This window comes from Psittacula echo, assembly GCF_963264785.1.
Source record: "Psittacula echo genome assembly, chromosome: 3".
Classification (NCBI taxonomy): domain Eukaryota; kingdom Metazoa; phylum Chordata; class Aves; order Psittaciformes; family Psittacidae; genus Psittacula; species Psittacula echo.
In genome coordinates, this window is record NC_137736.1 from 62,239,193 (window position 1) to 62,300,140 (window position 60,948).

General features: G+C 38.6%; 1 protein-coding gene across 3 annotated transcripts; it reads left to right on the forward strand.

Moving 5' to 3' along the window:
* Window positions 1–25,532: 25,532 nt before the first annotated feature.
* MRPS9 (mitochondrial ribosomal protein S9) lies at window positions 25,533–60,090 on the forward strand. 3 transcript variants are annotated; one of them, XR_013956463.1, is made up of 11 exons: window positions 25,533–25,710; window positions 32,690–32,869; window positions 41,148–41,210; window positions 41,301–41,331; window positions 43,700–43,779; window positions 50,001–50,083; window positions 52,753–52,828; window positions 55,495–55,663; window positions 57,459–57,567; window positions 58,418–58,562; window positions 59,882–60,090. XR_013956463.1 is itself a non-coding variant. In XM_080613797.1 (11 exons), the coding sequence occupies exons 1-11, from the start codon at window positions 25,633–25,635 to the stop codon at window positions 59,971–59,973; spliced, it is 1,131 nt and encodes a 376-aa protein (XP_080469923.1). In that variant the 5' UTR covers window positions 25,533–25,632; the 3' UTR covers window positions 59,974–60,090. The 3 variants fall into 3 exon arrangements, 2 of the variants coding, with proteins under 2 accessions (XP_080469923.1, XP_080469924.1); XM_080613797.1 differs by having other exon boundaries at window positions 58,393–58,562; XM_080613798.1 differs by lacking the exons at window positions 41,301–41,331; window positions 43,700–43,779 and having other exon boundaries at window positions 58,393–58,562.
* The last annotated feature ends 858 nt before the right edge of the window (window positions 60,091–60,948 follow it).

Here is a 60,948-nt window from a genome sequence, read left to right on the forward strand (position 1 = left end):
TTTGGATCTGATTTCAGAGGCAGGGATACCTCTCTCTCCTCCTCACCACAACTTGAGTGCTGGCTGGCTGCCTCCTTTCCCTCTCCTGTGAAAACTAGATTTATCGCTCACCACCAAAGCACATCCCATCAGCATTAAGCTTATGACAAGGGCGATCAGCGGCAGCAGTGGATGCTCCTTCATCCCTGGATTCTGCTTTTGCACACAAAAGTGTTAATCGCATTAATCTGCTGAAGACAGTGGAGCTCCTCCAGTGTAAAACCAGGGTAAGTGATGGGCTCAGCAGGCCTAGAGTGGGCTCAGCAGGACTGAGATGAATATGGTATGAAACAATTAGCTGCAGATGGTATAGGAATCTCGTTTTCTGGAAATACAGATTTTGCCTGGAGATCTTTCTATATATATTGGATTTGTCAAACCGATAATGACTTGAACATTTGGAGAGAGAGGATAACCCACCGCAGGGCCAGATGCAGCTGTGATGGGGAGGATGGAGGATGTATATTAGCCCTGAAACGTGGCTGTCTCCCCATCACGTCACCATGGCGGTGGGAGGATGGACGAGGCCCTGAGCAGAGCAGAGCAACGGAGCTCACCTGCTGCCTACCCTTACACCATTACTTTTCTTATTTGCATTGGACATTGCTCATTTCATTTGCTCATTCTTTTCTTTCCCCATTTCTTCCTTTTTTAATTATCAGTGACATCGTTTCCAGAGCTAGCACAAGATTCAGCTGCTGCTTCACTTCAGTGCAAAACAGAGGCAGTTATGAGTGGAAGTTTTCAGCTCAGAGTCAGTCAGAGGACAGGCTGGGGACTCCTTTCAGTCCTGATACTGCTAGCAAGGGTTCTTCTTCAGGCATGAAGTGGATTCACACAACACAAATATAGACACAGACAGAAATATAACAAAGATCTGATGTTTTACAACTGCAGATACACCACAGGCAGGCAGCCTGACCCTCACTGCTCACAATCTGTAAATGGCAATAGCAGGACCGTGTAAAAGGCATGTTTGCCAGCTCCCTTCTCAATGAAACACATGGAGTTTCCCTCGAGGGGCTGTCTCTCCTGCCTGCCAAAGTCTGCCCTCAAGATCAGCCTTGCCCGCTGTGCCAACTGCAGGCTTGCAGGCACGGCTGCCGCGTGGTGCTTCAGATCATATGGAAAACCATATTCCCAGGGATGCCCTGGTGTGCTGGAGAGCCTGCCTGCACGGCAGTCAGCTGGACCGTGAGCGTGCAGCAGGCCAATGGCAAAAGCAGAGATATCCCTCCTCTGTGCTGCAGCTCGCCACCTCCGAGAAGCGCAGGCACAGCCCTGCATTTCAGCTGTAGCAGAGCTTATTTGTGCAGAACACTTCCCAAGACCATTCTGAAGATCAGAATTATCAAGTTTGACCTACTAAGAAACCGAATGTCCTGTTAGATCTTAATGGACAGGGTGAGGCCAGCTGCCCACTAGTCTACCTGCAATATGATGGACTTTTCTAATCCCAAGGGTAAATTCCCATTGTCATAATGTTAGCTCCTATCACTCAGAATATTTTTCCAGTGGGGTTTTTGGAATCTGTATTATTTGGCCTCTTGATCTGCTCATTCTTGTGGACATGTGAGCAGCTCTACTAGCTGGTATAACTTGCTCAGAGAAGCCCGTGCAGCTATACATGTATTTGCAGCATTTCTGAAGCTTGTCTGTATTTAACACTTAATTTTTTTCAATAAAGCATAAGTAAGTGACATAGGAGCCATTTTCAACAGTCGCATCAGCACTTAAGCCGAGATCCTTTAAGCTGTTCAGCTACTTAGATATATATACCTCAGTAGAAGTGTTTCAGACTCCTCGGTGAGTTAGATGAGTAGCTTCCACTGATATCTGCCCCAGTTCCAGCTTCCCCTCAGTTGCTTAAGTTGTTCCTTTGGGATTTAGATACTAAGGTGACAGGTATCTAAGATACGCAATTGCTGGATAACATGCATAAGGTAAGGATGGGTGTTTGAAGACCTTGGGATGCAGGATCATCCTTAGCTGAGTGAGACCTCAGAAAAAGGCTACGTGGCTCTCTTAGGCATCTCCTTGCCACAAGTAGCCCTGGAGTAAAATTGTCAGGTAGTAAGTGCTGACAGGGGTCCTTAAGTCAGGAGTGTGAAATTTCTGATGCTGATAAAGAAGTCACGGCACAGGGAAAATCTCCATGCTAGTCAGTTTTCTGGGAGCTGACCCGTAGCAGTGAGCCTCCCAACAGAGAGCACTGCATGTCAGCTCGGACATAACTTCACTGAGAGCAGAGAAGGGACCCACACACCAACTTGACAGAAATACAGGTTTGTTTCATTGAAACAGAGAGTGGGGGCATTTTTAACGGCAACCTGTGAGGGAGCAGTACTTTATCCTCCAAAAAAGCTGCTGCAGCCACTGCCAGGCAGGCAATAGCTGAGCATCCTTGTTGGGCTGTACCATTTCCTAACTCTGTGCATTGGTCAAAGTCACAAACTATGAACCCAGGATTTGTTATCTTCTGCCATTCTTTTAGGTGCTAGCTTTTTTCCATGAGACACAGAGAAACCTGAGGTTACTGTAGTCCTATCTCCAGGACACTGAGTACACAGGAGACCTTGGTGTCCCGCGCTGCACGGTGTGGCAGCAGCATTTCTTTTCTTCTGAAAAGACTTTGTGTCTCCCTGGAGGCAATTAACAGAATCACAGAACGGTTTGGGTTGGAAGGGACCTTTAAAGGTCATACAGTCCAGCCCCCTGCAATGGGAAGCCAGGAAGTTCCCTTGGTGATGTGCTTTGGTGATGCTGCGCACCACAAATATCATTTTAAAGCAGCCACCATGTTCTTTGCCTTCACAGTTTCCTTTCTGCTATCTAGTGCTGGTAATTTTTTTTGCACAAATCTGTAACTTGAACAAAATAAAATGTTGTTTTCAAGTCTGTAAATATATAAAAATAGTTGTAGTTCGCTGGGCAGGTTACTAAAAAGCAATTACAAATGTTTTTGTGCTTAGCAAAATATGGCTGAAGATGTTATCTGCTTTGAACTGCAAAACCAGAAAGTACTACAAACCCTTTTGTTATATGAGACAATGCATTACTAAATAAAGAATGTTTTTATGAAGAGAAAGCTAAAAAAACCCAATGATATTATATTCAGCTACATTGAAAATGCAACTTTCCCCTCTGCATCTCTGCTTCTACCATCAGCCATAGAAAACCCTTCTTCTTACCACAGAATATATCAACTGCAGGTCCCCAGTTAACTCATGTGTGAAATGTGCTTGATACCAAATGAATGGATGATCATAAAAACAACGTTCCTTTTTCCAGGAAACAAAAACCAGTGGTGATATGTACTGCTTCTGTTTTCAGCCAAAGACTATAGTACCAGATGGCTAACACAACGGTAACAGCTAGTTGCATCTGGGTTAAAAAGTTTGGATGGTGTGAGCTAATCTTTAAAAAATGCCAGCTAACTTTTATCTCTTTAGATCCTGTTACTGCTCAGTGAATTTCTTGCTCATGCCATTCTAGGATGGCTCAAACATGCCTTAGACATGTTCATTAAGCATCATTAAACTGAACGAAAGGCTAGTAACTATCTTTGTCATGTCAGAGGTCAGCTTTTGGGATGTGATCCAAGATACACTGAAGGCAAGGGAAGATGTTTCACTGATTTCTGTGGCCTTTGAACTAGGGGCCTAGTTGTTATTTCCTCTTATCTGCGCCTGTTACGGCCACAGACAAAAGTTACACTGGTTAAGAAAAAGAAGAGAGAAGACAACTTGTTTCTTTGGATAAAATGACTTGGCTTTTCATACTTAAATGCACTTTTTCCCATGAAAGCAAAGATGTTTGGGTAACAATATTTGGCTAGCTATGTAACCGGAACACTGAACAGATGGAGAAGAAATACATCTTTTTGTTCTATATGATTGAGGTAGCTGTAACAATAATTTGTATGGAAGCCCTGGGCTTAGCTACAGACACTTGCATTGCAACACTCAGATATTGTTTTAAACAATTTTTAATTCAGTATCTTTCAGAATCAGCTACAAATGAAATTCATACACTGTTGGATGTGAGAGTTTTTGGCAAGGGCTTTGAGGAAGAAAGCATTTTGATTTTGTGAACAGCAAGACCAAAATCTGTGCTGACGAACTAAGTACAGGGGACATTGTTATATCTCTCCAGAGACTGTGACAAGCTACCAAACAAGATTCTGAGTTCTAGCTCTTGGGTTGGCTTTGCTTTTCTTTCCCCTCCCGTTGTATTTTCTTTCCTGTAATGACAGCAGTGTCGCTTAAAACTTCCACAATTTCCTACTGTAATCTTTGCCACAGAATCTCAGACACTCAATGGCAAGAGAGAAACACATCAGTGTTTCACAGTGTTAAAATGTCACAAGCATTCAAGTATTTTTGGTGCAGGAACATCTTCAAAACTACACAATTCACTCAAGCAGGACAGAAAAGAGAGCAGCCTTGCAACGCCTGATGCTGTTTCTTGAACATTGGCTATCCTAATGGAGTCAGCAGTGACATTTGTCTTGAAAGCTATCCAGTGAGGAGGGATGTTCTCACAGTCTTCCTCACAGATGGTGAGACCTGCCAGCAGTTTTACGGCTCGGCAGTGAATAGCTCTGCAGCTGTAGGGGCATACCTGCTGGAAGGCTGCTCCACTGATACAGCCAACACGTGCGTCAGAAAACCCCGGCGCCACTGGTGGGTTCCTTTGTTTAATCTTCCTCCAGCAAACAAAAAGTGACTTGGCTTCAAAACAATGGGAGGGAGGGAGAAAAATAAGGGGAGAGGGTGCTACTGACAGATTTAGTCAAAGTCTATTCTTCTCTGGTATTTCTCAGAGTAGGGGTCAATGGTTTAAGTACAACAGGCTTGATTCACTGCCTGGATGAAGCAGATGGGGCAGATTGCCAGGCAGCGGCTTCCAAATAAAAGCAGCGGAGGGCAGCTTTAACTTTTCTCGCAAACCAAAGGGCCATTATAATAGAAAGTGAGACCTGACCCTGCTCAGCCTTCACTCCCATCTGCTCCGGAGAATTCTTCATGCAGCAGTTTGGGTCAGAAGGGCCACCTGAACCAGCCCTCTCCTCCTCTACCAGCGGCCTACTGCTATTCTCTACCAGGAATTGGCAAACAGTCTTCCCACAGAGAGGAGTACAGCGATTGCCTAAGACCATCCAGCCCTGGTGTGTTGTCTTATACTCTCACATGGAACCCACATTGTACTGCTAGATGAGGTGCTGCACCAACAAATAACAAAAGATGCTCTCGGCTAACAGAAACAGTCTAAGCATGAAACTAGAGACATCAGTAGGAACATAGACATAGATAGGGAAACACAAAGTAAGGGGGAGCTGATACTGTTCAGCATTGTGGTCAGGAGCCAGTTGCCTGATTGCTGCTATGTGTGTTGCAGGCATCATGATGCTTCCAAAGCAGTGAATGAGGTAACTTTACAGACCTCTGCTGTGAGTTTCTCCCAGGCTTGAGCAAAAGGGTGAAAGTGCATATCTGGAAGAGTCGTAAGTGGGCAGTAACTGTGGTTTCGTGACAATTAGATGCAAGACTCAAAATAATGGCAGTGCTGCTAGGTCAAGTAGGAAACAGACAGTGAAGATCCAGGAAAATGGAAATAAGCAGTTTACATCTGTTGCAATATAGGAACCAAGTTGAGAACCAGAAAAGAGAAGCAAAAGTATACAGTCAAGCTGCAGTTTAAAAGAATTTATTTTTATTTTTTTCAGTACAAGTCAGAATGTGTTTCAATGGCACTCAGATTTCCATGATTTGACTGTGATGTTTGCACAACTATTATCCAAAAACCCTTTCCCTTTTCAAACCTGGAATAGACCCTAAGAATTCCCCCAGTGATGATAGAGGAGTACCTGGAATTAACACACAAAGACAGCTACTTCTTATTGACGTTTTTTGCATTGGTGGTCTCTGAGCATCACCATTAACCTACAGAGGAGTCTATGTTATGTGCCTTTTCTAGATTTTGAGAGTCTCTGACTTTGAGCTACTAGCACCCACATTGTTTCCTAGGCTTTCCCAAAGCTTGAGTTATGATTACACATACCTATAACAACATGCAGATCTGATGAAAGAGTATTGTACAGATTTCTATCCTATGTATGGAAAAGTGAGAATACATTTTTCCATATCTCTCTGGGGACAAATATTATCAAACAGACAGACTGACAGACAAATAGAAAAAAATATTTAAAAATATTACATATATTTTATGTCCAGAATATTCCATGTTAGTAACTTGCCTTCCCATAATAACATTTTTTTCATTTGCTGATTCATAACTTTTCCAGTTCTTTCACACCAACATCTGCTTGTCTCTTGAGTCTCTGAACAAGCACAGCATAAATGCCTTTCGTAAGTCCAACATCTACCATCGCCTTTACTTTCAGCCATGAAGTTTCCTAGACACCAAAAGAAAGCATTCTTCTGCTCATGCTCAAGAGTTTTGCTTTGATACATCACAAGCTAGGCAGTCAGTTCCCACATAGTTCAGTGCTCTACTAATCCAAAAGAAAACTAACTTGCCCAAGTTCGAAGGGATTCTAATTTGGAACTCCTTTTTCCATGGAAGTCAAATATGGACCAGGCTATAAGTAAATATTCACCCACAATGTATAAAAAAGTGCAATCAACATATACAGGGCCGGGAAAAGAGAACAATGGTGAAGGAGTCTGATTCTGTGGTCCAGCGACACCAGGGATTCCCAAAATGGGGCAAAGTTGTTATTTCCATCTTCTGCCCTTTCCTTGCACCTTATCATCAGTGTGTAATTCTTCAGTTATCCCTGGACTGCTGTGATGAAACCTTGACTATTTTGACTTCAACTGACTTTGAAGAACTGGATCAGAATGCATGTGTGACAGATAATGAGCTGTAACTATAAAAGCAATAAAAAATACAGAAGGCGCCAGTTATGCAATACAGTCCCATTAACACATCACACTGGAAATCTTAATTTTGGAATTTCCGGAGGTAACTTTAACCATACAATCTTCACATTACATTAAATTCCTCTTTATATAGCACCCAGGGTGGGGTCAGCAAGTGTAGCAGGAGCTGACACATGGGCTTCTGGGCTTAGTGACTTTAACCTCTGCTGCTAAACCATAAAGATGGGAGCCAGGAGAGAGCTCCAGCATGGGTTAAGGTAGCATATTCTTTCTTTGTCTGCTACTCACACCCTTATTTTCACAGCAGAAAAGGAAGATCAACAGGCCTGAAGGAAATTGGATGTGTTCCTGGATTCAAAATAAAATACTGAGACTTATTTTGAGTATGAAGACACATATGCATACACGGGGGCTGGGAGTGAGGAAAAGAAAAATACTCAGCATGGGTGTTAAGGAGAGAAAAACAGTGTCTGCTTTGATGGTTAGTATCTGGTGCCCTCTTCTGCACCCATCCATATTTTAAAGGTTCTTTAGAATCAGGAGAAGAGCATCTGTCTGTTGTCCATTTCTACATAGCAGTGCTTTGCTGCTGGGGCAAGGGGTCATCCTAGCAGATGTCAGGCATCGTGGTGATGGGAAAAGTAGAATCTTTCTTTTAGGTGAGAGGAATGAGTTTGTTAATAGTGAATAAAAGGCTGTGAATAGAAATTAAAAAACGTTTAACTGAGATCTCATTTATGACATCTAAATTATTATATTAATAAAAGTAGGCTGTATTTTGATTATGACTGAATAAGAAACATACCATGTATATAAGGTATATAATCAGTTTAATCACATGCTGATCCCAGGACAATCTCATCCCAACATTTTATGAAATTACAAATAACATATAGTGCACACAATTCTTCATAGTAATTTAAATGTCACTTTGCTAAATGAACTTGAAGACAGATTTGCACTTCTTGAATGCAAAATCATTTCAATATTAATTTCTATTTTTTCCATTACTGAAAGATAATTTTATGCTAGAATTTCAAATACTTAAATCTAAAAGGTTCACTAATTCTGCTCTCAGCTTTTGAGTTTCAGCGGTACCAAATTCAACTGGAAAGCTTGCTAACTACTTCTATCTTTCTACCTTGAACTTCACTTTATGTGCAGATGCACAAAGCATTTCAGCCTTACAGCAGTTCTCTACCAGTCTGCCACAGTCTGGGCAGCTCTTGTTTCCTGCAGGATTATTCATTTATTTTGAAGACGGATGATATACAGGTTATCACTGTGCCAGCTCACAGCTCCTCCACTGAGAAATGAAGAGAGCAATATCTAAATCATAGCTGTTGTTATGAATGTGTGACAAGCCTCAGGTTCCCGTACAGCAGTCCACCTGAGCCCTTGGCCCAGGGCAAGGTTGCTCTGAAACATCGTCTGAGCAAGAAGCAGAAGACTGAGGTCTGGTTTTACCCTTCCAGGTATGTCTCTGTTCCTGTTTATTGCTGGTTGACTTCATGAGAAGAAATCCATTTGACATTTTAGATTTACTTTCTTGGATACATAGGTTTGAGCAGCTGCTGCTAACCTCCCCTACAGTTTTGAAGCCAGTTTGTTTTCAGTCAAGCCTTAAAGCCAAAAAAGCTCGGGTGACTATATTCCACACAGAGACATGAAAGGAACTGGCCACATTTTTGAGAATTAAAAACATTCAGAGTTTTCATCAACTCAGCACCTCCAAAACTCAGGTCATTCATTTAAGTGAGCAAATATGTATTCAGATTCTCAAATATAGATTCCTATTTTGAAAGGCTGGCTAGTATTTTCAATATCCTTCAACAGTGAACTGCCATGCTTACTAACCTGTCCTACAAACTGTTACCTTCTTTCCTTTTTTCTAATTCTGGGGCAGCGAAGAAACATCTTTAATGTAATTACTAAGTTTTATACCTATGTAGATGATAGGTAGAGCAGGGTATACCATAGAACAAATCTCAGACTGCCACTCTGAGCAGACACTCGACCTTAAAAGCACGTGTCGACACAGTGCACCCAGGCAAGCTCATCCCCAAATCTGACATATTATTGTCACTAAGCAGACCTGAGCAATACAAGGAGACTTGCTATACTAGATCTGCATCTTATTGTGCAGGAGTGCAAATCCCAAATGCAGAAGCATCTCTGCAAAGCTAACTTTAGCTTAAATGTTGCCCAAGTTTAACTTGTACACAGGATCCTAAGTTAGGCATGGTGAAGCCTAGAGTGCTAATTGGCTGGCCTACTAATGGATGCAGCCTAACGACTGATCTCCCTGTAACAGGGACATATGTTTGCTCCGTGGGAAAACTTTGAGGATATACAGTCCCTCAGTGCCTTCTGCTCATCTAAAGAGGTCAGCCTTTTCTTATAAGCAATTAACGGGGGTGTTTTGTTTGTTTTGTTTTGCATTGTTTCATTTTGTTTTGTTTTGCAGCTTGCTCCAGTAAAGAAATCCATAGGATGCCCATCCACAGCTCTTAGTATGACATACAAGCATAGCATGGACAAAACAAACTCAAGTGTTATTTCACAGTGTGGTTGCTTTCATGCAAACAGAGCTAATACAAACAGAGTAATTCAAGCAGGGATAATTCATGTTAACTCTTCACTGAAGACACATCCATCAGTGGTGCACAGGAAGTGATTTTACCCTTGCTTTGTTTTCACTTGGGTTGCTAATTAAGAGAAGTTAATCTAAACAAGTTTGAACTGGATTCAGTGTCAGCCTCAGGGATTTTCTTCTAGTTTACATAGATCAAATACAATTAATTGATGTAAACTTTCAGAACTTTTCTAGTGAGGACAAGATCAAGTGCAGTAGCAAATATGAGCACAAACTGCAAAACCAGATTCCAAAGCTCATAGCAACTCTTTTTGTGATGTCTTATACTTTCATATCTTATGACTGTCTGCAACTAAGTAGAGCTGGCCAACCAACAAAGGGACCAGTCAGGTCACTGAAGTATGGAGTTGCCCTTTGTTTGTATTTGGATAACTCTGATGGATAAAACATTGTTCAACATTATTCAGGAGTGACATCCAACATTTTTCCTCCATACACAAAAAATTGCAGTCTAGACTGAGAGGAGGCTTTCTCCATCCTTGTTTTCTTCTCAATTTTGAAAAAAAAAAAAACCCTCTTTGAATTTAATATTAAATGAAGGCATTTAAAATTACTAAACCAAAGCTGCATTTTAAACTCAAACAAGGATGAAGTAACAGTGGAAAGAGGAAGGACATTTTCTTCCTTTTACCGCCATACCTACAGTTTTTTAAGGTGATTAACTGTTGTATGCTCTAATATTAAAAGGATTTTTAAAAGGCAGTTTATTGGGAGGATTCCTGATTTAAAGAGGTGCTTCAGGAAGTAATCAGCTGTTTTACTAGCCTGTTGAGATAGCTATCTCTCTGTCACTGTAAGCTCAAGTCATATTCATATCTGTATAAGCAATGTTATGGCATACAATCTCAGAATAAACCGTGTGGAAAGTGGCTTCTAACATTGCATCATCTACATAGTAAAAATATATGCCATTAATGGAATGTACTTACAAGACAACAAGCAAGTATCACAGGTAGACTGCCTAGAAGAAACAGGCTTTATCACTGGCTTTATCACTATGCCATCATCATATTTCTCTAACCTAATATAATGAAAATAACTTTGATGAGTCTGTTAGGAACATGATTTCAGAATAAAAACACTTGGGTCTTATTTTTCAGTGTCAGTCTATGAACACTGGATGAACTGCCTCAGCCATACTGCATCAACTGAAATAAGCAGAGGGACTGGTGCTGGAAGTTTCAAAGACTTTTAAAAGGAGGAGTCTTGCCAGGAGTGAATTTCAGAGGAGTTTCACTGAGTCTGGAAAGTGTTCTCTGTACCAGTTAATTTCCCAGGCTGTTTTTGTTTTGAGTCTGTCCTCACAGATTTCAGAAGCTGGTTGTTCTGACAGGCCTGACAGGCTCTGAAAAGGTCCCTTTCTAAAAAACTCTAAAAAACACCTATTACATCCACAACCTAAAAACTCTAGCAATGTCCTCAGTCCAAAGGTCATGAAGAAGCCACTCTGACCTGCTACCAATGGTGGCTCAGCACTAGTCAAAACACCATCGGTACCTGAGTAGAAACAGCTTAATACGTCTAATTCTAAATCTATAGTATTCTACTTAAATACACTGATAAAAGTATTGACCCCAAAAGCCAAAGTGTCCAGCAGCTGTATCCTGAGAAAATACCTCAGATCTCATCTGAATAGGATGAGCTCTGTAAGCCTGTGCTGCAACCTGGCTCCCCACGGATAAGGGCAAATGTCACCTCATCTAGTGTTAAGCACCTCCACACCTCAAGGGAGACTGTCATCCACTTCTAAGCCCAGACTAGTATGGACAAAATTTTGGTGGCTACCAGAACATCTCCCAGCAGAAGCAATACCTGCCACAGGGACCTCAGTGTCATTATGAAAGGGAATTCTTAGAGCCAGTAGAGATTTTCTCCTAAATATGCCTGAAGCCAAGGCACAGAAAATTACACTCCTTGGCCTATGTCTACTTCATCAGAGGGCAGGAGAGAAGCAGATAGAAAGCAAGGAAGGCCTGGGCTAGGATAGAGAAGAGACGGCCTGAGAGAACTTGAGAAGGAAGCACAGCTCTTTGCCATGCAGAACACAGGACCAGAACTTGGTGGGTTTGGTTCTGCCAGTACTCATCCTCTAGCAGAGCAGGAGGTAACTTAAACCTCGGCTGCATCCTAGGGCTGAAGCAACGTCAGATTATGCCATGGTGCTTTGTTACACTGCATGCAGTTCTGACAGAAGGGTTCACCCCAAACCTGCTAAGCTGTTCTGAAAGCTGCTACTGGCTTCAGAGGTGCAAGTGATTCTTTGTACTCCGTTATTGAGCCAGTCTTTCAATTTATATACTAATAAATTAAATAGTGTCAGGGAAAGTTCCTGCGCAGAGGAAGTCCATCAGATATACTGTAAAATTACACTGTTAGAATAGTTCCAGGCACAGCTTTGGTCTGTGTCAAACACAACTTGGCCAAGCATAGTTCAAGAATTAGTACAGCCCTGGCACCACTTCCAGCAGGTGGTTTGGATGTGGCTGCTCTCTTCTGAAGGGTAAGAACTTTTATTACCATAGTTGCAAGCCTCAGTTGGCCTCAGTGCCAGAACAGGGCCCCAGGATGCTTTGCCTACCACCAAACATGGCCTAAGTGCCTGCCAACTGAAGACATACTCAGCCTCTGCAGAAATTTAGGACCAGATGTGATATATTGCTCCCCAAAGGTCTGGAGACACTGAGAGGGTGGAAGATGACACCCACTTCACTTGCTCTCAGAACTCCAGGGCACTCTCTGCCATGCCTCCGGAGAGCAGTACCTCCTCTGCATGTGCTGCTGTTGGCCTGAGTTACATTTGTTAACGAAAGTGAGGTAAGTATTGCTTTTGGTAGCTACCAGAAATGGAAATGGAAGTACCACAGAACATGGGACTGCTGCTGTATAGGCAATATGAAAATGAAAAGGATTATACGTATACCCACTCAGGTGTTCTTTGCCATAGTTGCTATATTCAGATGAGAGGATATGTCCTGCTGCAGTCTTAACTTCCAGTAAACACAGATACGGTTGTTAATAAATACACACTGTGGCCCATAGAAAGTACAAATCATGTGCCTGACTACTAGGCAATAGTAGAGTCCTATTATTTAATTAACCAATGCATAGGGAGATTTTTATTTTCACATTGAGTCACTCCTTAACTATTAGAGCTCACTTCCTGACTCCTTAACTATTAGAACCTTGCTCCCTGCAGAGAAATATCCCAAATTATCATAATTATCACATAGTTTAGCTTCTGCAAATTTTACACTATGCATTTAGCTTCTGGCATCACAAAATGTGAAGTTCAAAACACACATGATGTGCCTTCTAACACAACTTAACCTACTCCCTAGCTTTGCACACTTTCTGTACTTCTGACAGAGAATTACGCAAAACCTCATAAGAATAAGAGCTTTTATACTCAGTCTTGTTTATTTGGGTATTTTGGACATGCACTATAGCTCCCTTTCTGCCATAGGCTTCTGTCTCACCATCATCATCTGTTTAGTTTTACTCCTAAATGTGTAGTTGGAATTGTCACTTAAGAGAAAGCCTATTTTGTCAACATCCTTGGCTGTTTTACTTCACTCAGCTCTGCCTCTTTTATTTTCATATCTTCACCTTCATTTCTTTAAATATTGACTTAGAAATTCTTTAAGTCTTAACTAAGAAAAAAGGCAGGCATCTTTACTGGTTTGTGTTAGAATTACTCATAACGTACTATATATGCCATTGCAGTAAAATAAATTTAAAAAACAGATTTTGATCTAAATCAGGAAAATCTACCACAAATAGGTCCTAACAGCTTGTTACCAGAGAGTGAGAATATTGCTGTGGCACAAAGGTTTCTAGATTTTTCCAAAGACAAGTAAAATAATGAGACAGTGGTATTAAAAGGAAAAATCTTGAGACATGGTATATGAAGGGAGGTTCAAGAATATAGATTAATTTGGAACTACTCAAAATATTATCATATTCCAACAGTAATGTTTTTACAGATTAAAATCGTAAGTATAACTGGCAGTCTAAGGAGAAGTTATTTAGAGAAGATGAACCATCTTCTTATAAAATTGGTTTTGATTCTTTGAAAACATTTGGCTTCCATCTGCTACAAATTATAAAGCAAGCACAAAATAGGTACAAAAGAGAGAATATTAATTACTCATTTTATTCTTGTGTTTGATTTATGGATATAATCTTGTGTTAGCATAAACAAACACTATATATGTTAGTGTAATGAGCATATTTTTAAATAGAAAAAAGATACTTCCCTGCCCACTCCCTTTTACAGCTCCTCTTTTGGGTCAGCTTTTTCAGACATCTTTCATAGAATCATAGAATCATAGAATAGTTAGGGTTGGAATGGACCTTAAGATCCTCTAGTTCCAACCTCCCTGCCATGGGCAGGGACACCTCACACTAAACCATGTCACCAAAGGCTCTGCCCAAGCTGGCCTTGAACAGTGCCAGGGATGGAGCATTCACAACTTCCCTGGGCAACCCATTCCAGTGCCTCACCACCCTCACAGTAAAGAACTTCTTCCTTATATCCAATCTAAACTTCCCCTGTTTAAATTTTAACCCAGTACCCCTTGTCCTATCACTACAGTCCCTAATGAAGAGTTGCTCCTCAGCATCCTTATAGGCATCCTTACAGGCATCCTTACAGGCATCCTTATATCTTTAGTAGGGTTAAAGAGGCTGCAAGCTGTGTATGTGCAACTTCAAAGTATAAAACAGCTGTTTACTGGCCAGCACCCACAAAAGGTGGCTAGGACTTAATATTCAAGCATTAGTGTGCTCATCACCCTGACAAGGCACCTGATGACTCTCTGCTGGCCAGGAAGTCATCAGTTGTGGGGGGAAAGGCTGATCTCCAGGGCTTCTGAGGATAGTCCCTCAAATGTGGCACAGATGGCATCTTCTGCAAGCTGAAAGTCCCTGGCCTCAAAAAAAAATCCATTAATTGATCCTGAAAATACTTAGGACCTGGTTTTAAAATCCCTTCTTGGGGTGAATGGCATTGAATAGTATGCCATTAATGGTAACAGCTTTGTTCACCAGGTATGAAGCTCTTAAATGAAATACGGCAGCAGAATCCTGGCCTTGGCTGAGTTCTAAAGGGAATTTCAAGACGACAGAATCCCCCTAGTTTTGCAAATATGTTCACTCAATTATTCTCTGCCTTCATGGACAGCATCTGTTTTCCCAGAGGAGATAACTGTTCTTCAGTTTCTGTTCACAATTCAGGTGCTTCAGGTTCAAAAAGAGCAGGGCTATTTACGTTCAATTTTGTTATGATCTTCCACTCTACATTTCCATTAATTTGCTTCACTGACTTCAAACAAAACTTCTGAAGACTCCTACATTTTACATTTTTCTGAATACCATATTCACTACCAGTAAAAGCAGCGCCATTACTCAGTGATAGTGACAAGCTGTTCTATGTATTCTAACAGCTAAACCACACACATTACCATCACCTAGAACTAAGCCTTAACTGAGGCGCTTGCCAAATATTGTGAAGAAGGTTTGAAAACTTGTGATGGTCCTCTAATATTTGAAAACAGAAGCCTCACTCAGATATGTTGATTCATTTTGCTAGATTTGTTCTACTACTAGAATGAAGAAGCAAAATATTTATCACCTAATTTCCAACATGAATATGAGAAGATGAAAATTTGCTTTCTCTTCAGAATTCCCAACAAATACAAATTTTTACATCAAACATTTGCATTAATCTGAGAAAAAAACCTGAAGACCAATGTGTGTTTGTGAACATTGTCAAAATAATTAGAAGGTGCTTGACCATCATACGCTGGCAGGGTGTAAAAACCTCTTTCAATAAGCCTAAATAAACAATTCAAAGTATCAATTAAACTATGCATATTTGCAGAGAATTCAAAGCAGAAAAAGCACAACAAAATTTGCTTTCCCAAGTCTGGTCCATATTGTGAGGCCAGCTGTTTGCAGGCTCTAATACAGTGCTTAAATAGTGACCTGAGCACTGAGTGTACTTTACAAATCAATTTCTCATTTAATTTCATGTTCTTCAGTGTATTGGCCATTGGATGAAATGGCACAAAGACAAACCCCTCACCAGAAAGGTTTCTTTTTCATAAGAGAAGTCCCCATCTATATTTCTTAAAACACTCCATCAGCTTGAGTAAGAGATATCATTATCAGATCAGATGAAGGAATAGCCTTGACAAGACAGGAGGGAAAATACCCGTATCAAGACAAGAATAACAGCCCTATTGAGAAAAGTGGTGGCAAAAGGATAGATGCAGGCGTGTAACAAATATCTCTGCCAGCTGTATCTCTTAATCCTTTACTTACTCAGATGTCAAGAGAAAGTACTTCTAATATAGGAACAATAGCCAGATGTCTAACCATGAAAGAACTCTTTAAATATTCTTCACAGGAGTAAAGTTACTCATTTGTTTGAGTTTGTTCAGAATCAGAACTTTTATGACAAATTCATCTAGAAGCAACATTTTCCCCCTTGTCATGGTTTAACCCCAACTGGCAACTAAGCCCCATGCAACTGCTTGCTCACCTTCTCCCATGGGATGGAGGACAGATCCGAAAAGTGAAAGTGAGAAAACTCATGGGTTGGGATAAGATAGTGTAAGAGGTAAAGCAAAAGCTGTGCATGCAAAAAAAGGAAAACAAGGCATTCACTCACTGCTTCCCATCAGCAGGCAGGTGTGCAGCCATCTCCTGACAAAGCAGGGCTTCATCACACATCCTGGTTACTTGGGAAGACAAACATCATTCCCTGAACGTCTCTCATCTTTTTTCTTCTTCCCCCAGCTGTATATGCTGAGCATGACACCATATAGTACGGAATATCCCTCTGGTCAGTTGGGGTCAGCTGTCCTGGCTGTGTCCCCTCCCAACCTCTTGTGCACTTCCAGCCTGGGGTGAGAGACAGAAGAGGACTCGACTCCGTAAGCACTGCTCAGCAACAATTTGAACTTCCTTGTGTTATCAACACTGTCTCCAGCATAAATCTAAAACCTAGCTCCATAACAGCTACTATGAAGAAAATTGAATTTATTCCAGCCAAAACCAGCACATTCTTCAACCCTTATTCCATACCATTTACACGATGCCCAGGCTCCACACTATCCAATACAACGACACTAACCACCCCTCCCTGCCTTCCTAGCTTTTGATAAAATATGCAGATATCATTCCGTTAGTTATGGAAAACACCCACGAAGAGCAAGAATGCTGGCGGTTTCTCAGGAAAGCACTTTTAAAAAACAAAGTAACCTTAATCATTCTACTGTTTAGTCCACACACACAATGACATTTGCCTGTAGTGAGATTGAAGTCCTGCTCGTAACAGTTTCTAGTCCCAGAACCACTAAACACATGGTCATCTTTTGTTCTCCTATTTTAGCAGAATAAAAATCTGGGGAAAATGAGCACATATAAAAGCTATCTAGACAGGATCTGATCCAGCAGCTGCAAGATCAGTGTCATACCTTCCACAGACTCAGGAAAACCAGATCAGTAAAGCCAAGTCTAGATAGGTACGATCGGTAAGGTATGGAGCTGTCGCTGAAGTACATGAAAGAGCAAAATAGCAAATGATGTCATCTATTGTGGACAAGTAAGACTTGCCTTCAAGTTCTTGCCTTCTGTGTCAGTGGTAGATTTATTGGACTGCAGAGAAAAGAGTGCTGAGAGGAGGGTCACAATGAAACACAGGAGAGGCAAAGATCAAAAATACCTATCCTATTGATCCCACAGAAGAGTTACAGATAGTTGACTCCTCCCCCTTTAATTTTAAGTGTTTGAAACCGTAGCATTTTATTTTGAATAGTATCACATTTTCCCTGACAACTCCAGTCTGAAAGTTCCTTACAGAACAGAAATATTGTATTTCTTTCCATATTTGCTCAGAACCTCTAGATTCCAACAGAAACTCTTTAATGAAACTCTTGATTGATTGATTTTCTTTTTTTAATGTATCCAGAAGAGTGAAAAACTAGTTACTGCATCCCAAGGGACAGTGAAGTCCTCTCCCAAGAGATATTTAATAAGCTTTTTCATTTTGCTTTGCTTTTATATTTATATATATATATTTAGTAAAATGAAATAATTTAATGTGATCTGTTTTAATCATATTGTATATCTAAGTACAGATTGACCTTTCCATGTAGCTTTATAAATGACTGAGAAGGCTTGGCCAAAGAGACAAAATGTCTGGCATCCCTTAAAATAAGCTGCAGCCTACTTACCTCTGCAAGGTTCAGGATAATTTGCTGGCAGCCAAACATGTCCACCTGGATTCTGGCAGCACATTGTAAATGACACATGACTTGTGCCATCAATAAGTAAGTAAATCAGTCAGTTTATGACTACACTTGCAGAAGCTGGAGATTTCTTCTCTTCCCCTGCTCCAAATCTGCAAACTTTCTCTCCCGTTTTACCTCCCATTTTGAAACAGAACTATCATAATCTGAGAAATACAGATGCGTGCTGCAGATGTTCAGATTTAGGCTGACATGCAGTATTAGACTCTCACATGTAAGGAGGTGATGATTCAGGCAGTTTCTACTGGTATGTATAATAATATTAATTATGTGTGCTATTTCATGAGTTAGCTCCAGACTGCATCATTTGCCCTCTTAAGTGCTTTTTTTGATGGTTGAAGACAGCAGAGCAAGAGATGTCAAAACAGAGAGTGCTTTTCAACGTGGAGGTCAGAAGGTTGAGAACAGAAAGCATTCAATAGCGCTTCCTACTCTTCTCCTCAGGATAATTTCCTGCAGTTGGAACTTGGCCCAAAGTGGGCAATGGCTAACAGGTTCTCCAGGGTAGCATAAAACATCTGAAGTCAAAACCATTTTCTAGGCACCAGCTTAGCTCTTGGAGAGCAGAGAACTACTTCTGCATTCAGGTTAGGTCTTGCACTGATGTTCAAATGCTAAAGAAGCTTCCTGTGCTTACCTCCCCCTGCAGCCATATCCAAACAGGATTATTGTGTACTAAGTTCTTCTACTTGTGCAGCAGAATGACAGGAAGGACATTTTCTAGATGTCATACCGACTGGGTCTTCAGGTACTGGCACCCACAGGGTAAACCATAGGTAATGCCTCATTGCTGCAGTACGAGAGAAGCCAAAAAGAACAATCAGGTCTTTTCTCAGAACACCTGGGGAAGACATCTGTATTATGTTAGATACTTGGTTTTGCTGGACAGTTTATAGCCCTGACATAGATTCAATACAGGCACATGAATGGCTTGTTTCTGTAAAGAGTTCTATGCAGAAAATCGCACATTATTTTCTTTATTATTTGAATAATGATCAGAAAGTAATAGCAGTACTTGGCGCTTTTTCCTTAATCCATACCCAGTTTTTCATTCCCTTTCGTTGCTATTTCTGTGAAAGATGCATCGTATGTATTCCTTTCAACTTTCTGTGGAAGCCTGATGATTCAGAAGCTGCTGCTGCTACATCTGTTTTAAAACCTGAAATCTTTTAAGTCATATTTTCTTGTGCTTCATTACTTCAGAGACTGGTCCAAGGCCTGTTAAAATAAAGTTAAAACTTCCTTTTCAGCTCTGAATTGCTTGGTATTTTGGTCATAATATTTTATTTTGAGGGGAGAAGCAATTTAATTCTGAATAACCACTTTGTCCTTCAGAGCATCTCCAAGAAGTACGGAAGTGTTAGGTGCTGGATCTGCCACTTCCCAAGCTCCAAAGACACTAAGAGGATCACTTTTATTCTATAACTTCTCTGCTCTCTTTCATCTTACAGCAGGTAAATGTGGCCTTCTGCCAGAGTAGTTTGTGGCCAAGGTGACTGTGTCCTCAACAACCTGGTCTCCTCAGCAGGAGTAACTTACTATGTGGGACCACAGCATCCTACGGAATGGTACTTGGTCATGGACCGTCATGTGCCCTGCATGAATTTTAATCCAGCAGGAAAGACGTGAGGCCACTGGAAGGCACATCCCGGCCTTAAAACCAGAATGGAGCTTGTAGTCTGACAGAGATACAGATGGAGTTCGCAACCTCCAGCAGCATCCATAAACTGTACATTGGCAAATCCCTCACTTTATCCCAAGGAGGGCATGCTCTGAGATGTATTTTCTGGTTATTTGGTGAGGTAGATAGAACTTAGAGCATCTACTCTCTATCTACAAATGAATCTTGGGAAGCATATACAATTTGAAAAACTACTGTTTTCTTCTATTTATTCTGAATATATATATGTCTCCAGTACTTAGAAAAATCAATAATAAAAAGTTTATAAATCTGAACAGGTTCATTAATGGGAATAGCAATAAATTTCCTTCAGTGTGATGAAGAAATAAAACTACTACTGCTCATGTCTATGGATGGGGTAGGTTATTTGTATTTCTGGTTCTATTTGGGGCTGTTCCAAACAGCTCTGCTGTACAGGAAAGGTAGCCCTAATCAATTCTGGTGTGACTCAATCAAGGTCACTTCTTTAGGCCAGTCTTTCAGCCTCTTTTGTTTAGCACTATAGACACAGCTTCTGGATATCATGTCAGCTCTGACTCAAAGTTGTTGCTGGGATCAGTAATAACATTAGTCTAATTATATAGAGACAAAAAAGTCTGATGCAAACCGTAACCTAAAGAACAGCTCCAAATGATTCTATTATTGAAATACTGAATCAGCAATAGCAACAGTGATAAACATATGGAGGCAAAATGTATGTTAGACAAATGACAAAGACACATTACATAGTCTAAAAGCACTTGCCAACTAAAAATAGGCCGAGACACTGCATTTGGATCTCTTTGGGCTGACTCTGGCATCCATGTGGAATAAAACTATCTTCAGATGCCTCCAAATTACATCCATACAAGTTCTCTTTCTTTCTGAGAACTGTTTGTAAAATCAATGGGGGCTACTCAAGCACATAAATTATGGCAGAGCTGGAACATAATACTGCAGAAAAGAATGTTGCCCAAAATGTCTTGCAGTGCTCAACAATACCCATAAGCTGTGGAAAAAAACCCCTCAACCAGCAACCATCAGACTGTGAAATAAAAATGAAACAGATGCAGGGCTGTGATCCAAAGTGCAGTGAAGATCTGGGTAACACCTTTCATGGAGACAGAAAGCTGTAGGAATGAACCAAACAGGGACCACTGCTTTACAGGCAAAGATCTCTGGCTATTTTTGATTTCCCTTTACTAATTCTGTGTTCAATCCAAACCACTTTCACTATAAAATGAAATACAGTACCTCTGTATTTGGTGTTGTCATGTAAATTTGTTTTATTTTTATATTTGATAAATACTGTTGGAATACTGATTCTTGAGGTCTCTCTCACAACAGACTTGATTGACAGCCCCCTAAGTGCTGTGCCTCTTATAGCGTAACATAATTGACAACCCTTAGGTAGCTAGCACATGCAGTTTACAAAATGCAGTGTGCTCACTCCACATTTGAAGAAAAGTAGGTGCAATGAAATAGTTGTTCTTATTACCAGCTTTTTAAAAAGAAAATTTATGTGTTTGCATTTAAGAAAGCATGACTTCTGGATATATCAGCCTCAAGCCTTTCAATAGTGAGGAAAAAGATCAATGCAAAACAATTTCTATGTCAAAAAGCACACACATGCCATAAAATATCTAGAAATTTCTTAACTGGAACAGAGTTAAAATACTGCTGAATTCTCTGCATTTTCAAACAATTTTCTGCATTTTCAAAGACACACTGATAAGCTTCTGAAACCCAAAGCTTACTGCCAAGCCACCCTTCCCTGAAGCTCTCCCTAGCCAAAAACTCAAAGGTTTTTGTTGAACACTGGGCCTGGGTGTTCCTAAACTTCCCTGGGTCTAGAGAGAATCCAGAAAGTACCCTTGGTTAGGCTCTAAGGGATGTTCTCGGCATGCAGATGCTTTGTCTAGGATCCTCAGACTCTGCCATCTAACCACTTGGTCCCTGGATGAGCCCTGGTGATTGCTGTCCCTTTTGGCACTGGTGCCCCAGAACTTCAGCCAAAATACTTACAGCCTAAGCAAGAAAGGCACAAGGTAAAGAGAACAGAAAATAGTTTATAAGAATAACAACTTCAGAATTCAAAAACAATTCTACCATTTTATTTCTGTTTAGGGAAAACATTAAAAATGCTTAGGCATCTCTTCAAAAGTGGATTTAGATTATGGCATCTTGCAAAGTTTTAACTCTCTTACAATTACATATTTTGCCTTCTGTTTCATGGAGACCCCGCTTCTTGCACCCTCTCTACTGCAGATTAGCTTGTTCTGTTGCATAGCAGCAGAACCTGTTACATTCTCCATTAAGTCCTGTCCTCTTCTCCTACATGAGTTTCTAAGTATGTGTAAGATACAGCCTACAGCTCATTGCAGGTCAGGAGACTTTATTAGAGAAGTATCCCTGTATATTTCCACTCTTCTGTAAGCATCTATAATTGGCCACTGTTAGAGCGAAGCCATTGCGCTCAGTGGACCTTTGGTTTGATGCAGTACTGCCATCCTTGCCATCTTTCTGTCAGCAGCTACGATGCAGTAAACTGGAGATGGATCCATACATCTCCATCACTGTCACTGGGATACCTGTTCCTCAAGGAACTGTTTTTCATATTATCCATACCAGAAACCTTACCTCATGCTATCTACAAATCCCAACTCTAATTACGAAGGGACACCCCAAATCTCACTGCAAAACTGTCTGCATTTAGGTTGGTAGTGTAAGCAACCAGCAAATTTGGACTGAAGCTCAGCCTTAGGCTTGTGCTAAAGAATTTGCCTTTACTACAGATGTGCCCCTCAGGCTGTCCCCTGACCCATGCACATTGCAGGCTCAGCCCAGTTTCCTTATCTTGCATTCAGTGATTTTTTAATTCAGAAACTACAAGCTCCACCATTATCTTCATGTTAGTACTCCAAAGCTTCCATCATCCCAAATTATATGCTTACCCTTATTACCTAAATCTCAAAACAAAGCAAGTAACGTGCTGCAGGCAACAGTTCCCCAGTTCTGTGATTACACAGAGCATGATTGGCAAGTTACATGAGTACATGGGTAATCAGGTTCACAATTTGAACAAGTCCCTGGAGTTGAACATCGCCCAGCTGTGCTCAAAAAGGACATTCCTGCCACAAGAGACTAAAGATCCTCAGAGGGCTTAGTGAAGCATCAGGGTAGTTTGCATGGATTAGGTAAGCATCTACAGTTTGTCAACGAAATGCAGAGATAGAAAGAGAAGCCCCTTGGAGTTAATCTTGGATAAGTAGATTAAACATGGTTTCCCTGCATTTCCCTCTAGCTCTTAAAAATCTTAATAAACTTGACAGAGGGATGGGGATGCAGGTTGGCTGAGCATGTAAATAACTTCTGCTCATTTTTATCTTATCTTGGCTTGTGCTAAAAACTGATTTTGAAGTGGCAAACCCAGACTCCTGATGTTCAAGCAGAAGTGACAGTCCTTCCACAGGAAGGAATCTTTCCGGGACACATTAACCGTGCCCACCACAAAAGTACGTTTTCTTCAAAGCATCCCAAGTAATAAACACCTACTATCACATTTAGCTATATAATTAGTCTAGAAACCAGTCATCCAGGCAACTCTGTAGTGTCTTTCAGGGAGAAGTAAGCCCATGTAAACTCTTTGGCAGCAGCAGGATGGTTGGGAAATATACCTGGAATCTGTGCAAAAAACTTCCACCTTTAAGTGGCAGCCATTAATTTTTAAGGGCTGACCTCTCTAAAGATGTGAAAGGGATACAACATGGCCCTTGTAATTAAATGCTGGACTCCACATGTACCATGGTCTCCATTCAGCAATTTGTGAGAACAACTTTGTAACCTCAGACTGAAACCACAGGCTGTATGAACTCTCACATCATTGAAAACATTCTCCCAACTGCAAAATCATTCAGGTTTATTTCACAGTGGGCATAGGAGTAGATAGATTTAGGGAGTCAAGGGAGTTGCATTTACATCAACGAGTTCCCAAGTATAAGTGGATGGAATTTTATAGATGGACCTTCTCCTAGATTTTAACTGACAATTAATTATATATGGCAAATAAGAACTGTTCACTCCAGCAGTGCTTTGTTTCTGTAGAGCTGACAGGAGTGAAAGGTAACAATTGCTCAGTGCTCTGAGGACTGAGGAGCTCCTCCACCATTGAACAAAGCCAAGCTGTGGGGCGACAGATGGCAGATGAGATTCACCATGGCCCTTGAAGAGGCCGTGCCATCTCTGGCTTTCTCCAGCCCTTCAGCTCTGCTGGCTGCTCTGGGAGGTGGGTCAGTGGGACTGTGACCCTAACCTCACCCCTTTTTTCTCTTTTGGAGAAACAGCTGGTAACCAAATGCCATCCCTATGCATCCCGTGAATGAAAACACAGCTGCAGTTCCCAGTGCTTGGCCAGGTGTGCACAGGAGAGAGACACTCCACTGCTCTTCAGTGCAGCATTCATTGCGTTCACATGTATCCGTGTCAATAAAATTACTGATGTTTTCATTTTCACAGCTGGTAACCACAGGAATAAATGCACCTTTCCTGGCAGCCTCTCCTTGACCTCTCCACATGGGTGACCTCCCTTACCCACAGTCAGTTTTCTTATATCCTCTTTTACATCCCAGAAAGAAAATCATCCTTATGTCTGCATGGGGCAAAGCAAGTGTCACCTGTGAAAATGTTAAAAAAAAAAAAACAAACCTGGAAAAGCAGAGATTCATTTCAATAACTGCTCTTAGAGAGAAGGACCCCATAAGTCTAAAGTAGAACTTCCTTAAATTAAATTTTTAGTTATTTTCCACTTTTCCTGTGGTAGAAAAAACTACTGCCAAAATCCAGTCACCTCTGAGGGTATATACTATGTAATTTGTGGAATCATAGAATGGTTTGGGTTGGAAAGGACCTTAAGGTCATATATTTCCAACACCCCTGCCATGGGCAGGGACACCTCACACTAAACCATGCCACCCAAGGCTCTGCCTGCCTGGCCTTGAACACTGCAAGGGATGGAGCATTCACAGCTTCCTTGGGCAACCATTCCAGTGCCTCACCACCCTCACAGCAAAGAACTTCTTATATCTAACCTAAATCTCCCTGTTTACCCCTTGTCCTATTGCTACAGTCCCTAATGAAGAGTCCCTTTCCAGCATCCTTGTAGGCCCCTTCAGATACTGGAAGGCTGCTATGAGGTCTCCACGCAGCCTTCTCTTCTCCAGGCTGAACAGACCCAACTTTCTCAGCCTGTCTTCATAGGGGAGGTGCTCCAGTCCCCTGATCATCCTCGTGGCCCTCCTCTGGACTTGCTTCAACAGCTCCATGTCCTTTTTATGTTGGGGACACCAGAACTGTACACAGTACTCCAAGTGAGGTCTTACAAGAGCAGAGGGGCAGGATCACCTCCTTCGACCGGCTGGTCACACTCGTTGAAAACTCTCCAACTCTCATAGTTCAGCATCCAGATTAACATCACCTTGAACGGTGACAGTATTGATACCAACCCCCACTCAGCAAGAGACAACTGCTGCATATCTAGAAAAATGGCATTTTTCCACTAAACCCCCCCCCAGTGCTAGGGTGAAATACGCTTTTAGCTACAACTCTCCAGAGTAGCCGTGTTGCAGGGACACGCTGTGATTTCCAGCGCTAAACAGGAGTCTTCATTACAGCCTCTTCCTTCACGGGCAACGTTCACCGGGGCAGGGCCCACCTTAGGTGACAGCCACACGCCGGGCGCCTACTGCTGACCTGGTCCCAAGTTAATGCAACTTATAAACCGTCCTTTTAAACATCAGCCTGAACAAGCGTTTTACAGTTGAAATACAGTCCAACACCCGCCCACTGCCCAACCACGCTGCAGAAGCTATCCTGGATGTGACAGCAGGCGAGCCGAGCGGCCCGGCACAACGATGAGGTGATGAGAGCAGCGCGCAGGCGTAGCCCCGCCCCTTTGCCCCCGCCCGCCAATCGGTGGCGCAGGGGCTTGCGGCGGGGAGCTTCCGTCCCGCGCCGTGCCGTACCTTGCCGTGGCGGCCGGGACGGGGAGCCGTGGGTATGGCGGCCACCGTTGGTCGCATATTGCGGCTGGGAGGCCGTTGGAGCGCGGCGGCGCCGGGCGGGCCGCGAGCCCAGGTGAGACCCGGCCCGGGCCCTTCTCGCCGCCCCGTTGTGCGGAGCCCACCCGGCTCAGCCAAGTTGCGGACGGTTCCGTGCGGCGGCAGGTGGCGGGTGGCGCGGGAGGGGCGGAGCGCGAGTGTCCCTGCCGGGGTGACAATGTGGAGGCCTCGGTTGGGCCGGGACGTTGTGCTGCTCTGGTCCCGGGCCCTGCCCCCTGGCCGGAGGGGCTGCGGCCTAGCGGGCGCCGGCGGAGCCGGCGCCGAGAGGAAACGACGTTGGGGAGGGCGAGAGCCGGCGCCGCGTTTCCGGTCGGCCCTGCCGTGAGTCGAGCTTATCTTTCTTGATGGAAAGCGTAGTTAAGACCTGATTTATTACGTATGTATCTAGAACTAACAGGGCAGTGCATAGGCTAAAGCCACCACAAAGTTGAAGTATCAGAGAATGGTTTGGGGGTTGGAAGGTACCTTAAAACTCATCTAGTTCCAAGCCTCCTGCCATGGGCAGGGACACCTTCCACTAGACCAGATAGTAATATTTTAGGTTGATCACCTTGAATTGTGTTTGTTCAGCATGTTGGAAATGAACTCTTCAGTTCCTGTAACAGAGAGAGGAATGTGCTCCACAAGTATTTTAACTTACGATTAGATGGTGTTACCCCTTTGATTTTAGAGAGACTGGTGTTCAGCTGATTGATGTTTAATTAAAAAACTTGGTTGCGGTCAGTATTGAGGACAGCCACTCTGTTTGTGCAGTGGTATTTGATACACCTGTATGTATATTTAATCAGTCACCAGCAAGTGAGTAAAAAGGCATGCTGGTAACACTTTCAAATGACAGAGTAATTTAGGATAATAAGGGCTGAAGAACTGTTCGGTGACAGAACTAAACCAAGCTGTGGGGTAACAGAAGATAGATGCAGTAAGGAAATGAAAGGTAATACTGGAAGGAGCAATTTGACCTGTTTATATTGGTTACTTCTAGATTAACTTTATCCATTAGGGATAAAGACTTGGTGCCCATCTGGGTAGCTCTTTATACAGCACAGATACATGTGCTTAAGTTGTGCATGGAATGAGAAACAGAGTAAGTCTGAAAATATTCTAACATTTGATTCCATTCTCAGTTGGAATAGTTGGTGTTGTTTTGGTTATCCTGTATCAAAGGTATGATTATGACAATAACTTAGTTTTCCTGGCAGGCACCTGCTTGAGTTTGAAAAGGATTTTTATTGTAAATAAGGAAATGATCTTGAAAGAGGAGTCACTGTAGAAGGCAGGGCTCAAAGTGGCCGTGAGAGATCATTTGTCTACTCCTCTCACCTTCCCCCTCCCTCCCCCCCCCCCCCCCCGAAGTGGGGGTGGTATCGGTACCTAAGTCTGTAGTTGTATGCAGATCATCTAACTGTAAATGAAAGGAAACAAAGCTAGAGAGGAACTTTTTCCTAAGAACAAGTAGTGATAGGACGAGGGGGAATGGCTTTAAGCTGAAAGAGGATGTGTAAGGAGGAGGCTCTTCACTGTGAGGATGGTGAGGCAGGCACTGAACAGGTTGCCCAGAGAAGTTGTGGCTGCCTCATCCCTGCAAGTGTTCAAGGGAGGTTAGACAGGGCTCGGAGCAACCTGGTCTAGTGGAAAGTGTCCCTGCCGTGGCAGGGGGGTTGGAACTGTGTGGTCTTTAAGGTCCAACCCAAAATTCTGTGATATTAAGGGATCTAATGGGAGGCAGGGCCCAGGAGACTTTAGAAACTTTTCCTTCATTGGATGTAGTTAACCTGTGGAACTCTTTTGAGGATGTTTAGGAAGCTAAGCATTTATATGAATACAAAAAGCCACTTGAGAAAACTTGGAAGAAAATTCCACTGAGGGCTGTTAAAAGCCAGGTATCAGAATGTCTTTGAACTGCAGATTGCTGGAAACTGGGGAAGAGTCCTGGGAAAATGGTCAGTACCTGTTTGTCCTCTTGTTCTGCCTTTGATATGGGTTGCTGTTGAGTACAGGGCAATAAGTTGATGCACTCTTGTTCTCATCTGCAATAACCATTTCTCACATTAACCACTTACCTGCCCTTACTGTTGGGGAACTTTTTTTATGATGTTGATCCTAAAAATCTCTTGCTGGAGTTTAGTTCATTACTTCTTGTCTATCTTAGTGGGGGAAACAGTTTAATTTCTTGGGGATTTTTTTTGTTGGTTTTTTTTTTTTTTTATTTATTTGAAAGTGTCTCACTTTGAGAGAGAAAGTGGGAGAGAAACTTTGTAATTCCAGTCCGCTTAGCCTTGACTAAACAACAGGTTTAGTCTCTTGTTCTAATAAGCATATTGCAGAGATTTAGCACAATTTCTAAAGAGAAAAAAGAAAGATCTAGCTTAGTTGCTGTTAGTCACTTTTGATGTGATTGAATAGCTATTCTCAGAAGATTTCAGAGTACCATATGTGCTACTTAATTTGGTTGGGTCAGGTACCTTATCTAAATCTCTGTAGATGGTATATGTACTGGTACCAGAAAGAGATGGAAGCACTTCGGTGACTGTCTTTCAGAGCTACATACTGGGAATGGAGTAGCTTTTTCTGCAGTTGTTAACTAAGCTAGAGTTGCAGAGCCTGTTGGTGTTTAATAACTTGTGCCTCAAAACAACTGTATCTAAATTCTGTTCCCAGTTATGCACATCTGACCACTTGCCATGTATCCATACATTTAGAGCTGTCATTTATTTCCATAGTATATAGTATAAGCAAACCTTAATATGCAGGTTTGGTCAAATATGCACAGAAAGTAGATTTTCTGGGTGGGGGAGATGCAGTTTTACAGTTACCTCTCAAGAGGCTTTATTTTGAGAAGTTTCTTCTGATTAAATACTTTGTGAAACTGGTTATAAAAAGTAATATAGAATCATTTATGCATATTTGCTGACACCTTGTGATACTTTCTGAAGTGTTTTACAGAATGCTTCTTAAAATATAGCCCTGATTCTGATTCACTTAATTATTTCATAGGCTGACTGAAATCTGAGATTATGTAAATATTGTTTAAGTAAATAAATTAAAACACATTTTTGTAAAACAGTACACTAGAAAGCAGAAAGTCACCTATTGAATGAAATGTAATTCTTTAGAAACTCAGGATGGGTCTGAGCATTTACATTCTGTATGATTGCTACATAATACATGTTTTTTCTTGTGCAACAAGTGACTAGAAGACCACTGTTAGTATCTTGTCTGCTGAGTTTAGCAGCACTAACTGTGTGCTGTGGATACAGGGCAGCTTTTGTCCTGCATGCTGATGTGGTTCTACCACTCCAGTTCCACATCTCTTACAGAAACTCTCTCCCAAGGATAACTTTTTGGTACAAATTTGTGCGCTCTGTGAATTTGGAAAAGGCAATGGTTAATGTGTGCCAGCTTAGAGCATAGAAGCAGCATGAAACCGGTGCAACTGCATGTGTGCCATATCATCTGATGTCATCTTTTGTCTCTGTAACTATCTGTTGTTGTCAAACGGATGATGTTTCTCTTGACTTAAAGCCTCCTGTCTCTGATTCCCCTTTCCTTGCATTCCAAAAATATAGGAAGCTTGATCCCTCTGTTAGTGATTTGTGTTGATGTTATATCTATATAACTCTAGTGAAGCAAAATCAACAGGACAAGTAAAAGGTTCCTAGTTATTTATCTTCTTGGAAAAAATAGGTTCAAGAAGTTGAAGTTGTCTGAAAATGCCTTTTTCTTTTCCTAAGGCAAATTTTATGTAAGCTGATTTTCCATATATTTATAGTCTCTCTTAAAAATCGGGATTTGCCAAGCTGTTTTAATGCTAGGTTGCTTGGGAAGGAGTTGGGAGGGGAGGGTTAGTACCATGGAGTTGCATCCAGAAGTAAAGGCTTTCCCTTCTCCCCTGTTCTGGCAGAGTCTGTTGTTTCAGGGCTACTGTTAATAACAATTATTATTATAAAAATTGTGAGGCTGCTATTTGCAGTAATGCTTTATGAAACACATAAGAAGTGAATGCAAGCTTCTAGAAAGCAGAGGAGACACTTTCTTGTTTGACTGAAATGCCAGAAGCATTTAGCTGCGCTTTGCAGTTCTTGCCTGTACCACCCATGAAATAGTACTCTTATCCCAGAAGAGGTACCCAATGCAGTAGATATTAATTTGCATAAGAGGCTGTTTTCTAATTATGAACAGTTTGTGTGTCCAGGGACTTTTGATTAGTGATGAATTGAAACCAGGGAAGAATATGAATAGCTGGAGGGAAGGAGGACAAAAATGAGAAAATTACAATAGAAATTGACAGGACTAAGATGAAAGCAGTCTTTTTTAAAGTATTCCATTTAAAGCATAGCAGAGAGAAAGCAATTTTGGGCCACATAATAAGGAATCATATGTTCATTAAAAGGAATTACAAATAATTAGTTACTATTAAGACAAGTAAGACAGAAGATGAATGGAGTTATTTCCTGAGGAGTGACTAGGAGAGAAGAATAGGGAATGTGCGGGCATACCTCCGCTTTCCAAGGAAATCACCAGAGCCTTGCCTGTGAAAAATGTGTACATTTTAAATTTTGATTGTTTTTATGTTAATTCTGTATATGTTAATGTAACCTCACAAAAAACATGAATTAAAAAAGGGGGGGGGGGGGGCAAACCAGGACTAGGATTGCATATAATACATATAAACTGTGGAGAAACAGATCAACAGCAGGCTCTTCAGCACCAAATTCTGCCTTGGAGCTGTTTTTAGATGTTTTCTGGCAGAGGTATTGGTTACTTTTCTGAGGAACATACCTTGGGGGGCATATCTTTATCTATGTCAGGTTGCAAAACCATAGAAGGTCAGTTCTTTTCATATCATATGACCTTGTTATTCCAAGATTACTTTGCCAGCTGTGTCAAACCTTATTGAATTCATAGGGCTGATCCTGCAGCACAGGCATGTACTGTACTAGATTTAGGGCAGGATATTGTAGTCTTTATTCCAAACTGAAATTTTAAGTAGAGTTGTTAGGTTTTTGTGTATTGAAGCTGGAAACACTCCTGGACAGGTAATTTTATCTGTAGTAGCTTTACAGCTATTTACAGTGTTTGATCAGTCCATCTTGGGCTGCAAGGTGTCCAAAATACCAGCCAGGCTCTGTGAAAGTACAAGAATAGCTGTGTTTCATTTCCTGCTCATGTAGGTCTTGACTATGTAATAGAGGGCACCCAAAGCTTCTAGTCACAGGAGAAGTTCATGCAAGGTAACTCATATTACTAACAGAAGGTGTAAGTTTGATCCACTTTTGTTTGTCTTGCAAATATATCTATCTAATCTTGTTTTAATTGACATGTATAATTTTAGTTACAGCTGGGTTTGAAGATTACGTTGTATTAGTTACAGGAAGATAGCAAGTATTTTATGCTGCTCATATTAACTTAACTTGGAATGGGAAAAATCCATCAAAATGGTCAGCATGTCTAAATTGTGATCTGGAGAAGATGATTCTTGGGACCTGGAGAACATTGAATTGTTTCAAGTACTAGCTTTATTCTGTTCCTCATGAGGACCCTAACTAGTTTGCTTTGTTGTGTTTGAGTTTTAACGTTTGGCTAAATGCAGACTGGGGCTGCAGCTTCAGGAACACAGAGGCAATTTAGTAATTTGCTGAATGGAAATGAAGGTAATGGGAGGACTACTCCTCTACTTCCTTGCTCCGAGTTATGTGCGGTTCAGCCACCTCATGTCAGCTTTGTCCCTTCTCAGAGCCTTTGAATTGCTTGGACCTAACCAGCTCAGCTAAGGACTGGCCACTCACTGGGAGGGAACAGAAATTCTGCCACACGTAGGGACCTGAGCTGCCTTGCAAACGAAGTCTGAGTGTCAGAAATGGTGCAGGGCAAGTGAAGGGAATGGAGGAAAGAATGCTGGTAAGGGCAGACTATAGGGTGGGCTCACTCTGTGTTATGAAATGGCACTGCCTGCTCGCAAAGCCAGGCTGTGTCATGTTGAAGGAGCTGGAGAGAAGTGTTTCAGAGTACTGTGTTGTGAACACAACTGGGCATTTTTCTGATTCAGAAGTGATTCTTTTCCTGTCTTTGCTTTTCTGTTCCACACAGCTTTTCACTTGTAATTCCTTCCCTCCTCCCTCCCACAGAAGACCACACAAATAATCAGTTCTCATTCAGTTTGTGGAATAATTAAGCTGCAGAGGACTTTAATACTAACGTTGGAGAGACAAAATAGCGCATAATATTGGCAATAGGCCAGAATTGGGACATTATAGATAGCTATGTCAGTGAAGCTCCTGTTTGTCTGGCTTAGCGCTTGATTGAAATCAGTCATCTTAACTACTGATTGTCTTGATAGAAGAAAAGACAAACCTGTATCCCACAAAGATCAAATGACTTCTGAGCTGGAGTGATGCTCAATAGTATTCGTGGTGAGACCTACTAGTTTTCTGATTGTTCTGCTCGAGATGGTGAAATAGCTTAAGAACTATTCTGGCACTGTAAACAAGGAAGGAGCACTCCATAACCTTTCCAGAGCCTTTAGCAGCATTTGTACAGCCATGGACTTCTGAAAGCCACTATAGAGCTGCCCCACAGATTATTTTCATACTTTGTTATGGGATGGCTATAGGTTAAGGCAAAACTTGTGTATTTACTGATAGATTTTTATCTGAAGACTGCGTCTCTTGGACAGTGCTATGTTTTGCTTCTGCTGGATGTTCCTGACATATGATACATTTCTTTCCATCAGAAAAATCTTCAGAGGTAGTTATAATGTGTGAAAATGTGAACTTTTAGAATGTGTTTATCTGTTTATGGGCATTAAACAATTGGAAGAAAATGGTTTCATGAGTAACACTGCTTTATCTAACTTATTACAACAGTGTGTTGAATCTTGTTATAGGTATGAATGGCTTGTTATACTATTCATGTTATTTAGAGCTCACTGTGCCAAAAATATAAAATAAATATCTTTTTCTTTTTTTTTTTTTTTTTTTTTTGGGTGTGTGTTTTAGGTGTTAAGGCTAATCTATACCACTAAAGCAGTGCAGACAAAAAATGTAGGAGCCTCAGGACCTGAAAAGTACACAGAGGAATTTATTAAAAAACAGATTGAAGAGTTCAACCTAGGAAAGAGACATTTAGCCAACATGATGGGAGAAGATCCAGAAACTTTTACCCAAGAGGATATTGATGTAAGTACAGTTGCTCTGTTGGAGAAGTAATTTACTGTAGAGTTTCAGATATTGAAAGCACTTTACTTCAGCATGAGCCCCTCAGCTTTCTGTGAATTTTAATCAAACTGTCAGAATAAGAAAGAATGCTACTATACATTGCAAACATTGTGACTGTGAATAGAGATTCTACCCCTGCTACCATGTGAGGTCAGACATCATAGTATAGAGCTGTATACCATATCTTGCTAAAACACAGTAGGTTCTTTTTGAAAGTACTAATGGATAATACCCTTGATCTGAGGTTATAAGAGGCACTGTAAAGATTTGTGTAGCACTTTGAAACATTTACCCACAGTTTGACCTGCTGTGTATGTTTAGGTCGGGTTTTCTTGTATGGTACTGTAGTTGTGGTAATGCAAATTAAATTTTATAGGATGTTTTACAACTAACACTCTGGTTTAGCTTGGAGATTTTAATACAGACTTGAATTTAAACTCATATCAGTAGTTCCAAACATACTATTTTACTGCCATTTCCTTTGACAACTGATGGATGGGTGGCCTCCTCTTTCTCTGTGTCATTTAAGCTCATGTAGATATGCTCCCTTTCACTTAGAAAAATGTTTTGTTACATGGATTTTTTTAAATTTTTTGTGTCCCACCTGGTCTTCACTTCTGTCTTGTTTTATGACTCATCAGAGGTAGGGAGGAGAAATGTCATTTGGTGACATTCACTCTTAGGTGAAGCTGCGTGAAGTCTCATGGATGAAGCTTTCTCTGTATAGCAGCAGCACTGTTACTATAGCCATGGCAGCACAGTATATCAGCAGGGCCCTTGGGGTAGACATAGTAACGCAGTATGTGCAAAATAAGAGGTGTGTGTGGTTTAGCTTTTTCAGGGTGAGGAGTTTTTTGCCTCTCTCAGTGGCAAGATTCTGTCAGCATAGCTGTGTCCACACAAGAGGTCTTGACAGCATGCTTGTGCCAAGAAAGAACTAAGTCTGTAGGTGGTGATACAGGCTGATTTCAAATACATTTGACAGGCTTCAAAACTTAAGTTTTGAAAACTTCTTCAAAAATACACAGTAGAGACACACAGTTACTGGCCTGCTGAGAAAAAGGCTGAAATGACACTTGAGTTTTATAAGATACCAGAGACTCCGTAAGGGAAGCTTGACTCCAAGTCACAAATCCGTAGGAAATCAAGCTTTATGAGTACAAAGCTTTGCTCTGATACTGTGGCTACTTTCATTCAGAATTGTAGATGTCACTTTGCTCTTCTACGGAGAAGTGCCAATGCAGAGACTATTACAGTCTTGGTGTAGAGTTGATAAGGTCCTGTCAGCAGTAAAAGTATTCATCGAGCCATCTGGGTCAGCAGTAATAGCAGCCTGTTTCTTTACATTGGCTTTGTTATTTCTGTACAGCCAATAGAAGTTTATTTTCCTGTATTTTTCAGATGTTCTTTTCTTACCTTTAATGATATTTAGCTTTTTGAGTTACTTTCTCGTATTCATGCACAGAGCTGCCACCAGAATACCTCCCATGTTAGTACAGTACGATGCTGCTGCTAGTAGTTCTGTTTGCTTGCCCAAAAAGCTGATAGTAGGAGAATGCATCAGTCTGCAGTCCAGCTTCCTTCCTTGATAGGGTCTAGGGAGAAGGCTTACAGATGGCTTACAAGACTGCAAGAAATTGAAAATGACCCGATCTAAGTAGTGGTTTCTTCTTTATGAATCCACAACACTGGTAGTTTGCAAAAAATTAACTGAGCTTCATCATTAGTAAAAGCAGATACGTTTCTAGAAACAAGTTTTTACAAATGCAGTGCGGGTGACAGGTATGGGACTGCTTTACACTCTATTTCTGAAAAGATGGAGAATTGGAGTCAAAAGAATAATGTTTTGTTTGGTGTTACCAAGTATCTGTGGTACATATTTAATTTCTTTGTGTTCTATCAGGTGTTGGAAAATAATTAGTGTGTGTAATAGTGTCTGCTATGCATAATTAAATTTCTGTTATAAAAATATAAAAGCTGCTTAAGCACTGGCAAGAGAATTATCAAGCTTTACATTTCATAGTAATAATTCTTTCTCATGAGTGCTTATATACCTCCATGTCTTCTACTGTTAATCAGCCTGTGCAGTGTATTTCTAAAGTAGACATCACAGGATTCTGTTCTTCACTGGAGTTTTAGGTATAGCTTAGTAAAAGCTAAACCTTGTGAAGTTTTAAGCAGGAAAATAAGTTGACTTACTTGCTAATCCTTCTGGATGTTGTGGAAGCAGAATTGCCTCATACAGATGCTTTTATTTAGGAATGAAAAGTTAAGCTGTGCATTGCAACTGTATTTCTGGAAGAGAAAAAAAAAATCCAGCAAATTGATATATAACTCTGCAGAAGTCTACCAATTGCTTTTTAATTGGTATTATAGACCTTACTCTGAAGCTAGGATGTTTTATTCTCGTATGTGTGAATATGTGCTATGAAGTTTTTCTAATTGATTTGCTTTGCCCATTCCATTTGATGTATCATTTTTCACAATATTTCATAATTTGTGCTCATTTCTAATGAACAGAGTCGTTAGGACAGGCATGTCTAAGTACAACTGACAGCTAACATTAGGTGCCAGATGCAGTTTATAAAGCTATGTAGAACTGCAGAGAACAGTTTAAATAAATTAGCACCTGTACATTAGTCTCACTTGCTGGTAATTTATAAGCGAATCAGTAGAGATGACATTTAGGTAAGTCATTGATCAAGTTAACAGCTGCATACCCACTGCCCAGCTGGGATAACTAATTAATAGAGATTACAGTCCTGACCTGGTGCTTTTCCCCAGTTGAGTCTGTAATCCTTTAATTTTGTGATTTAACTTTAACTTATGGTTATAGTGAATAGCCCACCTTCATTTTCCACTGTCAGTTCTATTCTACTTTAAAGCCCAGAAATCGAAGTAAGATTAATACACAAAAAGCATCTTAATCTTCATGACCTATTTATATCCCAGTATTTTTATTATTCATTTTTATGCAGTCACTAAATGCTTTCCCAGATGTGAGCTCATCATAAAGCAATACTCTTTCCACATAAGAGTTAGTAAAACTCGAAAGCAAGAGATCTGTGCTCATTTTCTCTTGTTGTCTGCCCTATGACCTATTATTCCATCTGCTTGACAACAATTTGAATCTAAAATACGTGTTTATCTTCACTAGCATATATATTGTTGCAATACTATCAGTAAGGTTGTTAACTATGAAAATGTTAAATGTGGAAAAACTTCATTCCTCATAGGGTATAGTTTTGTTTAATGAATGAAGACTTTAATAAAAAGTTGGTTGTATTCAGTTGCTTTTAAAAGTGGTTCAGCACATCTGATTTCTAAATAACATTCAAATTTTAGTAACACAGTGTTAGAAATGAATGAATATTGACATATGTGAAATGTCAGAAACATTATTCAGGACAAAATGCAAATGCATGCCTGCAAGAAGTGTGTTGTCCAGCATTGTCCTTACAAGAAATACTGGATTATTTTAAATTGTTGAAGCTAGAATGCTCTTTTCAACATTTTTGTTTTCCAGCGGAGCCGAATTATGCATTAGTATTTTCTTGCTTCTGTTTCAAAGTCCATCTGAATTAATGACTGCTGTATTCTTTTCTTTCAGCTCCTTTTTTATATTGACCAGCGTTTTGAAAAGTTGAAATGAAGATGGGAATAATGACTGTTTCTTTCAACAGGTTTTTTCGTATTTTTGTGCTGTGTAAGCTCAGGACAAGATGTTAATTTTTGTTTTGGAATTATTAGTATAAAAGTAATGTAATAAAAAAGGTGGGGTTTTTTTCATATAATGCTAGCATTTCTTATTTCCTCAAGTGATGGGTTTAAAATGATATATCACTGTGAAGTTGAAATTTCTTTCTGTCTAAACCAGAACTTGGATAAAGTGATGAGTAATTGGGTGGTTTCAGTAAATGTTAGTAGTTAACTCTTAGAGAAGCATTTTTGTTTTATAAGGCAAACTTAGGTGTGTCATGGATTTTTTTGGGTTTTTTTTAATCTTTGTTAAATAAATAAAACCATTTCAGAGTTAACATTTCATGTCCCATTCTTTTATTCACTCATGTTTCTGCCTCAAATATTCTGGATTTTGGAGGCTGAAAAGTTTTAAAGTATACTGCTAGTCTTGTTAGAAAGGAAAACAGCTGTTCCAGCAAACATCTCAGTCTGAGAAATGCTGAAGTACAGAGGCTAAATAACGTGATTCAAGAGGCAAGGTTTAAGAAGAGAAGTGGCTCTTGTGTGATCAAGTTGAGGAGTAGAAGAAGCTGAAACAGCTATTGCTCAGGTGTTTCATTAAGCGTGATGGTGTAAAGTGTCACTTCTCGCTTCAGTGTTTTGATGATTAAAGTTTCGTGTATATTTAAAAAAGAATGAGCTGGATTCTTGAGTCCCCTTCCAAAAAGGATGCTGTTGCAAGGGAACCCCAGGAAAGAGGTTTGATTTTTTGTTTTTTCTTTTTCTTTCTTTCCTTGTTCTCTACAAAATACCTTTTCTCACTGGGTGTTACTTAGATAACTATCTTTGCACAGAATTAAAGCAGTGAGTATCAGTGGAATGTTTTGAGCTGTAGATTCAACAAAAGTATGGGAAGACACTTGGGCAAGATTGATTTGCCCTGCCAAACCTCTCCTCCTTATGGCAGGTTATTTAAGGACTGAACTGTTTCAGTCTCCTTCCCCTATCCCAGCATGACTCAGCCAACTCTATTTGAATTAAAGTATTGAATTCTTCATTTCTCGAGACTTAAGGAAAAAATAAAAGTAACCCTTGTTGACCCAGCTGAGCTTATTTAATTCAGTTAGTCTGATGTTTGAAGAAGTGAATGAACAAAACTTCTTGGCTTGCAGATAGGTAGGAATGGAAGGAGGATCAGAAGTCAGAATGTGCAACATGTAGTGCTGGAAAGATTATTTAATGCATTGGTTTGCATGTTTGAAGGACTGCCGGATATGTATTTATTTAATAAGGATGGAAGCTTGTTCTCATTATTCAGACTGGCTTGAATTCAAACTTAAAGCTGCAGGTGAAAGACATTGTGGTCCTGTGGGCAGTATATAGACTCAGTCTGTCCCTCAACAGGTGAGGATATAATAGGATTCCTTTCAGTTTGTTACAGGAATGTTAAGTTCACCAGCACAGTTTAAGAAATGTCTGAAGTAAACCATGTTTTTACTAACATGTATTCTTTATTATCTGCTATTTTTAAAGGTATGACTGAATTTCCGGTCCCTCTTCCTCTCGTGTAGATTACTATTAGAGTTTTAAAACACACACTTTTAAATCCCAAAAGGAAATGGCTATTTTTTTTAGTAACTCACAGCAGAAGCAGGCTGTACCTTTTGCATCTTTTTCCAGTAGTTTGTGTAATGATTTTTGGAAACGCTATTTTAGCACTAGGTATCAGGATTTTTAATTGGGTTTCTGCTGAAAATAATTATGGATGTTTCTTTTTTGAAGGTTGTGTTTTATTTCCAAAGACAGTGGTAACAGTGTGATTTGACAAATGGAATTGTGAAATAGCAGTTCTGAACCTGTGGAGGCTAGAGTAGAGTGAATGAACCTTGCATAGCTGAAATGAAGAACATAGTTCTTGGTCATGTTCAGCACGACATTTCTTTTCTCATCGAGAGTTCAAGTCAAATTAAGCACTAAAAGGAGGATATGGGCCATGACCCTTAAGCTGAAAACCACTCCTGGAATGGAAGACTGCAGCTAAACCTGAAAGGCTTCTTGAGAACTTTACTGCTAGCATTTAAAACCTTGATTATAAAGTTTTAAGAGGGTCATTCACCTGCTTCTTGTATGTTCAGGAAAATGCAGAATGTGCAGTTAATTCTATACAGAATTTTGACTTGAGACATGGAGATTCCTGAAAGGAAGCCTGTGTTCCAAATCTGAAGACATTGTCAAAAGATTTCAGGAAAATATTTCATGGTTATTTATGTGCTCCAGCTGCAGTTTGGAGAGACTAATTCTGATGCCATTCCTAAGATTGTTCCACCATCTTATTTTATTGCTAGTACACATGAGTGTTGAGAATTACAGGTTTTTCCAAAATGCTCTTTTTCTACAAAACAGACATTGCATGGACAAAAATCAGCTTCTGTACGTGAAGTTTTCGAGAGGCTGACTGATATGCTATGTATTTGCTAAAAGTACAGCCTGAGGACACAGCTATTTAAAATTAAGGAGAAACTTCTGAACAAAGCTGAACTCGCATCTGTTGCATTCCAGCATAGTTCCTAATGGGAGGTAAAGACAAATACCCCATCCTTGATTCCAGTTCCATAAAAAGGGAGAAGGCAGGAGGACTTTGCTTTCTTTTTATTTCAGAGCAACAAAAAAGTGAACTTACAAAGTGAACTATTCTTTGGGTAGTTGTGTGGAGAGCTGAAAGTAGATGGTAGGATTTCTTAATGCAGGGTTTGTTTATGCTTTGGTGCGAAGGACACCAGTATACACTCAAGCAATATAAAATACACTTTCTAGAAGTAGAAGGTCTCCAATGGCAGCCACTCTATTCATTATAAATGTTAAACTGTTATATTTGGCATTTATTAAGGTGTCACAGTTACACTAGCTGGTTTGATTGAGATTCTGGAAATGCTTGTATAAAGACAATGTCTTAAGTACACACACAGTCAGTCTCAGTATCCTGTAAAAAATTCTGTTAATATATTATATAAGGTGTTTGTTTAACATCATTTGGCATACAGCTGATTTCTCTATTGTCATCATAATTAATCCCCATTTGTTCATAAATAGGTGTTCACCTACTGTGTGTATGCATAAAATGCCCATTGACTAACAAATGGGAATACAGTAGTCACTAAGAGAAACAAAATTACCATTTCATAAAATCAAGTTAAGCCTTTTGTTTGCTTCAGAATTCTCAAAATTTCTGTTCAGATTGCCAGTAGGGGATTAATGCAAGTAATAGGTTAGGTCTTTTTACGCTCCATGCATATTAAATCAGTTGAAGCACTGACAAACCACTCTATGTCCATGGAAAAAAATATCAGCAAGCAGCAGCCCTAAGGTAACCTAACCAACAAAGAGCCATTCTTTTTAAGATTTTAAACTCTGATTTTATTGTAATTCTACTTTTCTGTAGTGTCTAATGGAAATATAAACAAGACCACTGCCAGAGGGTTTTATTCAGTTAGTCACTGTTACTGTACAAGGACAAGATTTCTATCTTAAGCACTACTGCTCACTGAAGTTGGCTACTCTTGCCAGACCCTTGCCTCTGGGGGTTTTGATGGCTAGCTTTTTCTGTTCTGTTTTTAAAAACAAATGGAAATAAACAGCTCGCATAAATGCATACTTTTGCCTTTTTAAATCGTATTTTAGTTACGCTGCAGAGGGCGAGTAAGTTGATGCTGAACAGAAATGAATGTGGAATATTGGTATACCTATTTTATTTGTTTTAGGCAAATACTACTAACTTTGTACATCACATGAATAGTGGTAGATACTGGTTAAGTAAAAGCAAATGGTATGCTTTGTGAAAACAGTGGTAAACGAGTGTGTAATGAATGTCATATGTTTTTCTGAATTGTTTTAGCAAACCTTTAGTTATTTAAGAAGAAAGATGTCCTGTAAGTCTGTCTTCTAAGCAGTGGAAGTTCAACAAAGATTGTAGTGATGCACAACAATTTCCAAATTCAGTGGTTAATAAAATGCTTATTTAGGCTATGTAAAATGTATTCTACTGCCACTACAACCACTGCTTTTAGACTTCTAGAGAAAACTGTGTAGAAACTGAGATTCTGAGTGTATAAAACTTTGCTTTGTCCAGCTGCTTTAAGTAAAATTTCCATGCTTGGTCTGTTAACGTATTTTCAGAAAGATAAATGTTGTGATTTCCTCTAGAAGTCACAGCACATGAAATTTTGGGGAAAATCACTGTGTATATAAAGGTGGTCTTTACACTAGAGTAGTTCTGGTAAGTTATGATAAATGCGTACCATAAAAACTAAACTGAAGGAGAAAATTCACTTATTCTGATACAGTAGAGTGCACTTAAGTATGAGGCTTGACTTTTCCTGAGGATTCCTATGGAAATGATGTGCTTTTCAGCATAGCACATATATGTCATTCTTACTGGTTTTGTTGCCCACTCTAAAAAAGTTCTGCTGATTTTTCCCTATGGGAAAGTACCTAAGAAGTATTTCCATGATGCTTTTTGTGGGAAAAAAACCTACATATATGATCTTTCTGTTTTTTTCAGAGAGCTATTGCCTATCTCTTTCCTTCTGGCTTATTTGACAAACAAGCCAGGCCCATGATGAAGGTAGGATTTTTCCAGTTACATTTCTAAATAACTGTAGCATTATTTTAAGTAACTTTTCTCTTTTGCTGATGTTTGTTTATTTGTTCACAGCATCCTACTGAATTTTTTCCAGAGCAGAGGAGTAAGTGTTCATAGTTTGTTCTTTTATAATTTTTATTGTTGTTGTTGTTATTATTATTATTTAGAATTTTTGCATATGTATAATTTCTTATTTTCACAGATTTACTTTTTTTCCAATGTTCCTAATAACTGCTAAGACACAAGCAGCAAAAGCCTGATCTGATACTCTAGTTTTCAGGACAAAACGTACTGCTAGGTTCTGGAATACCAGTGTTCTTTTCAGACATCCTGTTAACTGACTATAGATAAATGTTTTTTGTTGTTTAAAAATCAACAATAGGTAGGATGACGTGCAGAATTTGTTGAAGTCATGGGAAAACCTTTTGTTGAAGTCAGTAGCTTTTTGTCAAAGCTGTCTATCATAGGCATAAAATATTCATTAATACTATTTTAAACCAAAGTTTTCCTGGTAACTTCATTGCTCCAAAAGCTTAGAAATTACAGCTTTGAAATTGCCAATTGAGAGAATAGGAAGAGTGGAAACTCTCCCGGGTCATGCCTCTGGTTTGACCTGAAAGTTTTAAGTCTGGACGTCTGTACTGTCTTTGGCCTTGCTCCATACATGCCTTGTGAAGTCCCAGTTGTCAGTGATATGCCAGTGTGTTGGTCAGTGAGAATTTCACTGAAACTGCCAAATGAATTTGACATAGAGTTGTGTCAAAACCTGTTGGTCACTTTTTACTCAAGTTTAGTATGAACTAGTAGCATGGGTGTGAAATTCTAAATTCACTGAACTACATGAAATGTAGTTCATTTCATCAAATGAAACTCTACGTTCATTGAATTCTACATTCACTACAAGTCTCGAATGGACACATCTGATTATCAGTGGATAATATACAGTGGATATCTTAGTATTCTCTATCCTTTTCCTGTTTGTGGAATTAATTGATACTTGATATTTCTGACGCTTTGTGTGTCTTTTAGAAAGCTAAATTATCTGAAATTTTTGAATTTCAGATTTCAAATGGTGTCATGCATTATTTTATAATTTCATAGTATTATGAAGTGAAAAGTAGGAAGCAAAAAGGTAGGAGGGAGTTAGTCATTATGCAATTTCAAAAATCCGAGGGCTGTTTTACAGTAGAACTAAACTACTATTCTTTATGTTCTCGGGACTAAAGAATTCTTTGAAATACTAGCGGTGTCCTGAGGAGTGTAAAGACTAATTAGTATTAATGTGTGTATTTGTATTTATAGCTAAAAGTAACGCTTGCAATTAAGTATTTATTTTAAGGCAGCTTTGTCTTGTTTATGCATTACATCTTTGATAACTTTAAAGTACAAAAATGTAAATTTATATTTCAGAATATTACCTGAACAGTAATTTCAAAAAAATAGACTTTCATGGAAAGTCTGTTTCACTGTATACATGGAAATTCACATATTCCACTACTAATATGTGTGGATAAAAGCCTCTTGTATTCTTTCTATTCTAATATGTTTGCATCTTTGCATTCAGCTTCTGCCGTATTATGTTTTAACATTCTAATGCAATACATGGTTCTTGGAGTCTTATCCTTGTCTGTAGCTTGTAGGTAGCTTCATTTGAACTTCAGTGGATAAAGTGTCTAGGACTTTCTGTGCATTTCAGTTTGTAAAGAGCTGTCAGGTTATTTTTGTCATTTTAACAGGAAAATGTCTTTTTCATGTTATTTTTTTTTTCCCTGTAAGTTGATTTTTTTTTTCCTTAAATAACTTTTTTTTTTTTTTTTAATTAACAAAATAAAATGGATGGGCTGAATTATATGCAATGATGCAATGTACTTTTTCTTGCTGAATGAATTATACAAACTATAGGGTCGGTCTTCGTATTTACATATTCCAAGTGTATCAACATGAACAAGTTCTAAAATCACCCAGTTCTGATACAGTTGTGTTACCTGCAAAAGACAATTGTATGAATACTTGGTTTAGTTTAGAAGGATTATACTAAAAAGAAATTTGCTCTGCGTTTAAAGCACCATTTTTCTAGAGCTGTTAATCTTTCACAGTCATTATGTAGATTTCAGTTGTCTCTTAATTTATATTTCTTTCTATCCTAAAATGGATAGTTCTATCTGTAACACCAACTATACAGTCTTTGAAAGTTTATTTAGGATGTACATGAGGGATTCCCTTGTGTTAAACGATATTTAGAAACATTATATTAAATATTTGGTTATAATTGCAGATGGAGATTGCTTTTTAACAAGCTAGTCTAAATCATTAGATTTCCAGACAGGTTGAACACCTGTAAAATGTCTTTGTTCTCTGGTATTTAAAAAGGTAATAGGTACTATGAAAGAGGTTTATAACTGCAATTAAATAGAGAGGATTTTATTTAGTGAGTGTATATTGCTTTCTTGTCTAATCTTGCTTTTCATTAGAAATCCAGTGGGGAGAAGATGGCCGACCATTTCACTTTCTCTTTTATACTGGCAAGCAGGCATATTATTCATTAATGCATGTAAGTATGTTATAATCTGTGATAAGTAATGTTAGATCCCAGTCAAGTATGTGTTATTCTAGAGATGCGTATCAGGTGCTACTGAGTTTACTTACGTTTTCGCAGTAGGCCTTAATATCATCACTTAAGCTAAATGAAATGTATATTTTTATGTCACAATATCCATTATTAGTGGCGTTTTTATATCACATTTAAGAGAGCAGACTACATAATAGTTCTCACTGTTAATTTTTGGTTTATTTTACAGTTCTAGCTTGGACTAGGTTCGGATAGTCCACATGCTTTCTTGTAGGCGATATCTGGTTAGCAGTGGTGAATGCATATGCAACAAAAATGCCTAGTTTTAGGAAAATTCAGCATAGAATAGAAAATAGTTTGTTTTAGTTTGTGGTTTTCTTTTTGTGGGTTTTTTTTTCCCCCCTTGAAGGGCAAAGCTGTAGGAAATGCTATTTGTGCTGACATTCAGTGTGAAGAAAATTTGCATTTAAACTGCTTAATTGATTTTTCTAAGACTCTTCCATTCATGCAAACTTAAGGCTTTTTCTGATTAGCGTGGTTCCAGGAGTAAAGGATCTGCATCTGTTTACCTATATGAAAAAAGCTGTAAGTAATAGAACATCACTAGACCCTGAGTCTTAATGTGAATTATGAACAGACTTTTCATATCTATGACCATCAATGATGCCAGCATTTTCTTTCTCTTTAGAAGAGTTTATAGAAAGATGTGAATGTTTCTTTCATGTATGTAGAGAAGACGAAAGAATTTATAATGTATGCCGAAAGATTTAATTGGACAATCATGTCAGATTTTGTTTCCTCATTAGATAGCCTTAGAAAGTTATTTCTGTGGTGAGTCTGTTATCAAAAAAATAAGCTTCATATTCTCAAATTCAGTGCACAGCTTTACTGAGTGTAGTGTTTTTACTGGAATTATCTGATATTTATTTGCATTCTGCCTACCCAAAGGACAAAATCCCCACTTGTCAGGTACATTTATTTCTTTGGGAGAATAAAACCCACCCCCGAGTCCCTCAACCCACCCTTTTTTTTCTTGTTGTTGACCTTGGGCAAATGAGCTTCTTGCCCTGGCAGAAATGAAATGAATGATAAATGTAGAGTGTGTCTTTGCTGAGTAATGGAGCTGCAGTATAGGCTTTCCACAGAGGTTTTCTCCTGCACAGCCTGAGGCAGCCCGAGGACCCCTGCTGTTCATTTAAATAGGTATGTCAAATCTGCCTCGAAACGCCGCTGGTTTGATCTGTGGTAATATTTGTGAAGGTTCCATATGGACTTGAGCCCCCTGCAGTGCTAAGAAATAATGTACAACGCTTCATGGTGCAGACGCAAATTTTCTCTGAAAAGGGATGCAATGCTGCGTTTTAGCTGTCGGAGAGGATGATGGAGCTGACGCGCTAGGCCTGTCAACTTGTTACACGGATGGGTTGCACGCAGCAAGGCTGTGGAAAATCTGTGCCTTTTAACTTTTCTACTTAATCACGGTTGTAGCATTGCCTTTAGACTGTATGCTACATTAATTCTCTTCCTGCCTTCTGCCTTTCATCCCAAGTTTCACGGAAAAAAAGTAAAGCATGCAGGTCTTGTAGAGGAGCCTTATCAAACAGCTGTCATCTGACAAGCCATTTGCATTTGTTTTGGCTGAAACAGAGCAACCCAAGGGCAAGATGTTTTGTTGCATTCCATCATAATGAAGAAATTACAAATTTTACAAGGAGCACGAGTTTATTTTTAGCTCTTCCTAGCAGTTAGAAAGGGTATGCAAGCTTGCCTTGGAAATCTGTAACAGAATAGTGTGCATCTTGTTCATAACAGTATGGCAACCATCTTTAAACAAATGGGTTTGACAATGCATTTTTCATTAGTATAGGATACTTGAGTGTTCTACTGTTTCTGAATTTTTTTTCATTAAGTAGGCTTTTATAAATCTAAATCCTTTAAGTGAGGTCTAACAGGGCTTTTTTTTAAGTCAGCCAAATGAAAGCTGAAATCTGCATGAAATTCCCAACATTGTTTTAACCTCTTATTAGACTAATGTGTATTTAACAAAATGTATTTTTAAGTCTCAAAGCTAATTAATTTGGCTAGGGAAAAAAAGGGGATGTGTGTTAATACAGTCTAGTGTAAGTAATCAATCCCATTTGAGGATGTCTTTTAAATTGCTATATTACGCCTAATAAATCGGATAAACATAGTATTTAGCTTAAACTAGTATGCTATTAATTACTGCATAGAGTTATGTGGAACTTGAATTTTATGAATTGCTTGTAATGTAACTGATCACAGCATTATTTGTTTAATTAATGCTAATAAATAATATTATACATTTACTAAATATAAACTGTGTATATTTGCGTGTATTATATCTGCTGATATATGTTGTTATGCTTTGACTATTAAGTGAATTTTCATAAAGGATATTTGCTTTATACTCCATTGTTGTCTTTGTTCTGCCTGTTGAATAAAGTTTAGCCACAGGGAAAAGGACAATTTTTTTTTTTTTGATACACAAAATAATTTTTATTGCATGAAACACCATTTCACAAATGTTTGATACTGTATTTGATCATCGCTTAAGAGTTTTTCAGAGTAATATATTTCTAATGTGCAGAACAAGACCAAATGGTTTCTCAATACCATTTTGTCTAACAAAGTAGTAATTTTATGTAATAGTGTTTCTTGTACTTTTTTGGAAATATCAAAGGTTCATCAGAGGCAAATGCTGTAACAGCAGAGCATTTAAAGTCTTAAAAAAAACCCCAACAAGCAACCCCACAAAAAAAAAAACCAAACTAAAAACCCCCCAAGTATATGCTGAAGTTAAAACCACATAAGAAAAAGGCGAATTGATGTAAAATATCATCTGCAGCATATTTTAACCAAAATGTTAAGATATTTTTTATAATAAAAATCTATCCTCCTAAGGTTTCATTTGCTAATTTCCTCTTTTTTTTATGCACAGTAAAATAAGATTTTATTTTGAGAAAGCATCCTTCTAGGTATGTGAAATTTGATCTCTCTATTATAAATGGAAGCATTTCAGTATATAGACAATCTTGTAAAATCAGCTATTTTGATTGTGTAATAGCTGAGTTTACAAGGCACACAGATGTGTACATTCATGAATTGGACTATTGAATTCTAAAGTGATTTAGTAGAATCTTCACCTGTCAGCTTTGAAAAAGCAAGTGTATCTTCAGAAGCTTTCTTTAGCCATTGGGGAGTGAAGATTTGTCAGATAAATTATTAGGCGTTACATGTGATTCCTATTTTGCAAAGGCTCATCCAGCGTACTTTACTTCACACGTGAGTGGTCCTTTTAGTTTGTTGACTTCATCTTTATACAGAGATTAAATACATGCATTAATTTATTTTTTTTTTTTAGTACTTGAGGCCAAAATTCTGTTTCATAAGAGATGCAAGTCCACTTTCAGTGCCAGAAATATACAGGAAATTATATTTAGTGGTTTTCTTACACTTGGAAGTATTTTAAAATGCTACTTTTTAATGTCATTTGACTTAATTTCCTGTGTAAAAGGTTTTCTGTAGGAATGGGCATAATTACTGTAATTTAACAAGGACAGTTGAAAGAGATCATTGTAATTCTTAGAAGTGCACATTCTTGGAACTTAAATGGACTGTGGAGTGTTGCTATTCTTTGGGAATACCTAGGGAGGATCTTCAGGAAAGTCTTGTTCCACCTGTTCTAAAGCTTGCTTTTTCATTTTGACAACAAATTCCTGAGACTGAAAACTAGTGGATAGCAAACCATATCTCATTTTATTTGCCTGTGTTTATTGGTAGTTTCTGAGTATGATGACAAAATCCTTACCTGAAAATCCTTCAGTTGCTGTTCAGAAGCAATTCTGACTGTAGTCAGTCTGTCCCAAGGTAACAGATGTGATTCTTTCTCTCTGCCCTTTTTTAAAGAACAGCTGTGTTTTTATTGAGCTCCTGGTTCATATATTTTTCTGCTGACCATTCTAGTACCTAAATGTATATGCTGGAGCGTAGTGAAGGTGGTGGCTATTTGAGGGGGCAGACTGCTTTTGCCAGTTAGGAAGGTGACACGCACTGCCTTACAAAGGCAAGAGGTAAGCTGGGAGACTAGCACCAAAGTGAGAAACTTCCTTATACATGAGACCTAGTAACCCAGTACCTCTTCTGATCATCTAACAGCAGAATGTTGTCTTCATGCCCGGTTTGACTGCTGCCAAATGCAGAAACTCGTGGAGCTTGGAGGAATCTCTAAGCCTGTTCCAAGCAGCTGAGGGACAGCCACAGCACTCTTTCCCCTTCCCTCCTTCTACAGTCCCAAGCAGAACCTTCCGTACTGATTCTTTCTCATGTCTAACTACAGGTGCCTAAAAATTGCCTGGTGTCAGGCACATCTCATGCCCTCTAACCCAAATCATGTTTGTGCTTTTAATGTATAGGCAGTAATTTTTGCAGCTTAATAGTCAGCTCTGAATGGAGACGTTAAGATTATTAGTGATGTGACATGCATCTTGCCCACAGTGATGCTGCAGTGTCTTGTTATCTTAGAGATCTACAGCTTATTTATGAGTTTTGGAAGTATTTGAAAATATGATTTATTGTACTCCTTTTTATGTTTCCCGTGTTTGAAGATGGACTTTTTTTAAGTTGAAAAATTTACAGGGTTTCTATCTGATACAGTTATCTCTATAAAAAATAAAAGATTTCTGAAAGGCATGCTACTATGATGAGAGGCTGTCTGAAAAGTAGACAATTTTGTGCTTCAGGATTTTATACTGTAGTTATTCCAAAAGTGCTTTTGTTCCACTGTGCTGTTAAAAATGTCACCAATGGCCAGCATCAAAGACTTCAGTGAGTTGTCCTATTTAAATGCTTTGAGTGCTGCTCAGATACCAATCTGTTCTCAGTTCATACACTTACAGTACAAATATTTTTAGTCTATGTGCGGGTGTATTATTATATTAGTGGATAAATCAGCTTGAACAGTAGGTGTTTATAACTAAGCAAGGGGGTTTTGTCTTGGCTTTTTCTTTTTAAATGCAAACTGATGCAGGAATTTCATTGCATCCTTTGCACATCCCAGTATTATGTTAAGAACTAATGTTTCATTGATTAACTTCTGAGCTAATGTTTCTTCTTTTACTGCTTTTTGTAAGTAATACAAAGAAAAAAACCCTAACAATTGTTTCTTTTCCTTTCTAATTCTCGCACCTTAGTTTTTGTCTAGTAATTGCTTATTAATCATTATATTAATAAGGTATATGATAGTGATAATAAGCTCTCTATTTTCGCTTGTTAATGGAAGTAAACTATTTGACAAATAAGTACTTCATTGTAGTACAGCAATCCTGTTTTGTTTCAGTATCACTTAAAATTATTTCTCCAAATACTCCTATTAAACTTGTGATTTGAATCAGTGTTGTAGTTCAGAGTATTAGATGTTGTATTTCAGAACCAGGTAGTCTCTGAAAGTTTCTTAACTTGGAAAAACCCCTGAAAATACTTAATTAAAAATGTGTTTCTTCTGTGATACTTTCAGTGTGAATTTCTGGACTATTTTTTTTCCTTTTGTTTTTCTGAAGTGGTAAATGGCTGTCACGGCATTGTTTGAAAATAATAGCATAGACAAGAATTTTGAGGGGAAAAAAGTAATAAAAATTCAGAATAAATATATCTGTAACATTTGAAAGAACAGAAATTCTGATTATGGTAAATATACAACTTTGTGTGTCCCTATAGACATGCCTGGGGAAGAGGGAGTTTTGACTGATACAGACCACCAATAAAGCTCACACTCTAAATGTACAAAACTCTAACCAAATTAAACCTTGTCAGTATTTTAAGGAAATCAAACTAAACTGTAGATGCAGTGATGAAATTATTGTGCAGTATATCCATTATAAGGAATCTAGTTCTGTATACAGTTGAGAATTTTTTTTTAACAAGCATATGATCATTTGTTGAAAAATAGCTGTATTAAAAATTAATTATTTTGACCTGCCTATGAAGATACTATATATACACTGTCTAAATTTTTACTGGTTTAGATTTAACTTGCTGTATTCTTTGTCAACAGCTCTGCTTGTTTTCCAACCCCTGCATTTTTAAGTGTTTGGAGAGTAAAACCACATAAGCATGTGTTTTAAATAACGAAATTTAAATATTAAATGGAAAAATGCATTTAAGTACTTTTTCCATATGCATTTTAGGACACATATGAAAAATTGCTGAACGTTCAGAAGTATGAAGATGAACTGAAAGCTCAAGACTTTCCTCCTCAGAAGGAAAAAAAGTAAGTTTTCAGTTAGACTGAATATTGATTAAAATGTTTCAATATGTTGTTTTAGCACTTGTGGGTCTCCATGCTACCTGCCTTTTATTCCACAAGAACATTTTCAGACTTTTTCTCTATTCCTTGCCTAATATTTGCATGATAATTTCAGGTTGAAAAGCCTGACCTGTAGTATGTATATGTGCAGTGCTTGCTTCTCACTCTTTGAATAGGCACACCCCTCACCCCCCACCTCCATTTCTCTTGCTCTGTAATATCTTTCTGCTCTTTTCAATATTCTCTCCTATATAAAATTTTTATTTGAAAATGAGTATATCCAGAATTCTATTCTTTTGTAGATGAAGTTTTCTAATTATTTCTGTATTAAAGATTTTTGAAAAAGGAGATAATTTCTTTGCAATAAAATAAGGCTTTTAAAAATACCTAAGAAGTTGTTTATCTGTTGGAAAAATCCTAAGGCCGATGGCTCTTTCATTAATAACACCTCTTGAACGTTTTTACTTACAAATATTTAACTTGAAGAGTATCAAAATACTTAATCTCACTATTTTTCTTCTAATGGCTTTGAACAGGTAAATCATCAAAAACTATAGTAATTTTAGGAAAGTTTATTTGATTGGGGTCATTTAAATACCATCATTATTAGTAACTGAATTTAGTTTAACTTATTTTTCCTCTTTAACTTCTGTGGTAGGCACAGGGAGCTCTTCAGCTAGTTAGCCAATGGTCAGAAAAAATACATGTCAACCAGAAGAAGCTATGGAAGATGCTGCAGTTGTTTGTTTCTTAGTGCATACAGTCAGCATTGTCTTTGAACTGGGCATATGCTTTAAGAACTGTTTGCTTCTCTTAGGCTATATTCTTCATTTTCTATTTTGAGGGGTTTTTGCAAGGATTTTATGATATTAAAATATTAATATAAATATTAAAATAAGGAGGTATTTAAAAGAAATGGATACAGCTAGAAAGTTTTGATTTTGGCATTTATTGCTTTTTCTGTGTAGTTAGTTTTTCACTGTTCAAGTTGTTTTTATCTTTGTTCGTGCTGTGTGATTCCTAGCTGGATTTATGTGCTGTTCCAGTTGCACATCATGTTGGCTTATCATTTGTTAATTTCAGCCATTTGTTATTTATGTTAGAAAGGATTAATTTGCTGAGATTATTTCAATTTCTTAAGTAACAGAAGTTCATGTTTCTTCATGATACAAATAGTGTCCTATGACCCACATAATGTTTTATCATAGATTCATGTTAGCTTCCGAGCAGACAAGGAAATGAATTTAGTTTCTTGGTGTATGCTGCTGAAAAATAACCTGACTCCTTACAGAGCTCAGCCAGTGGATTTACTGATGTGAAAAATGACCTAAAGCCAGTCAGAGATGAAAGGTGTTTTCCCTGTTAGGTTTGTAAAAGCTCAGAGAATTTAAAGGATTTTTGAGACTTATTTTCCACACTGGATATGGTACTTCCTCTGAGATTAGTTTGGATAATTCATCTCTGAAGTACAGCTGAAGGCTTGGTGGGAAGGGCTATTTTGTTTTTCTTTCTCCCTAGAAAATGATCTATTGTGGATCCATTCTACAATACTAACTGTAGGGTTAGGACCTGATCTTGAAGTACTTTAAATTTACAGCTTTTCACATGTAAGAAATTTCACTGACTTCACTGGAAGTAGTGATATGTAAATGTAAGTATATACTTGAGTCTGTCAGGATTGGAAGCTTTTTAAAATTATTGTTAAACCCAGCATCATTTCTAAACAAACGTTTCTCGTACCCTGACTCAGAAAAGCGTTAAAATATATACTTAAGAAGAAGTACTACTTAAAATCAACCTTCAGAAGGAGTGCTTTCTGAATCACAGCTTCCTTAATGCTGCTGAAAACATTCATTAAGATTGTTTCTAAAAAACCTGAAGAGGAAAGAAACTATTTGCAACTTTGCCTGAAATTTAGCTGATAATCTCGGCATATATATTTATGGTGGCATTCTGTTTAGTTGGTCACTTTGTATCGTAGGTATTTCGTAAAGATTTATGTCAAGCATTGTTTTTTCTTTGTGTTAGCACCTCCATATAAGGCTATATTCTTAGAAATTTCTGCTTTTGCTATCATCAGTGCAGTTTCTGACCAGGTCAAGATTACACAGTAGGCAGCATACAGTGTGTCACTGCTGCAGTGGTACTTTGACTATGCTTAGTGCTAGTGGAGTTTTTTGTATTGATTGGAAGAGTAAATACCGGGGCAAAATTCTGTTAATTTAGAATCTGATTTTTCACATTCTGCCTTTGATTTTGTTCTTTGCTGCTTGTAAGCCAAACTTTTCCTAGCAGCAGCCCTTTAAAACTAAGTCCTAAGTTATGGGGAAAATTGTTCATTATTACAGTATTACTCTAGCTCAATCTTGGACTTCAATAATATGAATAATGCATAACTGATACTCTTAATTTTCATGTGGTTAATTCAGTACATGAAGTTACTTCCTTGTCAAAAGTCAGATTTTTTTAAAATCAGTGTAGGCTTTCTTATGTTTACTATAGGAATGTGATCAGTATTCATTTATACTGGAAAATGTATTTCTGAAGGAAGACTGACTTATATGCGGTCCTTTGTGATGTAACTCTAATTGCATGGTTAATTAAAGGGAGAATATATGTGATATTTTAAACAGAAACCTGGCTGGCAGCAGATGGCTGACTAAGATTGAATTGGAAGAAATGTTGTTAGAAAAACTGTCAGATAATGATGTAAGTAATTAATCTTTCTAATCTTAAGGAGGCTTGTGTCTTAAAAATATGAACTCTGGGTGCGTTTTTGGATGCTGAATAGGTACTGTGCAGAACAGAAGCAGGTGCTCTTCAAAAGAATTCTCTTTCTCATAAAGTCTGTATATGCTCACAGCACTGTCACATTCATGTTTTCAAGAAAAGTGAGCTGTGTTGCTTTTTTATCTAGCACAGTACACAACTATTAAGGATTTTCCATTGTTAACTAACATAGTTCAGATTTTCTCCTGGTAACATTGTAAGGCCTAGGGCACTTTTCCTTGTCATCTAATCATGTAGTCAGAAGTGTGGTAACACTTTATAATAGACGTAAATGATCATTTATTCTAGTTACAGATGAAAGACAGAGCTAAAACCTCTGTTGCTTATTGTAGAGGAGGGGTAAATGTTGAAGATGGGAAAGAAACATGCTGTTTTTCTCTAATGGTAAACCTGCACAGAATCAAATACCAAAACCAAGATACAGAGCTATACAGACCTATGGTATGATACAGTAATCTGGTTATATTCTCCTTGATATGAATATATGGTGGGAGAGGGGAGGGCTTTGCAGTTTCCCAGGATCTGCAAACTCTATCACTGTCTAGATCTGTAGTCCTTCTTTACATATATCTCTGGGAATAAGACTGTATACATCCTGATAGTTGTATACTTTTTCTCAGAGCTTTTTCCTACAGTCCCCTAAATAGCATTAATTTTTTTAACAGCAGGTTCAGTCTATGGGGTGAGCTTCAGTTTTCTTTTGGAATTTTAAGCTTGAATATGATAGGACCATAGAATATGACACTATTTGTCTAAACATCTCAAGTATTTTCTCACCTAGAAACAGCGTTCTTCAATATCTTCTGTCCTGTGGACAGCATCATTGCAAAAATAGCATAACAGCAGCAAACATGCCCTTTGCTCACTTGTCATCCAGAGCATTAACATGTGATGGCTTCCTTGTCTATGGGCAATGTGAAAAGGTCTCGAGTATATTGTGTTCCATAAGCATTAATTAGAAGTCATTGTTGTAAATTCTCCGTCCTGGGATAGCCAGGAGACTTCCTCTGTCTTGTAACTGCTGCTTCTGTGAGCCATTTCAGTGTTTTCAGTAGCTACTCCATTTGGAATAGCTGCTTTTCTTCTTAGGGTGCCAGGAACTGGTCTAGTTGTACAACCAGTTTAGTGTTCTTCAGTGCTTGGTTTTTGTACATTCTGTAGCTGTAAAAGCAGACTGCACTAAACTTAAAAAAAAAAAAATAAAAAAGAAGAATCCTGAAAACCCCCAACAAACAAAAAACCCCAAACCCCAACAACCCCCCCACCCCAAAACCAAACCAACAAAAACCAAACAGAAACCTCCCAAAACAAACCCAGAGCTTTTTAACTGGTCTCTCACATGTAAAACCGCAAAGCCTCAGCCTATAGAAAAAAACATGTATTTGAAATGTCTCCGTATGAGCTACCGATCTTACCTGCTCAAATTCTTGTATTCTGCCATTGCAACAAAATTTTCTGTGGTGTTTGCATGATTAAACTAAATCAGAGCTGTTTATATTTTTTTCCCTTTGCACTCTGCAAGTGAACTGTTGGAAGCTTTCTGCATCTGTAGCCTCTACAGTTTTTAAATGTTTATATTTTTGTATTTCTGCTCTTCAAAGGCTTTACCACGTCTGTGTCATATCATTAGAAGCAACTTTCTAAGTGATGTCAGAGTTTAGGGACTACTGCTCAGTTACGAGAAAAGTATTAATTTTGTGCAGAAGGCTCTGGTAATGGAGAGATGAAAAAAACACTTTTAATAGCAGCTTGTAAGTAAAGGTAACTTCAAAAATAAGGTTATGATATCTATATGAGAAATGCGTTTTAGATTATAGCATACCTTTATATCCAGTGAGCAGCTGTCTGGTGCTCCTGCAGTAGCACTTCATAACAGGACATCCCAGCTTTTAGCACAAATGGGTTAACACAGTGGTGTTTACTCTTTAATCACATGTTGAAGAACTTTGGCGGGGGTGTAAGGGGGAAGGAGAACCACACAGTAGCAAAGGATAATTTATTTCAAGAGGTTGCCCTTTAAGTCAAGTATCTCTTGAATTTTTAAATAGCTTGATTGTTCGGTTTTAAAGGAAATCATAAACATTAAAGTAACTCAACTTGAACAGCCAAAGATAGATAGATAGGTATTTCCTGTATATATTATGAAATATAATCATTTAAGAGGTTCAGTTTAGTGCAGTAAAATTATTTCCAAGTCAATGAACATGCTAACTTACTGAAAACGAGGTGAAAATCTTTTCCTTTTGCCATTTTAATGAAACAATAATAAAAGAATGAAGACCCCCTCAATGTTTTCTTTTCAAAAGTGACATGAACTTCATTCTAATACAATAATCCTGTATCACAAAGGGGTTGGTTATGCTTTGAATTAAAGTTTCATTGTTGCCTGAAGAAAGAAATAGGTATCTTTAGTCACACAGAAAATGATGCATGCTGTTCTTTAAATCAGCATGTAGGTGCAAAAGTGTCATCTTGTCAGAAATCATCAATAAAAGTGAAGTAGGAAAGATCAATTATATAAAAATAGAAAGTTTTAGCAAATGCAGTTACACTCGCATCCTTTAATGAAGCCTTGTTGTCCTCAGTATTCAAGGTTTATTCAACTCTTGCAAAAATTGATGACGTTGCCATGTGGTGACATCGAAGAGAAGTATATACAGAAGTTTACCAAAGAAGTTCCTGTGCAGTTACAAAAGGTAGTTGTTGAGCCCTTGAAGTATGATGAGCGAGGAGTGGCCTTCAGCACTGGTGAAGGTAATAATTTCAAGTTGGTTGGTAATGATGCAGAATATTTTTCCCCTTCACACTGCTTCCTTTATAATATGTACAATGCTGCTGAAGGTGTCACTACTTCATTTTATATGCTTACGTGTATATTGCACGTATAATTGTTTATTATGGTTTGGCATACCAAGTTATGACATGGTCTGGTAACAAAGTGGAAATTTTTAGCACAGAGTCTATCAACTGTTAGTTTTATCTGTATTTCTGTACAGTAGTGCCTCTCTAGAGAGGACCCTGTTGTGCTACATGTTGTAGGATACAAAGGGACTCTAATTTCTGGCGAGAGTTTACTTGAACATAAAGGGCAAGGGACTGGAAGAGTACAAACTCATATGGAGAATTCAATGGATGTAACAGTGTTGTTATATGTATATATGTATCATGGATGTAACAGTGGTGTAGAAGTGGCATGCTTAAGCCACTAAGTAACCTATAGCATGACTTTTGTATGCAGTCCAGCAAGGGAGACCTTTGAAGATGCCAAGGCGGCATCTGGATGTTTACAAGCAGCCGACGAAGATACAGAAAAGGAATTCCTAAATTTTTTTAACAAGTGGATGACCAGAGCTAGCTATGGGATGGAGACAGGAATTAGTCATTGTCATCACCAAGACAGAGGTGATGTTAAAGAAAAGCCATGAAGGTTTCTGTCCTCTCAACACAGGTTGCTTATGTTTTTAGTGGAGGGAAGAATGATATATGATATGAGTGATTGCCTAGAAAAAGTAATGTAGCGACAACATGTGTAGGAAAGTCTGACTTGATGGACAAAGCATGTGTGTACGCACACATTTTATGCTGTATGTTCAAGAGAAGCCTTAGAGGTGATGTGTATTCTTAAGCAGTACACAGCAGATGAGAATAAGAAAAAAGGTTGCCGTGAATTTGAGGGCAAAATGGCTAGAGAGCTCTGTTCTAGCTGGATTGGCTTCAAGATGATGTGACAACAAGGAGAGGCTAGAGCTCAAATCTGGGGTTTAATCCAGACTGGTTTTTGGTAGTCTCTTCAGAACAGTAGTTATTGAAGTTTGATAAACATACAACCCATCTTATTTAAGCAACGCTGTAAGAATTTAAGTTCAAGAAGAGTCTTGTGTCCCATCACCCTCCTAAATTGAGAAAAATGTCTAATCTTTTTCATAATTCCTTTATCAGAATGATTCCTTCCTTTGTGCTTCAGAAAATTGGTCTTAGGCTGTAGCACAGAGAATTTATCGTGGTTTAACTTGAAGCTAATGCACTTAGAGAGCTGTTAGTAGTAATTTCTGAGGAAGCTATGCTAAATGATGCATAGGCATTGCTTATATGAGTATAATTAAAATGTTAACTGCTCCCATGTGAGTATCCTTAAACTTCAGTACCTTTCTATGATTTTATAATGTATTTTAATATTACTAGAAAATATACTTACAGTAAACATGGGAGTTCAACAAGCTGTTTATTTTCATATACATGACATCACCAGGTCAAGAAAATGTCCTGACCTACTGAAGTTATGGGAGTTAGAGTGTTACTTTCACTTCCTTCCAACACACACTCCCCACCCCTTTGATAGACATTGAGTACAAATATTGAAAGCTAGTTGTGTATCGCTTGTATTTATTTCCTCCACTTAATTTTTGTTGTTGTTGTTGTTGTTACCTCAGCATCCAAAAAGAAACAGCTGGTACAGTATGAAAGTGTTGAGATTTGCTTAGCTTCCTAGGCACTTGAAGTTCTGTGGAATATTGAAGCCTCATAACAGATTTGGTTTAATTCCTTTAAGGTGCAAGAAAAACTGCAAGAGCTACTGCAGTAGTGTATGACAATGGGAGTGGAAAAGTTACAGTGAATGGACTAGACATTTTACATTACTTCCCAGTGTTGCAGGACAGGTGAGAGCACTATGGAATGCTGTATTCTTACTGTACTTAAGTTATTCCAGCAAAAGTCATGCCATGCAATTATATTTTTAGAGCTGTGTTCCACCACAGAGTTGATGCTTTGTTCTTGTTTTTGTCTTGCTTTTCCTCCTAGTTTTCAGGAGTCAGTAGTGTAAGAACTGATAGGTAAGCCTTGCTCTGTGTTTCTTGTCTCTCCCTTTCTGAAGGGATTTTTCTGATGCAAAAACCAAGAGCACAGATATTTGGGTACCTTAAGTTTTCTTCCCCTCTTGCAGTTTATTTTAAAAATAGGTAAATAATACACAATGTCTTTTAAGTGTTTCTTGAGAGGTTTGCAGATTGTATGTGGCATACAGTAACATAGTGGAAACAAACAAGGTGAGACACTTCATGTGAGGCTTTAGATTTTGGAGGATGAGCACAGTCTAATATAGAGAAGACTTCTCATAAGGCTGACATGAGCTTTCTATCCCTTATGTGATTTTTATTTTATATTGTGGTTTCTGAGCTCAAGAATAAAGTGAGAGATTGCTCAGTTTAAATATCCAGAGCTGAAGGATCTTAGCATTTATACTTTTGTTTCACTAATTAGTTGTAAAATTGAACTTAAAATACTTACTATTGTCAGTTTCTAGCTGCTGAATTCCCGTTGATTTAGTTGATATCAGTAGGAAATTAGAGATAAAAATGTCTTTCTGGATCTCTGCCTGAAAGTTAACTCTATTTTTATATATATATTATGATAAGAAATGTACATAGCATGTAACTTTATATACATGTATACATTTTATTATTATTATTTATTTTTATTTTTAGAGAACAGTTGTTGTTCCCTTTCCAGTTTCTTGACAGAGTTGGAAAACATGATATGGTTTGCACAGTCTCTGGTGGAGGAAGATCAGCACAGGCTGGAGCAATACGTTTAGCCTCTGCAAAAGCCTTAAGAAGCTTTGCGACAGAAAAGGAGGTGGAATTCATGAGGCAAGGTAGGACTGAAATTACCTCAGTATTTCTTAATGTGCTCTGGTAATTAACGGAATTAATATGAGGATCATTAAGGAGCAGATAGTGCAGATTTGAGTAAATAATCCCAGTGAAACCTTGTATATTTTATGAAGAGATCTTCATTTACTTATAAATTGTTTTTGCTTGTTTCATAGCAGCCTTTGTGTATATTTTGAATGACTTCTTGAGCATTCTTTCCATCTGTTCATGACCTCTGTTATGTCTGTTAGCCATCTTATATTGCCAAAACATAGAATTACAACTCATGAATGTGTACTCGCTATAACAAATCTTGATCAGGCATTATTGAGCTATAAGGTATTAAGATTGTATTTTGTTTTACTTGATTAGTTGCATCTTACTGATGTTTAAAAAGTTTTATTCTAGAGGGTTAGCTTTGAAGGGATAGTAATGAGCATAAACTTATTACATGCAACTAACCAGACTGAAAGAGCTTCTTTCCTCTATTGCTTTATTTAGAGGTTACAAGATACCTGGGATAAGATAGAAATTATTTGAGTAACTGCAGTATTTGGTGCTTCTCAGTGATTAGATGCCATACTGCTTCAGCAAATACAGAATTCTCATAATTCAGCTTTTAACTATGCTCTTTCTGTGCTGGCAGGGAGACATACCAGTGTGCATTACTGGCAGAACAATTATGATTGTTTTTCACTCTGTTGCCATCCACGGATGTAAAGCTATCTTCATGCTAGTATGTTTGCAACAAGACATACTGACAAGTATGACTTGCTGGGAATACTCCTGTAAACTGATGCTGTATTGAGCTGGGTGTCTGTAACGACATCAGCATAATTCTGAACATGTTTTGGACGCTGCCAAATATATTTTGGAAACACTAAGTGCACTTTAAAGGAGTGGTCTCCAAAGTGGGGTGTGTGCATCCTGGTGTTGTGCAAGATGCACCATGGGAGTACAGGAAGAAAATACTAGAATTTTGGTAGTCTATATAATTTATAAATTGATAAATACACATATATTGGGGATGCATGCTCAGAAAGTTTGGACACCACTGCTCTAAAGGCTTAAGCAGTATAGATATAAAAGAGTGTTGGATTGTACTGGTTTGTACAGTAAAATGTAAGGAAATTTCAGTTACTGAAGAAAAGTTAAAATGTTAGAGGATCTGGTGAAATTCTGTGCTTTATATTGAATCCTTATCCTTCTAGATATTCCAATTCATATGTGAAGTTATTGGCTGCCTTGGATCCCCCACATGTAATATATCTAATATCAATTAGTAACAGTAAACAAATGTGTGCTTTTCTGTGTTTTGTAGCTGGACTACTAACGTATGACCCACGTGTGAGGGAACGAAAAAAGCCTGGTCAGGAGGGAGCCAGACGGAAATTCACCTGGAAAAAGCGATAAGTCTGAGTATTTAAAGAACAACAGAGTGCTACCAGAATTCCAGAGCATACTGATTTATGATTTAAAACTGTTGTATAAATATATTTAGTAATAAAGATTTGTTTTCCATTATAACAACCACCTTCTCTTTGTTTCAAAAACAACAAGCAACTTTCTTTAAATTTACTTAGAATTGCAGAAAACAGTGGTGTGATTTGCCAAAATGCTACATCTAAAATAGTAGCGTGAATGCCAGCTTTGCGTCTTAGCTCCAGTGAAGTCAGTAATGATTTATGAAACTGTTGGTAGATTGTAACTTCTAAAAATCAGTCTATCTGTTTAATGACCTGACTATTTAAATTCTGGAATTAGGCAGCTCGTAACCAGGTATTTGGACAACTTTGACGTGCCTCTCTTTCTGCCTCATATGTATCTGAGGATAAGTGACAACTTCCCACCTAAGCTGTGGTGAAGTCAGGAAACTAGTGAGAATGGTACTGACAATTGAGGGGATGTTGAGAGAGGAACAGTCACGGAGCATAACCTTTGCCTGTGGAATCAGTTGTCTTCAGGATGCTTCCCCAGGTTAAGTAGAGAGTGATTCAGAGCAATATCTAAATTTAGGTGCTCTGAATCACCCTCTGGAGGAGTCAGTTTTTCTCTTCTTTCCCCAAATGCAGAAAGAGCTTGAAGGGATTAGACTAAAGTTAATCTTTTAGAATACTCTTCCCCATCCCTTAAATCTCAAGGGGCTTGAACAAGGAGGCATGTTCCGAATATGGCTAATGCACAAAGATAGCATCGGACTCTTTGCCAAAAGCAGTCATAACTTTTCTTTTTTTAAATCAGAAGCAGGAGGTGATGACAGTGCTGCCCACCTAATGTCTATAATTGTATCCTTCCAAAATAGAATAGTGGTTAACAGCACTCACCCAGAAGTGCAAGATTTTGGTTTATTGCCAACCCTGGGACAGAGGTCAGATACATAGAGCTTCC

Bases quoted from the DNA above. Each gene is read 5' to 3' on its own strand.
- MRPS9 (XM_080613797.1), top strand. From the start codon at position 25,633: ATGGCGGCCACCGTTGGTCGCATATTGCGGCTGGGAGGCCGTTGGAGC. The intron at 25,711-32,689 runs GTGAGACCCGGC...TGTGTGTTTTAG, and splicing joins CGGGCGGGCCGCGAGCCCAG to GTGTTAAGGCTAATCTATAC. The intron at 52,829-55,494 runs GTAAGTAATTAA...TGTTGTCCTCAG, and splicing joins AAAAACTGTCAGATAATGAT to TATTCAAGGTTTATTCAACT.